The following is a 72,089-nucleotide window of genomic DNA, read 5'->3' on the forward strand; positions in this document are numbered from 1 at the left end:
GCTGCAGGAAGAACTGTTGCTGGAAGGAGCCCCACAGGAACGTCCAACAGGAGGAAAGGCCTGCCGTCTCCCCGTAGCGCCTCCTTCTGGAAGAGCTGCCGAGGACCAGCAAAGCGGAACCGGTTTGCAGCCTCAGCCCTTGGCCCCTAGACAAACCCGGGGCGGGGGTGGGTTTGAGACTGAGAGCCAACAGTCTAATAACCAGTCCTGGCAGCAATGGGAACAGGGCCCACTACAAGCGGGGCAATAGTTTAAGCAAAGTGGTGTAACAATATCTGCCATGTCCACGCGTCCTCTTTGTATCATTTTCCTCCTTCGCCCTTTAGTCCTCACAGTGACCTGAGGAAATCAGTGCTGTTATTCACCTGAGGCGAAGGCGCAGCAGGGTAGTTTCGGGGAGATAACCGCCCCACACTTACCTGGCCCCCGAGGGCAGAACGGGGATCTGCTCGCAGGACTGTCCGGCTGCAGAACTCTGGCCTCACAGGAGGCACAGTGCTTGCCGAAAATGGGCTCGGTGCGCCCGAGCAGCCAGGTGACTGGTTTGACTAGAAAGGTGGACATAGATTCGGAAAGGTGATTTTTGGCTAATTTGTGGAGGGGCAAGGGATTTGGGCCTTTTAGGCAATGGGAACCAGTGACAATTTTGGAATACGGCAATGAAATGGTGGAAACTTTATTTAGAGAGATTTATTTGGAGTGAGCAAGATGATTTGAAGAGAGAGGAATCTGAGCCAGTGAGGCTCATTAGGAATTATAGTAATTTAGAAAGGAGGTGATATGGGCCTTGGTTTGGGTGGTGGCAATGAGAAAGAAAAGGGAGAAATGTGTGGAAGAAAGAAAGAACGAGAATGGAGAGACACAGATATTGCACGAAAAGTAGAACTCAAAGATAATTCTGAAGTTTTTGGGTGTAGATAACTAGCAGAACGGTACTGCCTTTCGAAACAAATTCTGGGGATTCTGGAATGCCTTTCCTTTAAGAATGTGGCCTCTGCCTGGGCGCCCTGCCCATCCCCCAGCAACCATGATAGCATGGGGCCCCCAGCTCCCTGCTGAATCTCCCTGGATTATCATCAGCAAAGTTGATAATTTAGAATTGAGAGGTAACTACTTATTGTGTAGTCAGGGAAAATATTTGACTGGAGATGAGGAACTGGATTTTGTCATCCTGTTATTGCTGTGTATTTTACTTTTTTTTTTTTTAAATATGAAATGCTTCACGAATTTGCATGTGATCTGTGCACAGGGACTATGCTACTCTTCTCTGTATGGTTCCAGTTTTAGTATACATGCTGCCAATGCAAGCACGCTGTGTATTATACTTTGTCCGAATTAGTTAACAGTGTGGCTAAGAGAGTTTATTGGGATAATGGATATCAGTGGCTCTCTAACTTGTTTTCATCATAATCACCGGTGGAAGTTTTAATTGTGCACTTCGTAGAAGAGTGGCACGTTATATTTCAGTGGTCCCCAGCTCACCTAGAGGGTAGGTACTGAAGTCAGCACTTAAGGCAAAGGATAACCAAAACTACCCTTGAAATTCCCTTATAAAGATAGGAAGGTAGTGGAGCTCTGCTCCCAGTTCAACACAGTTTTTCCTCTAGTGTTAAAACAGATTGCTTCTTCTCCGGGGCCCTTACGAGATGGTTGGTTTGTGTTTAAAAAGGGCCATTTGTACCTAAAAACAGTATCTTTAATCAAACTTCACACCCAGAGGGCCTAGAAGCTCAAGTTGAGAGAGGCTCTGGCTTAGTAGCAAGGAGGCTACGTGAAGGATGTTTTCACAGTAGGAGGCCTGGCCTATTCCAGGCTGCTGTATCTTACCTGAGGGCAGTGGGCCCAGAAGAGCTGTTCAGGCTGGTGTATCTGGGTACCAGAACTAGTGGGTACAGGAATGAAGACACAAGTCCCTCTGGAGCAGACTCCTTCCATTATGAGAGCAATCATTTGTGTGGCTAGTCTTAGTTATGGGAATGTCAAGGCACTAGACTCTCCTTGCCTAGGAAATAGATGTAACAGGATTTTTAAAAACTTTCTGTGGCTTATCAGTTTGCAAAAAGAGCCCTGGAGGCTTCTGTACGGAAATGAATGCAAGACCTCATGCTCTTCTTCTGGAGCTGAAATTAGAGAAAACTGCTTTTAAGAGTATGGCACTGGGGAGCCTGGGTGGCTCAGTCGTTAAGCATCTGCCTTCAGCTCAGGTCATGGTCCTGGGATCGAGCCCCACATCGGGCTCCCTGCTCAGCGGGAAGCCTGCTTCTCCCTCTCCCACTCCCCCTGCTTGTGTTCCCTCTCTCGCTGTGTCTCTCTCTGTCAAATAAATAAATAGAATCTTAAAAAATAAACCCCCAAAACAGCGTGGCACTAACCATCTGCTGGTGTGAGAGGGCTCCAAAAGCCCCAGACAGGAATTCCTCATGGGAGAATCTGGGGTGATATAGAATGGACAAAAAGAAGAGTTCTCGAAAAACACATAGGTGAGACTGAAGAACCTCCGGACCTAGCCGCTAAGATGTCTTGTCACTCTTCGAGAGCAGTGGCTGAATATGTGAGTGAAAACGAGGAGCTATAAACGTGGAGCCCAAGCATAAGCTTTGGGTTGGGCAGGGATCTGGCCCAGCAGGGGTTTCACCTGATACTTGAGCCAGGATTTGTGTTTAGTGATGACACAATACTTGTAAAAGTCACAGAAGCAGGAATGCCTATAGACTGAGCAGTCTCCAGTTCCGCCATTTGGAAGTACTGACCCACCTGGGCTCAGTGAATCCCTGGGATTCTTGGGACAGTTCAAAGTAGGAATCCCAGGAGAGCCCCTGGATTTCTGCTAATTAGGAATGACTAAGCAATAAACAGGGAAAATGTGTAAAGTTGATAAAGATATGGGGAAATACAATTCTTAGTAACATGTTAATATTTATATGTTTCAAGACAACAGCTGTCAGGGACCATTAGGCATTTGAGATCTTTTTGATCATTTATAGGAAATTGATCAGAATGTGAATTTCTGATGCTTCATGAGTGGGTCATTTTCTGTGCATGTGCATGCATGTGTATGTGTGTATATGTATATGTAAATGGAATATACTATATATATATGAATTGAAGACACTTCTTGAGCCACACAATATTTAAGGAGCTATAGAAATTATTATAGGAAGTCAGAGTTTTGGGGTGCCTGGGTGGCTCAGCCCATTTAACATCTGCCTTCGGCTCAGGTCATGATCCCAGGGTCCTGGGATTGAGCCCCACATTGGGCTCCTTGCTCAGTGGGAAGCCTGCTTCTCCCTCTCCCACTCCCCCTGCTTGTGTTCCCTCTCTCGCTGTCTCTCTCTCTCTCTCTGTCAAAAAATAAATAAAAGTCTTAAAAAAAAAAAAAGTCAGAGTTTTGTTAACTTTAGGAAGTATTTAGAAAGTAATGAGTAATGGTCTTCTACTCTTATATTTTAATTAATGGGGGTTATTTTCATTAGATTAACCCTAAGAAGTCAATATTGTCATCTATTTGTGTCTCTCAGGAACACTTCTACAGTAATTTTCCAATTGTAATCAACTCACAAAGCATCCTTGGCAAAGGGTTAGCTTGCATACTTATGCAGAGATTCAAAGTTAGATATTATCTTGATGTGTACTGTGTATCATGCTTGATGGGACTTTTTTCTGAGGATGTAAATCAGAAATTCCTTGCAGATCAGTGGAATCATTCACTTATTCTTTTATTTTAAAAGAATACTAATTTATTGAATATTTGCTACATGCCTGGTGCTCTACAGTTGAATCAAGAGTGAGAAGTAAAAGGGGATTGGTGCAGGAAAAGGGAGGGAGAGAGGGAAAGGAAACAATCCTAATCATCCTTGGCTGGTCTTGTATTAGAATTGTAGCTTTATAAATTAATTTTAGTAAAAAGTTGACAGTTTACAATATTAGGTCTATTATAATCTCTCCATTCAAAGTATCCCTTATTTCCATTACTAAGGTTTTTTAGATTTTTTTCTTATAATTCTACACAATCATTATTGTTTATATCCAGATATTTATATTGCTACTATGAGCAACAGAATCCTAACCAGTTTCCCCACTTTTAGTCTAAGTCCTCCTGCATCCACACCTACAAATCTATTCTCCTTTTAGATTGACTGAAGAGTTTTAAAATTATTTTTATTCCTTACTAAAGAGGAAATTGTACATTTTTGCCTTAATAGTTATCTTTAAAATTGTGACATGCTTACCTAACAATGCCTAAAGTTTATCATATTTCTTCCCTACTTCCCAACAATATAAACAAATTTAAAATGCTTAATTTTGGGGCCTCCTGGGTGGCTCAGTCGTTAAGCATCTGCCTTCGGCTCAGGTCATGATCCCAGGGTCCTAGGATCGAGCCCCTCATTGAGCTCCCTGCTCAGCAGGAAGTCTGCTTCTTCCACTCCCACTCCCCCTGCTTGTGTTCCTGCTCTTGCTATCTCTCTGTCAAATAAATAAATAAAATCTTTTAAAAAATGCTTAATTTTGGTCACTTCCTTTCCATCTTGATATGTTACCAACACTTTATTTCACCTAGTTCTGTTACCAGAAATGAGTAATTCCTAGTTATTGTATGAAATTGTAAATTTCACTGCATGTATACAAATTTATTTACTCAACTTTTCCCCTTGCATTTCTTTTGGAAAATATTTGCTCTGAAGTTCCTATAGATGAGATCTGTTCTTGGTAGATTTTGTTTGTCTGAAATGTCTTTATTTTACTCTTGTTCTTTAATGATAGTTCAGCTGGATATAAAGTTATAGATTGATTCCCACCTCCCCCCCAGGGTTTTGAAAATATGATTCCAGTGCCTTCTTGTTTTCCATCACTGCTCTGGAAATGTCTACTTTTGGCCTGATTTTCTTTTCTAGGTAACTTGTTTTTCTCCTTGGTAGCTTTTGAAATTTCTTTTTCTTCTACTCTCTGCATTTTTGCAACAATATATTTTTGTGTGGATTTATTTTGTTTTGGAACTGCTTGGAACTTGTGCTTCTTGACACTGAAGATTTATATCTTTCATCCATTCTGAAAATTGCTCATCTTTCTCATTTTCTCTCTTCTTTTTTTTTAAAGGATTTTATTTATTTATTTATTAAAGAGAGAGAGAGCGAGAGCATGCACAAGCAGGGGGAGGGGCAGAGGGAGAGGGAGAAGGAGACTCCCCATTGAGCAGGGAGCCCAACTCGGGGCTCAATCCCAGGACCCCGAGATCATGACCTGAGCTGAAGGCAGACACTTAACCAACTGAGCCACCCAAGCGGACCATCTCTTTTCTTTCTTTCTGGAATTCCTGTTATAAGACATATGTTGGACCTATTAATTCTACTTTCCCTGTCCCTCAACTCCTTTCATATTTCCCTTTTTTTTTAATATATATATCTTGGGCAGAATTCTAGGTAATTTCCTAAATCTATCTTCCACTTCACCAATTCTCTTTTTAGCTGTATCTACTTTTCTGTTTACCATATCCAGTGTATTCATTTTTAAAGATTTTATTTATTTATTTGCCAGAGAGACACACGGTGAGAGAGGGAACACAAGCAGGGGGAGTGGGAGAGGGAGAAGCAGGCTTCCTGCAGAGCAGGAGCCTGATGCGGGGCTCAACCCCAGGACCCTGGGATCATGACCTGAGCTGAAGGCAGATGCTTAACGACTGAGCCACCCAGGCGCCCCACATCCTGTGAATTTTTTTTAAAAGACACATTTAATCAGCATAATAGTCTGATCAGACTATTACAGTTATCAATTAACAACATGTGAACAACAACAAAGAACCACATTAAAACCTTTCGTTGGAATGCTTTTCACTTTTTAGAGAACAGACACTAAAATACCTGTTATATAATTAGTCCCAAATACCATCCTTATTTTTTTATTTTCTTGTAGCAGTTAGACTCTGCTGCTGTGATTGGCTGAGTTCACAAACCTATTGTAATCCATAACTTTTCTGTCCCTTCTCTGGCTCTCCTAACTTTTTCTTGGCAGTAATTAAATCTCTGCCACTCCCATAACTACTGGTGTTGCTTAGACACACATAACCACTTTGGGTTTTGTGGTTTGACAAAGTACTGGCCTTCACCACCACGAGAACCAGAGAAGTTCCTTTTGTCATGGGTTCAGAATCTGAAGATTGATTGTTGTAACTGCCAAAGTTATTGTAGCTTCTACCACCTCCCACACTGCTTCTGTTATTACCAAATCAATTTCTGCCATCATATCCACCACCACCAAAGCCATAACAACCTTTGAAGTTTCCTCCATGACCAAAGTTGTTGTTCCCTCTAAAATAACCTCCACAACCACTACCAACATTTTAAGAACTACTTTGACCTAGATGAGACACTGGCCATCTCTTGCTTAAGCAGGGCTCTCATTACTTCACAGTTCTAGCTAGTCATAGTATGTATATCCAAACAACAGTCTTATCCATGGGGTTATGGTCACCACAGTTTACAAAAGCAAAACCTCTCTTCTTGTCACTGTCCTAGTCAGTAATGATTTCAGTCACCTCAGTCTTCCCATATTGCTCAAAATAATCTCTTGCATGATGTTCTTTAGTGTCTTCTTTAATGCCACTAACAAAGGTCTTTTTCATAGGTAACCGTGAGCCTAGTCTTGAAAAACCTTCTCTTAGGACACCTTCTTTGGTTCTATGACACTTCCATCCATCTTGTGTGGCCTTGCATTCATGACTGCATATGCTTGCACCACAGTGGCTTATGTGACAAGCCCAAAGCTTCTAGAGTGCTTGGTGTTTGGATCTTTCATTGCCATACAATCTGTGAGTGTTACTCATACTTTTCAGTCTATCACTGGTTATACTGAAGGTCAAACCTTTAATGAAGAGCTTCTACAGTTCTTTGGGCTCTTTGAGAGAGATTCTGAATTATATATGGTGGTGGCCATAGGAAAGAGTTTAATAATGCTTCCTCAGCAGTGACCACAGTCAGAAAATCACTGTTTTAATATCAGTGGTTATGTTTTTAATTACTGGTTGTTCTTTTTAGTTCTTTTTCAAATATTTTTTAGCTTACTTTTTTTCCCTTTAGTATTATGTACTTTATTCATATTTATTATTCATTTTTCTTTTTCAAGTCATTCCTAAACAGATTTGTTTTATAGTCTGTGTATAGTAATTTTATTATCTGATATTCTTGGGAATCTAAGTGTATTTTTTTTTCTTCTGTGATTCTCAATCATGGTCGCTTATTTTGTGGTGTGTTTTGTAATTTTAAATTATCAACTCAGATCTGGTGAAGTATTATATGTGAGAATCCTCTGCAGCCTGGTTGAAAATGCGACCCTCAAAGAGTTTTTGTTTTTGTATCTGCTAAGCACCTCAATCTAGAACTATCTTGTTTTTTTGTTTTAGGCTAATTCATTGGCTAGGCAACTTCTAAAGTGTACAGTTTACGTTCATCCTAATATCAAACTAAACAGAGGCTAGTAGCTGTAAATGGTCAGGGCTATATATTTATTTTAATTAATTTTTTCCTACCCTAATGCCATTTCAGAGCAAACTTGTTCCCAGTTGATTCCCTGTGCTGGTGGTCAGATTTTTCCTTAATTGACTGTATTGCTCTCTGAAGGTTCTGACTTCATGTGGTAAGAGATGGGATTCTGTATCCTAATTCCAACTCCTCACTTCAAAAAGGCCCAAAACCCTGTTTCCTGCCCTGCCCTGGCCTTTAATTTAAAACCTAATATTCTAGGGGTAGCTGGGTGGCTCAGTCAGTTAAGTGTCTAACCCTTGGTTTCGTCTCAGGTCATGATATCCAGAACATGAGATCAAGCCCTGCGTCGGGCTCTGTGCTCATTGTAGAGCCTGCTTGAGCTTCTCTCTCTCTCCCTTTCCCTCTGTCCCTTCCCCACTGCTCACAGGCTCTCGCGCTCACTTGCTCTCTCTCTCTCTCATACATACATACATACATACATACCCAATCTTCTAGAGAGGCAGATTAATAAACCTCCACTGGGGGCACTAAGGCTTAAGTTTTCAGCATCTTCTTCATTTTTAACCTTTGGAGCTTTCCTGTATTTGAAGGTGGGAAGGGGGAGAGTTTACTTATATATTTTAAAGGACGCTTATTTTACCTATGTCAAATTTCTAAGCATTTTGCTTCAGAAGGCTTCTTTTTGGGATATTTAGTCTGCCATATTACCAGAAATAGAAGTCTCATTTATTTCATTTACTTTATTCAATGCTGTTTCCCTGACACTGGGAAAAATATTTGGTAGATTGTGCCAGGTATTTGTCGAATAAATAATTGTTAAATTAAGGAAGAGAGCTGAATGACATTTTTATATTTTAAAAGAAAAATTTTGAAAGATAAGTTCTTAACCCCCAGGCAGAGTTGGTAAGGGTGAGAATTTTAGGCCCAATTTAAGGTTGATGAAAGGAAAATGGCATTTGGGGATGAGCTGTTTCCCCTCATGGTTGTCAATATAATCTACATAGGGAACTGATTCTGCTATAGTTGTTATAAGGAAAAATGCTTACAAGTCCAAGAAATAGGGAAATTGCTTTTGGACATCATCTCACTCTATTTATTGGTCCAAAGGAATGAATCACATTCTAGGTGGGATTACACTCCCTGGATTTTATTTATTTATTTATTTTAAGGACCACCTTCTCCATGATCTCACATTTCTTAGCAGCCTTCTCACAAATTAAAATGCATATCTGGGGACTTTTTTTTTCCACCATGAATAAACATGTATGTAAATCTATTCCATACACTTCTAGAATAATTATGATAAATGCTCCACCCTCTCTCCTGACCCATCATTTAAGATTTCATTTAGGCAAAAATTCTTTCTCGCTCTCCTACACCCCTCAGATATTCATATAAGTTCTTGTCCTTGGTTCCCTTACACTCTGAAGAGACCTTTCTTTTGCTAATTTGGCCACCACCAGAAAAAAATCCCAACTACACGGTTGGATTAAGTGAAGAGTTGATTCAAGAGGTGCCTGGGTGGCTCAGTCAGTTAAGCGTCTGCCTTTGGCTCAGGTCATGATCTCAAGGTCCTGGGATTGAGCCCCATGTCAGGCTCTCTGCTCAGCACGGAGTCTGCTTCTCGCTCTCCCTCTGTGCTCATTCTCTCTCTCTCAAATAAATAAATAAATAAATAAATAAATAAATATCTTAAAAAAAAAAAAGAGTTGATTCAAGATCAGTTATAGGTCAGTGCCAGCAACATATATTACTCCAGCACTGCTGGATTGTTTTCACATTAGAAGGTAGAGGAAAGATCACATGTTGTTTCTAGAGACATTATCTAATAATCTAGGATTATACAAACCTCTCCAACTTGTTTTTTTTTTTAAAGATTTTATTTATTTATTTGACAGAGAGAGACACAGTGAGAGAGGGAACACAAGCAGGGGGAGTGGGAGAGGGAGAAGCAGGTTTCCCACGGAGCAGGAAGCCTGATGCGGGGACTCATTCAATCCCAGGACCCTGGGATCATGACCTGAGCCGAAGGCAGACGTTTAACGACTGAGCCACCCAGGCGCCCCCCTCCCCAACTTGTTTTATGGAGAGAAAGACCACCTATACTTTATATTAAATAAGGTGAAAATATTATTAATCCTAATAGATGCTAATATCGTATTTATATACACTTTGTACCTTTAAAACTATTTTAAAATACATTGTTACATTTAATACAATTCTGAAAAATTTTTTTCTTGGGCATTGTTGCCAAGGAAATTTTAACTTCTTCCTCAGTGTAAGAGGATAAGACTATTATGAAAACTATTTTTAAAAATTATTGACATGTTAATTCAACCTGAGTAATCAAGCATTAGGTAGGGGTTTGAGGAAAACTTAAGTCATGATTTATACCATGTTTGAATTGGTCCATGATATTTTTAACCATCTTCAACTGTGGGTTGAATTTCCAGATGACAAGGAAAGTCGATTTCTTATGACCAGAAATCCCAGATTTTCTAGGAGGATTTAGAAGCCATTTTATTTTGAATAAGAGTGCTTTGTTAAATGTATAACTAAAAGTCACTTGCATTCTGGTAGAGCTTCATTAAATGTATATCTACATATGATTTGTTTTCCAGATTTCATATAAATTTAATCAGAAATCATAGAAATATTTTGACAGTCCACACATCCTAACTTTTGTTTGGAAAATGTAGTCATTGAACCAACCAAGTCATTTTCAATAGCTCATTGGACAGAATACTCCTGAGTTTCAATCAGAGGATGCTCTGATATAATGGAAAGGACACTGGAATGAGAGTTAGAAGACAATTATTTGAGTCCAGATCCTCCTGCCTCTTATACATCTTTTTATGATCTTGGGCCAATTACCAAATCTCTCTGAAATTTGTCTCATCTTAAAAAAGAGGATAATCATATCTATATCAAAGGGTAGTTGTAAGGACTAAATCCAAGCATGTACATGAAAGTGCTTGTAAGGTAAGAGGTAAAGTACCCGTGTTCCGTGTTAGCCCTCCCCGGAGGTTCCAAGCAAGGGCACGTTTGTCTTAGTCACTGCTGTTTCTAGTACTGTATGTAGCATTGCAGCTGACTCACAGGAGATGCTCAGTACAGACTGATTGAATGAACAATAACTGTTCTTCCCTGAAGATGATTCCGTGTCTTGCTTATATCACAGTCTGAACTATGAAATCTCTCGTGTCTTCCCATGATTAAGATGTGGCCATTAGAATAAATTATGTGCATTGTTCCTTCCAAATGTGACATTCTATGATTCCACGAATCCTCACTCTCAGACTCTTGGAAGTGTCATGTAACCTCATTGCTCTGTTGAAGTCTCATATCCATAGGACAGAATAACATAATTCTCAGATACAATTTCATTGTATGTCTACAATATACAAACAAGAGAGATCATCCTGACCCAATCATTCAGTCAGTTCAGAAAAAATTAAAGAAAATCACCAGTGAATGAATGGTTAATAGCCAGAAGCATTTGAATTCATTTGTCTGTACAGTATACTGAGTAATTCTTACTTCAGTTACTAAGCCCTGTAGAAGAAGGAAATTTCTCATCTGTGAATCATGATTCTAATAAAATCTCCAAGGGCTGGTGTAAATACCCACAAAACAGTGGTGCTTATTATTTCCTGAGAGTTGCTGAGAAGATAAGGCATTGTTTATAGTTACAGCAATCTATAAGCAAATTAAACCCGTACTCCCTTCTTCTCGTTGTACTCTTAGGCTGGGAATATTTGTCTTGATTAAGTATGAGTCCACAATGACGACTCAGAGTTCAAGGCCTTTCATGAAGTCTTCATTACTATTGGAGAATAATGATCAAGGGGCAGATGCCAAAGTTTATTTGGGTGTGTAGACTTTTGGAGACTTCAATTCAGATTTCGTTTTCTGTATTTCCTGCTATTTGTTCGGCTGGTGTGTCACCTCCACCTGTAACATGAGGCCCTGAAACATTCACAGATAGGTTTGCCAAGCTCCCCAGCCTCTGCTGAAATAACCAGTGTGAGCAATCTGGCTGACTGGACATTGGATGCATCTTCGTCATTTAATTATTTGAATTGGGTTTACGGGCAGTAATACGATTCCTCTCATCTGTGGAACTTGGGAAGGCCTGCAGTGCTATTAAAATAGGATTGGGTGGACTGCCTGGGGAAATCCAGAGCCTATGATTCAATTACAGGGGCTTTCACAGGGTCAGTCACTACTCGGAAATTACAAAATCAGGTTAAGAGCCAAAAGTAGTCTAAATGGTAAACTGATCATGTTGATCAGATTTTAATCATGCTCTGTTATCTAGAACTAGATCATAGCATGAGGGAACAGATGAAGAGTCACTTGTTCATCCAAGTGGTTTTGTCTAGTCTTTATTTCCATGGGCAGCCTAAAACATAAATTTGGTTAGGCCCGCGAAAAATTGTCAAGTAGAAGAAGACTGGCTTTCCAGTTCCTTCTTTCAGCCGGTTGTCATTGGCCCCAAGTCGTCTATCCAGCTCGGGTTATCCTTTGTTTTATCTGCCATCCAGGCTTGTTTTTTTCTCCACGCAGCCCCATGTTGCATCCGGCATGTGCTCGCCCTCTTCCCGCTCTTCACTGGCACACATTGGACAGCACTTGGATTGCTTCCCTCTCCTACAATTCCACCCATACGAGCCTAAGGTTACCTGCAGCAGGGACAACTGGCAGTGTGTCTGTCTGTGTGTGTGTTGGGGGGGGTGTTCAATGATCAACCTGCAAATGATACCCACCCTGGCCTTAAACTGGAGATTCTTTTTTTTTTTTTGCCTGAAACAGTCTTTCTCCATGTTTTGGTGCCTCCTCTTTCTTATGACCCTCCTCTCTGTCCTGAGAAACTCAAAGTGACTCAACTATTTTATGCAGACCTATAGCGGTCTCACTCTTCCACCTTCCAGGCCTTACTTGGGGCTTTTCTTTCCCACTGAGTGTTGTGAAACTGAGGGGTTCCTAAGAAGATTTGTGTCTCCAGCTTCTGAAACCACACTATTGCTTTTCCTTGCTAAGCTTCCATCCTTCCTTTGATTCCCTACAGTTAATGCCCATCCGTAGAAACCCAGGAGCCTGGTGCTCTCTACCCTCCCAGGACATGCAGTGAACCTCAGGGATCAGCCTGTCTTGTTCTGCCCCAGGCTGCTGAGGGGCTCTATGGTACACCCATTCCAAAAGATTCCTTCCCAGTTAGTCTGATGCATTAATACCAAGATTTAATCCCATTAAACTACCACTCCCAGTGAAGTGTTCCTAACTGAAAATGGCAGAAATGTATACGGACTGCATTTCGATAGAGGACTTGACCCAAAGTGTTAACATCAGTGGTTCTCAACTGGGAATGGTTTTGTCTTACCCCTTGCTTCCTCCACCCCTCACCGAGAACATCTGGTAACATCTGGGACACTTTTGGTTGTCAGGGCTGGGAAGCAGGAGAGTACCTCCGACATCTAGTGTGTAGAGACAGGCTTGCTTCTAAAGATCATACAATGTGTAGGACAGTCCTCTCACCCAAAGGGTTAGTGAATAGGGCTGTTTCATTGATAATGATTGGGCAAATATATTTGGGGAAAATGGTCTTTGAAAAACACTTGTAGACACATGTATCATCACCTCTTCTGCAGATCATCCTAGAGGGACAGCAAGCAGTCTGACAATCAGGCCACCTTGGGGGTACTTGATGTGCAGAGTCAGCACTTTGCTTAGGTTACCCCAGAACAGTTTATCAGGGAAGAGCAAATGTTGGGTGGATTTCCTTTGCTGGGAGAGAGTTTATTTCCATTTTCTGAGCTTTCCCTACCTGTGTATAAGTAGCACCCACAATCAGGATACACAGATCTCAATAAAGGGGCAAGGAATCTTGTATGTTTCTATTCAAGCTGAAAAAATACCTTTTTAGCCAAAAGCAAGCACTATACATGGAAATTAATAATTCAGAGAGGTCAATGGGGGTGGGTCTGGCTGCTGTGGAAAGACACTGAATTTATAAACACAGCCAAAGCATGCTGGCACCTAGAGGGGGTAAGCACGAAAATGGCAACACAGGGTGATAATGTGGAATAATTTTTCAATCAGGAATATAAGCCTTACCCGTGAGCTCACAAGAGTATTTTTTAGTAAGGTAAGCCAACTGTCTTCCCTGAAAATCTTTACAAACTTGAAGGCCACCTCTTGATAAGGTTGTGTAAGAAGTGTATTCCTGAGAGAAGACAAGGGAATAATTCCCATAACCTGCAGGGATTTCTTTCCACTAGAGGGTTTGGCAAGACTATCACACGTTTAAAATAACAAAGTCAACACTGGAAATTCACTTTATTATGTTTTGATTTCACAGAAAATGTAGACTTGTAAATAACAATAGTTCTTTGTAACAATCTGCGTGACACTTTTATTAGCTCATGGAAGTGGGAGGTTTGGTTAAACAGGAATCATGTGAATATCAGGGGAAAAAAACTAGAGTTGGAACAACTATGATTTAGAAAAATAATAATCATGTTGGGCTTTGCAAACCACCTGTCACCTTGCTGATCCCCTGAAAAATGTAAAGAACATTCTCATGGATGAATGAAAATTTTCTCTGCCTAGGTAAGGAAAAGGTCAAAATAAGCACGCCTTTGTGAGCTTATTTATACCAGTGGATTCTTTTTCAGAAGGTCAGTACAGACCTGACAAAAGCAATTCACCAGCTTTGGAACTGGCGAGGTTTATTTGTTAAGAGTACACTTCTTTCTCTTAAGACAAGGAAACCCAGGTTGAAGTACAGTAAATAGACACAAAAGAATGGTTCTGGTCGATTGGACACCACTCTGAGCCTTTATTTGGAGAGCAGGCAAGAGGGGAGATGAATGTTCTTCAGCTGAGCGAGACCACACCAGCCCCAGGCCAGCCTTTAATAAATGAGAAGTAATAACAATATCTTGGCCTGAAAATGCCATCGAGGACAACTGCATGCACCGTCATGTTGGCTGCCTCTGAGGGAGCCCTGCTTTAGGTTTTGTCGAGCTGATGTAAGATTCCTTAATAAATTAATCAGGCTGAGAAATGTCAATGTGAAGCTAGATTTTCTGACTTTAAAGCTACTTTCTTTGAAAAAGAAACGTGATACCTGATGTTTTCAAGCTTTGTGATAACTCTGATGGAAAGGAATACGGTTATGACAATCGAGAACGTCTCTTGAAATGAACCTTGGCAGCCTCGCACAGAGCTACAGACAGGGCGGAGAATGTGAGCAATGGCCCGAGGCCCTGCACCTCTAGGCCTCCCGATGCCTCGGGGAGAAGGTGCTGGGAGGGGACAGGGGAACAACAGCAGAAGGAGGGGCGGCGGGTACCCACAAGAGCTGAAAAAGCCACTCTGCACCATCACCAAGCTCAGCCAGTCACTTGGCAACAATCACCTGGTTCTTTCCCTCTCAGTTCTTTTCCCATCATCTGGCCCCATACGGAATATATTGCCATTTGATAGATCCTTCAGGGATGTTCCTTTCAGTCTGGTGATACCCGTATTATGCCAGGGCCTCCATCCTGGAGGGGCAAGGAGCCACAGCTGATCGTGGTCACCGCACTTGGGGCTTTTGTGCTGGAGCTTGGATGGGAGAGGCTGTCCGAGGTGTAACCGGGATACATCCTTGACAAAGCATGCTCACAGAATACAAAAGTCAGTCCGGTCCAGTCTTCCAAAGCGCAGACCAATGTGGGGAGGCACATTTATTGAAGAAGACAACTCATTTGCTAAGACTCAGAGTCATGTGCAGATGGTATCTTTAGAAAGATATGTAGATATGTAGAAAACCCCATTGAGTTAGTCAAGATCTCCTATTGTGTTGGAACTTTTTCAGACATTGCCGAACATTAATGGGCATCCTCTTGGGCCTAGAAAACTTGGTTTTATCATAAGATTTTCACTGAGAGGGAACTTGTAAGGGATCTGAACTGAATGGGTTCTTTTACTTTGTTTTGGGTAATTTGTGCCGTACATTCCCTTAAAAGCCTCAGGTAATCCAGAGTTCAGTCTACCTTAGAATCATGGCATATTGATCTTCCCCCAAACCCTAAAGAAAATGAGTTTGAATTTATCTTCAACCGGTTTTTAATTTTTTTTCCAATAGTGGAGATTTCCTCTTTCAGAAGTAAAAGCAGATAAAAATACTTCATTCTCTTATTACTCCCTCTATCATGGCCACACCCACTGCCATTTGAGAGGGCTGTCACAGTCTCCCTTACAGATTTGGAAAATGTAGGCAGGTTTCTATATGGATATGCCTTATGCCCTTGCTCCTTATCAAGAAGGATGCATCTCAGCATGAAATGAAAGTCAGATCAAAACATCCCAGCAATTAAAAGAAATCATGACCATCCCCTTTGGATGCTAAAATGACTTAGAATCCACTTGGGTTAATTCTGAGACAAACTAGATAAAGTGCTTGACTTTCCTGACTCCTCTGTTTGCAGTGGAGATTGGGGGCAATGGCAGATAAGTGCACAGAGGCCTTCACCCCTCTTGGTCTCAGCTTCCTCAGATACAAACTGGAGGGAGCTGAGATGTCCTCTTAGATCCTTTCCATTTCTAAATACACCCATGGATTTATGATTTCATAGTTCATCCAGCAGGGAAAAGGGCTGATGGCTGTGGGACCACCGTGCAAGTCCCCTCTCAGCCCCACCAGAAAAGCGTCCACAGGCACCTGAATGTAACTAAGACAACCCACCTGCCCAGCCTTCCCACTCACCCTCAAAGGCCCACACTGAGCTCAGAGCAACTCTGCCCTGCTCCACTCTTCCCATCCTCTGAATCCATAGAATAAAAAGAGGAAAGAGTTACTTTGGAAAATCAGATGACAAATTTGGGGGTTTGGGAGTGAAGGAAAGGAGATGAATTCTGTCATTTTGATGAGGGCTGGGAGGCAAGCATCAATTCTGACAAAGTACTGCAGCAGGTTGTTGTCCATAAGCTTCAGTCTAGATGTCCTGCTGCAGAGCAAGGACCAAGAAACTGAAGGCCAGGCTGTCAATGAATGAGTGAGCCTCGATCGCTGGACACCAGATGCATAGAATGGAACATCCTGTTAGTAAATGTGAAGAGACCACACTGAGAACCAGAACCTACTTGTACCAATGGGATGAGAAGTATCTTCAGATATTTCATCTTTCTTTCCCTTAATATACAAAATGGGGCAGCAGCCTCTCTATTTTCCCTGGATTTCATCTTCTGGCTCATGGCTGAAGCCAGCCACAATCTGCACGTTGACGTTCCCATAATTACAGCTGGTCCCTTAAATATAGTCTCCAAATGACGATTTGCTTGCAATATAATACAGTAGGGTTGCCAACTTTATAAGCAAGGCTATGTGTCATTTGCTCTAGGCTATGATGTCTTGTCATCTTGTCAGCATCAGATGAACACAGTTCAATATGCCAGCTCTTTCGAACGTGCTTGAAGGGTGATGGGTACAAGCTGATGCTCCTCAGCACACGTGGCCAACTCGTTCTGGGCATCTGTTTATGGTGAAGGCTGTCCAGGCATGACTTAGCTCTGGAAACCTCTGTCAGCATGCTGATTCCCTGGTCTTGTCATCCCCAAAGTTTTCCTTCTCAAAGCCATTTCAACTACAAAATTCCATGGGTCACATGCATCATACCAGATAGGAATTTTATTCCCCCTTTTTTCCTTATCTGTCAAGACACATTTTCTGATATTCCACTCACTAAGTTATTTTCCTCTATCTTCCCCCAATAGGCACAAAATACTGCCAGATCATCAATCTTCTTTTAAATTCCTTTCAGATGCTAAGAAGGAAGTCTCATTTCTTAAAGCTTCTTTATATCAAGAGGACAGTAATGCAAAGCAATTCCTTTCTGAGGCTCTTGCTATTGTAAAGATTCCAAACTGTACCAAAGGACAACGGTTCCATCTTGTCACATCAAACGTTAATATGGCAATAAACGTCTTGAAAAATATGCATTTTAAACCTAAAGTTCATTGAAAGCCATCCTTCTTTAAGCAATTACCAATTACCCCTGGAGGGGTGGCTGTGAAAATCACTTGATCAGGCAAAAGCCTTGCTTGGTCTTTTCAAGATTTAAAGTTAATTCAGTGGCAGTTGGTCCTGCTGTCTTTACCCTCCAGAGAGAAGTATAGAATTTTGGAACTGTGAGCATTTATTGTGAGACCACAAAACAAGCTCCTTTGGGACACTCTTTTCCCCTCTGGCTAAGTGCTCCTGAAAGAGGAAACATCTAGGTGGGTGGAGACGGGATCAGCCCCCCACCCCCCCCACCCTCCTTCCCCTCTTAGCAATCTGTCCTGATCAGGAAGAGACATGCCCCCAGAATGCTTGAAGTCGGGGAGGATAAGGCATGCTTTATGTGCAGCATGTGGCCCCCGTCCTGAGGCCCCTGCGGAGGGAGAAGGGGCTTCTGTTGAGACAAAGGTCACATGCCTTAGGAAATATCTCCCCGAGAAAGCCCGGAGGCCCAGGGTCCTGGCCGGATCCCACGGAGTCCCCGCAGGAGGGCAGGTGGGCGGGGCCTTCCGCTGACGTCATGTGGGAGCCGCCCAGTCAGCACTCTTGGGGGCCTTGCACGTGTGCACGTCCAGGGCCTCCAGACAGTCCTGACAGCGCACGGCACAGCACCAGTGGAACTTACACTCGCACTTGGTCATCCGGGTGACGCGCGAGGTGTCGTAGCCTCTCCCGCAGCACATGACTTCGCAGCTGTCCATGCCGCGGGAAGTCAGGTTGCACACGCGGCCTGCTGTCCCTGGGGAGCCTGGAAGACAAGCGGGGGAGGGGACACTGAGAAGGTGTGGGCCGAATACGGTGGGCCTCAGGTAGGCGCCCGGCCCCTCGTCACCACGGCCTGGGGCTGAGCCACCTGTTCTGGGGCCCAGGCAGGGTCTGTCGGCCCCAGGCACCGGCCCCAGCGAGTGTAGCCGTGCCCACAGGGCCAAGTCCAGGAAAGATGGATGTGAAACTTTGGACCTGCTGTGGGCAACTTAACTCTAGTGCTCCCACTTCTGAGCTGGATAAACGTTTCCGTTTACCCCTACCCAGCCTTGCATTGGTGGATCACTGAGTGGGCAAGGCCAGCTCAGAACCGAAGAAGGATCTGTCCTAGCTCCCTCTCACCGGCCCTCAAACCACATCAAGGAAGCAGTGACCCACGTTAGGGCTCTCAGAATTTGTCAGGGTGTGGAACCCTCAAAGGGAGGGGATTCTGTCTCCCCAGACCTGACTACGCTGCCTTACTAGAAAGAGGCGGGAACTCTGGCGGCTGAAGGGGAGCTGTGGGCATCGTTTGTGTAAGACCTGGAGGAGCAAGCGCTGCCGTCCGGTGGGCCATCTAGATGTGTGTGAGGCTCCTGGTCGAAGCCAGGATGCTAAGCCTTCAGTGAACAGAACTGGCATAAAAACCTGTTAGGAACTACCAGTGGAATATTGTCTTAGTTACTTGAGGTGAGGTTTCTTAAATGGCAATTCATTTTTATGTATTTGTGTCTGAAAAAGACTCAAAGATAAGATGTCTCTTGATGTGTCCTATTCCTGGGGAATTCTTATAAAAGAATTCTTTTATAAGAGCATTATCAGACGATTGCTCAACTCACAAGGATCCTTTCTGCTTCTTTCTCCCCCACAGAAACGGGCATTTGGCTGCCATGTTGAACAACATCACCTGCTCTGCTGGTGGCAGGTGATTGGGCCAAGCGTGGGGACCTGGCTTGTGCTAGCCGAGCAGGTAAATTTCCCTGGGGACTGGTGGGTTTGCTGGAGCTAGGCGGTCGCACCAAATACACATTCAGTAGCCAGCCACGGGCAGCCGTACACCATGACGACGTATGGGGGCCAGTGGTCTACAGAGAGATGATGACAATGAGGCAGATGTACAGAGACAGAGAGGACAAGACGTGGAAAGAGGATGCTGCCCAGATCCTGGACTATCTTCCTGGAGCTGCTTCCATTTCTCCCTGAGGCCTGGCTGCATTCCAAACTTTGGGCTCCTAGAGGTTCTGTATCCTTATGAAAAATTTCCCCTTTCAGCTTAAACCACTCCATCTTCTATTGCTTGCAATCAACAATTCTAAATAATTGACAAACCGAGAGAAGCTAAGCTCCTTATTAAAAAAAAAAAAAAAGGATGTCAGGATGAAAAAGACAGTGACTTCATTCATTTTCAGTTCCTCTATCATTTAACAAGGAATTTCTCCTGCTTTATAACTCCTGGCCTGCCTCGTGACTCTCTCTTTGTTTATCACAATCCAACTGTGTTCCAATTATCTACATAAATGTCATGTTGCCCTGCCTGTCAAGAATGACCCGGGAAGCAGCCAGGTTCCAGCAGGGTGTGGGGTGGAGAAGAGGAGAGGGGTGGGCAGAACTCGTTCTGTGTGATCAGGCCACTGACAGCAGGAAGGCAGGCAGGGGATTTCATGATGACAGGAAGGATGGCAAAGGGCTGGGGTCAGGGGGGACAGGGGGGCCAGCCAGGGATGGCCAGGAGCCTCTCTCGTGCTGAAGAAGCACCCAGCTAGAAGAGGCAGCAGCTGGGGCTAGGTTCAGGGCGACGGTCAGGACAGTGCTCAGAATTACTAACTGGACAAGAAGGACGCACTGCCAAATGCCGCCTCTTAACAGCATGCCTGTTATTTCATTCAGCAAACATCTAATGAATACAGACATGTAAGACACCGTGCCGGCTGCATAGAGTTTTGGGTAGTGGTGGTGGAGAAATAAAATAATTAGAATTCACTTCCTCTTCTCTGAGAACTCATACTATAATGAAGAGATTAATATGTAAAGAGATACCTCCACTACTTCTAGGTAACTGTTCCATTTGCTGAAGACCTGCTGTAACCTCCAGGAGAGATTTTGCAAAGCACCACTGCAGACAAAGCTCATGATGGTAGAATGAGGTTATTTAGAGCTTGGACACATCAGGGTTCAAGTCCTAGCTTTTGCCATCTATCAGCTGGGTGGCCTTGGGCATGCCATTAGGTCTCATTAATCTCATTATGCGTCAGTTTCTTCCCTTGCTGAACTGGGATAAAAACGGAGTTCCTTCCTCACAGGGCTGCGGTGAGGTGGGGAGGAGATCCTGCATGAAAAGCACCTGGCAAATAAGGGCTCAGTTAATGTTACCCTTCCATTCACTTAGCCTGTGTTTATTGAGTGCCTAAATGTGTTAGGCACAGTTGTGGGAGCTTGGGATATATCAGAACAAAATAAAGATCCTGCCCTGAGGAGCTTATGCTCTAGAGGGAGTGAGCCAAATATATAGTAATGATAATGAGTGCTATTAATATCGATAGCAGCAAACAGGATCAGAAAGGAGCTGTTAACAGCCCAGTTTTACAGAGGTGGCTTCGGAGATAGGACAGAGAGGGTAAGTAGATCTGGAGGCAGAAGGGGGTGAAGGGCGTCCTAGGTAAGAGAGAACCTCCCAGCAGACCCCCCGGTGCGTGTTCGTGGGACCGCAGAGCCAGTGTGGCCACTGCGCAGGCGGGGGCGGGCCAAGAGCCCGGAAAGGGAGCCGGGCACGGGATTAGGGCCTTCCTGCCTTGCTACAGTTTGGGGTTTTATCCCATGGGCAGTGGCGAGCCTGTCCAGATTTGTTAGCAGTGGAAACCCTGTCGGAATGGGGCAGGGAGGTATCCTTGAGGCAGCTGGATTCGTCCAGGCAGGCGATACTGAGCGTAGGACAAATATGTGACTGGCGAAAGGGGGAGAATCACTAGGACTTGGGGACTCACTGAATTGGGGGGAGGGGGTCAAGGAGGAAAAGACTGAAAACAGTGCACTTGGCTCAACACGAAGGAGGTAAGGGGTGCCCTCTGATGAGAGCTGCTTCAGCAGAACCACAGGACGGAGCCGCGATCGTGGAGTGAATGGGGGGCGAGGGCAGACGGACATGGAGTGTGGCCAGTTTTCAAGAAACTTGGTGGCAAAGCGCACGAAAGAGCATGGCTGCAAGGAGTGATGAGCCCGAGGTGGGACTTTAAGGTTATTTTAAGCTGTGAAGTTTATGGGTGGTTTGTTTTGCGGTAGTAGACACTTGACACAATTCGGAAGGTTCTAATTACATAAAGTACAAAAGTGGGAAAACCCAGTCTATGTTATTAGAAGTCAGGGTAGTGATTTCCCTTGGTGAATAGTGAGAAGGGGCATGAGGGAGGCTTCTGGAATACCAGTCCTCTTCAGGTCTTGGTCTGGGCCTAGATTATATGGGTGTGTTCATTTTGAGACCATTCCCTGAGCTATACACGTGGCGTGCAATTCTCTGTACGTGCTTCACGTTCCAGTAACGAGGAGAAGAAGGAGGCCAGATACACAAAGCCAGGAAACCAGCAAAACCCTGATATGTGAGCAGCATAAAGAAAAGTGTGTAACCTGGCTGGAATGAAGCATTCAAAGGGGAGCGTGGCAGGAGGTGAGGCGGAGAGGTGGGCAGAAGCCAAGACGTGGAAGGCCTTGTGGGACAGGTAAGGGCATTGAAACTTTAACCCAAGGACAACGGAGTGCTCCTGAGAGTTTTTACCCAAAGTGGGGCATGATGGATTTACATTCCGAAGGCTCGCTGTGGGTGCTGGGGTCAGATGGACTGAAGGGGGCCAGGGTAAAGGCAAGGAGCCAAGTTAGAGAGCGGTGAAGTGCCCTGCACAGGGCACAGGGTGACAGGGACAAGGACAGTGGCAGCGGGGGTGGGAGAGGTTAAAGGGGCAGGGGATGTGGAGGAGGCAGGACGGGCAGGGAACGGAGGGTGAGGGTCAGGAAGCGCTCCCAGGCTCCTGGCTCAAGGGACTGGATTTATGCGGGTGAACTTCCTTGGGGTGGGACACCTGGGGAGGGGCAGGCTTTGAGCCAAGATCCTGAGTTTTGTTTTCAACATGTTGACTTTGTTGTGACAGTGGGTCATCCAGGTAGAAATGTTCACTGAGGATACTCTTTGGGACTCAGGAGAGAGGTCAGCATGAGGATGCAGAGTGGGAAGTCTTTACGTCAGAGGTGGCCCCTGGAGCCATAGTGCAAAGGAGACCCCCAGGGTGTGAAAAGCAGTGTCACCTGCCACACTAGAGGCCGCTCTGAATTTTCACCTTGTGTTTTGTCCATAAGCCCTGCCCACCCATAAGCATTCCTCACTTCCACCAATATGCATTCATTAAAATATGAATACATGCAATTGGAATTTTCTCTCCCCCTTGGTGCTGTGAGGTGGAGGGAGGGTGTCGCTAGGACAGGGAGGTGAAGAGTGTCATTCCCGAATCACCCTGTGGGCTATTGACCGACATCGAACTTGGTTACAGAATGCCCGAGAACACTGCTCATCTGAACATACCACTCTCCACTGGGCAGACAAACGGGGTGTAATGAGGGCCCAGAAGAAGGAGGATGAGAGGGGTTTTTGAAGGTTGAGAGCCAGTGATAAGAGAACAGTGGTGAGGTCACAGCCTGGAGGAGGAATGCCCCCCTTCCGAGGACCCCAGGCTCCCAGGAAAGTGCCAGCCGAGAGGTGCACAGCGGACTCTGTCGTCTGGGGAGAGGGCGAGGCTACCGGACCATGGACTATAAATTGGCCCTTACTTTGGGGTTTGGATCTAATTAGATTTAATGACACACTGTAGAGCAGGAGGGCAATTTTGACACTTGCTGTCATTTGAGCAGAATATAGAGCCATTTCATCAAAACCCTGAAAAGAACATTTCTAGGGTGCAGAATCTATACAAAATTTGCTCTCATTGCTTTCCTTTAGCGGAATTATAATAAGGCCCATTATTAATGACAGCAGAAGGGCTCTACTGTCTTAGGGGCCTCCCACTGTCCTTTCCAAAACAGAAGGCATCACCATTCTTCTTAAAATAAGAGATAAGAAGCAAGACTATAAATGTGTGTGTGTGTGTGTGTGTGTGTGTGTGAGTGAGCATTTTGTGAAAGGGACCCTCTGAGTTTTAGGATCTTCCTTCTTGTTCTAAATATTTGAGATACACACTTTTAGATCTTTTATTCCCCCCAATACTATACCAATTCATTAGCTAATGAGTAACTCCTCCCTGCCTGGGCCACAGCAGGAACCGCCAGGTTAATAAAGCCCCACCTGTCAGCCCGAAGCCCCTGCCCCCTTGCCTTTTCCCTCACTGCCCCTCGTTCTTCTTCCTTCCTCCCCCTCTGCCTTCTTTTCCATCCTCTATCTCTTCTTTCTGTTCATAATTGGGGTCAATATTTGTGGGGCACTGACAGGGGCTAGGCCCTGTGAGAAGCATTTTGCCTGTATTATCTCATTTCATTCTTGTAAGCTTAGAAAGTAGGTTCTGTTGTCACCAGTTTGGAAATGAGGGAAGGGAGGAGGGTGAGTAACTCGCTCATGATCACACAGCTAGCAGGTGGCAGGTCGGGACTTGAAGCCAGGCTTGTGTGAGTCCAGAGCTCAAGCTCTTGACCATTGTGACATCTGGCAGAGAGCTCCATCCCACAGCCCTGCCAGATCCCAGGGAGCAGAGCGTTAGCATCCTTCCTGCTCTCTCCTTCACTGTTTTATCAAGTGAAGAACTTGCAAAGGTCCTGACGTGTAACCGTTTTGGAAGGGACTTTTTCTCCAGCATATGCTATGCTATAGACAACGAGGACACCTACAGTTACATGAGAATGTGAAAGGCTGGTTAGCATGGTATTAGCAGCTTACCCTGCTCTGTTCCTGTACTGATGGTCCCCTTGAACTCCTGTTCAACTACTTTCTTTGCAACACCAACATGCACACCTCCAAAACCGTTACGTGTCCTCAAGGTGGTTTTAATTTATGTCACTGGTGGGGCCATGGCTGAAAACATTGGGAAGAACTCATGCTAAGCAGAACTTTCTGGTTCAGGAAAGCCAATAGCACCAATTTGCATTTCACCCAAAATAGCATGTCTTACCATGATCACTCACTTAAGTCTCCCCCGGACTTTTCTTTCAGATTCGCTAAGATATTTCCAAAACCCAAATTGATCTTTATAGGTCAAATATTTGCATCATACAGTATCTACAAAAGCATATGTGGCTGGCTTTAAAATACTCCAAAGGAAATCTTAAAAATATTTTGAGTAATGGTCCTATCATTAGTTTCCCAAAGTGATATGGTAAGAGGATAAACACTTATTTAGATGCTTCACATTTATTTATTTTAAAAATCCTTCATAGTGATTTATAATGTTATCTCCTACTGCACTTTGATTTACTCAGTTTACTTAGAAAGGTTGCAAGTCAGAAGCTCTTTTTCCTGACTTCCCTTACGTTTAGGTTTGTGAAATGTGGCCTGATGTGTGGCGTGCCAGGGTACGGATCCCAGTTCCCGGACAGAGTGTGGCAGACTCGGGCTCAGGGAGCCCAGCCCTTCTTCTGTCACCTTCATAGCACACTGTTAGGAGATTATCTGTTGAGACTCAGCGTCCATAAGATCCAGGCAGTCAGTGATGCCTGTGCCGTGGGAAGGTGTGAGTTCCTGCCAGATTCTCCTTTCTCCTCCCCGCAATGTTGTCCTCACCCTTCACAGAGCTCACATATGCATGGGGAAAAAGGAGGATGAAGAATTGGAATTTCTAAATCACGTAAGTTGGGACCATTGAACACACTTTTGGTGGGGCAGTGCCGCGGGAACTTTACAGAATCGAGCATCCCTCCCCTAGAGCTATCAAATGAATAATGGAGTCAGGGTTCCCAGTGCAAAAACATTTCTGTCTCCACCGACATGCATCTTCCTGACAGCAGAGGAGGACAAAGAGCTTTTGCTAATAGTTCCCAGACCCACACCTCTGGGACCTTGGAGGAAGGGCTCTCTCTTGTGCACTCTTTCTCTGTGGATGGGCCTGTGTCTTTGGAAATTCCTGCCACTCCAGGCTGACAGAAGCCCATATGTTGACCATTAGGACATAAAGCAAGATTCACTTAAGCCCGTCATCCAATCGGCTGTTTCTCCTCTGGTTGACTTACATGTTGTCATTAACGACACAGATTTATCGAGGGAAGAAAAGAATGTTAGAGCAAATGTTAGAGACGGCACATTCATCTACTCGCACGGCTTGCCCCTCGCGCAGTAAGGATTGCAAACCTAAACCTAGGAAAGACAGGATCTTCACTTCTCTCAGATGATTTTATTCAACGTTTTTATAATAACCAGGAAAAGCTTGACTGGCACGAGACAGCATGTCCCATTATTTTAGCAAATCCTGTCATGGAATTAAAGTTAAGGTCAGACTCTTCAAGGCTTTCCATGTCTGGCACACCTAGTCTACCCAAGTTTATTTCCCACAGCCCCCTACCTGTACCCCTCATGATCAGGCCAGCTCCTCACTGTCCCATTGAAGTGACTAGCTGTGTAGACTGTTCCCTTACAAGAGCTACTCTCATCTGCTGTCCTGGCCTTTCCTCACTCCACTGGATCAGAGGTCTTCACATTCTTCCAGATTCGGGCCTACTTCAGCGCCTTCCACAGAGCAATCCCTGTTTCTTCTCCTTGCCCACCTGACCCCCTTCCCAAGTCCTATAATGTGTGTCACGCAATAGAGCTCATATGCTGTTTCGAAATGTTTGATGATTTCTCATGCATCTTGTCTCCCCAAGGACAGAGGTTAGATCTTATATTTCTTCTATACACTGCATGGTGCTCAGCTGTCAACATATAAATTCCTGATTCATTAAATATTAAATTCAAAACAATTTCTTAAAAACGAGGATCCTTTCCTTGCCACAGGAGCGCATGCTTCCCCAGGGAGCGGTCACCGAGTCCTCAGGCACTGCGGTCAGGGTAAACTAGCTAACAGCCTGGTTTCTACTCAGATGATCTCACTTGATATATAGAGAACACATGCAGAAAATGCAGCGCATTTTTAGAAGATAGAGATTGAAAATAACAACCTAAGGGAGTCTGTGGCATCAAGTTCAGGTTCTGTGATTACAAACTTAGAGGGAAATTAATTAAAAGTTCACTAATTCATTTATGGAATCATGGGAACCTTGGGAATTTCTGGGTAAAACACACATCTTAAGACACCCAGAGAAGTTAATTTGTCCATGGCTACCTACTGAGTAATCACTAAAAATAGTAATAGGTAGCAACGGGTAACAACAAAGTCTGCTGATCCATAATATCAGGAATTATTAGGAATACAGGATTTGCAGAGATTTAAAGAAGCGATTGACCACACCAGCACGAAATAGGTTTCATGGGGAAAGCTTACATGAAGTAAGCAAATACATTACTTTAAAATACATGAACATCATTTTTTTGTTTGTAACATATTAATTTTTTCTATTGCAAAAAAGGACAGCGATTTGGTAAATTTTTTGTTGGTGCGAATTATGTCAAAGACTTCAAAAATAGGAAAATGAAAATTCTGTTTCCTTTTTTCTGAAATTTTCTTTTTTTCTGAAAAAAGTTTTGTTTTTCAGTTTTCACAAATTCAATCTGATTGCCACTGTCAATTCAAATTAGGGCCCTTTTCAGTGTATCCTAAAAGTTTAATAATTTTAGTACCTCTACGTTCTGATAGGTAAGGCAGACTTACAGATCATGCCTATAACATAAAGTAGTATTAGAAGTATTTTGCTTGCATTAACAACAAAATCAGATGAACTAATAAGTAGTCCGACACAGAGTAAAAGAACTGAGTATTTGGTGGCAACTAAAAGCCATTGATATACTCTCCTGCTGCATATGAGGGTTTTCTCTCTTCCAGGGAAATGGGCAGCCAGCAACATCTTAAGCTCTTTAAATGGTCCACTAATGCACTTGAACATGAGGGAAAATTCCATTTAACATTTCAGTTTAATGGGAATTTTCATAGGCTGTGTATTATCATCAGTGAAGAGTGAAGACATGCTTAATAATCACTTGTCAAAGAAACCAAGTTATCTTTAAGTTATGACACTGCACCAACATAACTAAGAATTCAGCTCATACGATGAGCATATTTTATGTTGTTTATAACTTGCCATTCAATTCAATTCAGCACGTTTATATGCTAGGTGCTGGGAATCCAGTGGTGAACAGACATAGTTCCTGCCATCATGGAATCAGAGTCCAGTGGGACAGACAGAGACCAAACAAATACGTAAATACACTAACTAAAACTCATGGTATGGCTGTGAGTCAAGGAACAAGGGAGGCTTTCTGAGCTAGATCCCTCATGCATTTTAGGAGGACCTGGTGATGGGCCAATATGCAAGTGAGAAAGAGTGTAGCAAATGACCTGCAGGTTTATGGCTGCCCAATGGAGTGGACGGGTCTGCTGTTTTCTGAGAAGAGGAAGCTTGGGGAAAAACAGGTTTCCGGAGTGGGACAAATCAAGAGTTCAGTTTTAACAGAAGCAGACTGATAATGATGTGAACAATGGAGAGGAGCCGTTAAGCAGCGGTAGGACCCAGATGAGGCCCGAGAAACAGTTAAAAGCCATCGTGAAGGAGGAGGCCCCCCAGGGAGAAGGTGCAGAAGCAGAAGGGAAGGGGACCCGGCTGGGCCCTGAAGATCTTCAAGATTTACAAGGAGAAGAAGAGAAACTAGCAACTGAAACTGGGGAAGACCAGCTAGCGGGGCAGGAGGAAAATGGGAAGGTTGTGTTGCAGGAAGGAGGGGCAGGCTAATTGTATTACCTGCCACTGAGAGTTTGAAAAGAGGGTCCTCTGGATAGTAACTAATATTAATTAGACAACATAATCAACAATTGCCTGTGAAAATGGTGATTTACAGACCTCACCAATACATTTTTCATTTCATTCTCTCCTGGTCTAGGTGTCTTGGTGCTTTTCAGATATCAATTCATGAATTTCTAAAATAAATCTCAATGCAGAAAGGGATGAATAACCTATTCTTTAATTTTCCAAGTGACACGTATATGGTAAGACCCTGTAATAGAGCGACAGAGTGAGGACTGAAACCCAGAAAGCGCCCCCTTCCTGTCCGGGCCTGAGGACCCCCCAGCACCTGGCCTGCATCCCATTGCCTGCCAACCACCCGGCTCATGTCCAGAGACCAGGAGGCCTTGGGAAGGCTGAGGGCAAGGACGGAGCCTGGCTTCCTCATCTTTGCATTCCAGAGGCTTATCTGTATGGTCTGACATACAGAAGGAGCTCAATAAATATTTGACCCATGAAGCAATGAGGGACCTTGGAGGTACTGTGGGAATTGTGCATTTAGTCTCAAAATAAGGTCCATCCATTCCTACTGGCTGACAAGCTGTTCCCTTGCTTTCAATCAGGTTACAATCACAGAACTTCAGCAAACCGGGTCACGCCATGGGGCATGTCTAGATTGGTGAATCTCTGTAAACCGTGGTTGGAATTGTGTTCCCAAGGGTTCCAAGCTGTTTGCCAAGTATGCTTTGTGTAGAGAAAACAGTGAGATGTTAGCGTGTCCTCCACTCACAGTCGGCAGCTGTCAGCCACGTGGTGGGCTTACAGCAAACAGCAGGTTCAGCAACTGTGGAACTCTGTTTTTTGAACTTGACTTCAAAAAGAGGTGGAGGGTCACCTGTTTCCTATAGTTGGAGAGGAGACCTCGGGGTGACCCCTGGCCCAGGTCAGGGTTTTACATCATAACGGGGGAAAGTGGCCTGTGACGAGGTGCATTCGGTCTCTGGAGAGGTCAGCGGCATGGCATTCCTTGAAGATGGACTATCTCTAACTGGAGAGCTTCTTTGATTTCCAGACGCCTGGGGCAATAACCGGAGTAGATAACCACACGACCACTAGAATATCCGTCTCAGAAAGCCGGGCTTCCCGGATGGAGCCTCCAGTGTGGCCTGCATAATGTCACATGCACAGCGTCACACTGCTGTGCGGACTTTTGGAATCGGAGGGGAGTCTTTATCGTTGAACACTCATTTTCCTCAACCGAAGCCTGGTGGAGAATGTCTGTTGTTGTTGTTGCCATAAGAATATCTTTCTTAATCGTTTTCGAGCTTGGGATTTCTTTTTAGCAACAGTGAAGGACATTAACACTCTTGCAGACTTGAAGGGCTTGTCATTGGAAGGGGCCTCAAGGCAGCCTGAACCAAACAGGAGGGAAGCTTGGGTCTGCCCACTTTCCACCTCCCCACTCTGTGGGCCCCTCCGCCCACTCTGTTCCGGTGTCCTCATGCTGCCTCTTTAGGGCACAGGTCTCCCCTCCCCAAATTTCAGGAAGTAAAGTGATATAGTGAGAAAAGTATGGACTTTTGTTTTGATTTTTATTTATTTTGTTTTATTTACCACTTACAGGCCACACAGTCTCGGGAAAGTTAAGCGTTTCTGAGCCTTAATTCCCTACTCTATTAATGGGGGTAATTGCTGTGCAGATTCAGAGAAAATGCCCAGAAGTTGTGTAGCAGGTGCCAGACTCTCAGAGGAACTCAGCCAACCTTCCTACTACCCTTCTTCCCCTGGGGTCTGGGTCTGTCCTCACCCAGGAGTACCCCAGGGTCTTGGCTCAGCCTCTGCATTTCTTGTCGAAATTCGCTCGCTATGCCTTTATCATTCTCTCAGGACTTCACTAAAGGCCTGGCTTGATCATGTCTGTCAAGCTAATTCCACTGAAAGCTTGGCTGGCTGAGATCTACTGCACTTATAGTGCAAGAGGGTCCCTGAAAATGCGGAGCTTCCCCATGGAGGAACATCCCTCTTGTACTGGGCAAGCCAGGGAGGGGAATATTTTTGGGTGCCACTTGTCTAGAACTCCTTAAATAAAGATTTTTTTTTCCTTCATAAGAGATCAGGTATTCCAAAGAATATAATGTTTCCTGGGATGTCTTCTTACCCAATACTTATGAAAAAATACTTATGAAAAACAATGTTGTAGGTCAGGGACTGCCTAAAACATCGATTTTCCACTTTAATGTGCTCAAGTTTGAAATGCAGACAGAATCTCAGCAACGATCCCCTGAAATTCTGATTTAATAGTTTTCTGAAGAGGCCCTCCCTTTGGAAAATAGTGGACTAGACCTTTTGCCTTCATCCATTCCATAAACCAGACTGACAAAACAAGCAGGCTCACTTCCGTCACATAATGAGTTACCTTGAACAAGAAGGAGGTGCTGGCTAGCAAGAGTGAAGTCAGTCAGCTACAGGTATCTATTACTTGGCAAGATTCAGTGTGCTCACTACCATTGCTTTTCCAGTGCTGACAAGTAGAAGGTACCCAATCATTTAAGTAAGAAATGTTTATGATATTTCTAAAAAGCGAAATAGAACAATATGGCCACAATAAAGCAGATTGGGTGGTGTGAGATGTCATTTAGGGAAAGGTTAGTGCCCATTTTAACAGAGAAAAAGAAGGAAAAATTATTTGCTTTAAATTTTACTGCCACATTCAGACCTATTTTAGAGCGTGGATACCTTTGAAGGTAACCCATTTCAAACACGTGGGAGTTCCATTTAGTAGAAAACAGGCCCTTCCTAAGGTTAGGCATGGTTCTAGTGAGGGGAAGAGAGTCTTTTCATGACGTGCTCACTCAGTGATGTGCACATGCTGGGGGCTTCTTTAATGTAGATTGACAGGACGCTAGCCATTCAACCCCCAACACCTTCCTTTCAGGACAAGGGAGCAGAGCTCAGAAAAGGAATGCCATTGTGAGTTACAGGCAGGAGTCTCCCCCTTCTCGATGGCCTCAGATTCTGTCACATCTCCCTGCCTCGGCAAACAGAGGTTAGAGGCTACTCCAGAATGATTCGGAACCACCCACTTCTACTACTTTTGGCCAACTTTCTAGAGTGCACATTACAGGAGTTTCTAGTAGAAAATGGCCAGGATAAACCCTCATCTTTAGAAGACCATAGGTCACACAGGCAAGCGCAATGCTCTCGGCCACTGTGTGAGTTGAAGCAGGCTTTCTCAGGGAATATCTGCATCTCATACGTGTGGCTAGGTATATGTGAATTCAAGTATGAACAATGAAAACTCTACTCTTTCAATAATTGGAACTTTTGCCTCCATGATAGCAAATACCCTGGATCATATTTTCACTAAAATAGTCACCTGATGGTCAACAGAATGAAAAAGAAAAGTTTATATGGATGACTTTGGCATTTTCTTAGGCTCAGCTATAAAAAGGACGTGAAGGATAGCTCAGGCAAGTTATGAATAATCTAGGAATCTTAATGGAAATCTGATCTAATACATTGGAACCAGCTATTTAAAAAAAAAAAAAAGAATAACAGGATGGCTCCTGGTTAATCAACACCATCAAAAACCAAGTTTACATCTTTTTAAGCTAAAAATGAGATAAACTAAAATGAGCCTAAAATAGAACAGAAATAAACTGAGAGTGAACAAATTATAAAACTTCCCTCAGAAAGTCAGCACCTGCCACAGGGTGCCTTGTAGCTGGTGCATCTAGAGACAGAGTAAAATGTTTAAAAGAATGGATGGTTCAAGTCCCTGCACTGCCTCTTAACCAACTGGGAGTTTTTAAGCAAATTCCATAACCTGTTTGTCAGAGCCTCATTTTTCTCTCCCATAAAATGGGATAATAACATACCCCTTTATAGATTCTTTGTGAGAGTCATTGACAGAATGCAGATCAAGTGCTAATGAATGGCAGGTACTGCAGATGTGTTTGCTATTTTAGGATCAAGAAACAGAATCGTGTTCTAATAACGGGAGGAGCAAAAGCAAAGTGTGGAAGAATAACTTAGTATCTGAATGAGGCGTCAGGGAATAGATTCAGAATCTCCTCTGTGGGGAAGACAAAGCAAGGTCTTTATTTCATTGGATACCTATGACGCAATTCAATGGTCATCAAGCATTTTAACTGTTCGCTTCACTGTGTGAACTGCTTCAATCCAAAAACCCAGGAAAGATGAGCTGGGGAAGCAGGTCCTCTTACATTTGAAATGAGCGTTTGGCTTCACGGAGTCTTTTCAGAGCTAGCTAGTGACAAGTTGTGGTGTCAGGGTCAGGTGTATGGGCCATGGGGTCAGATAACCAGATATCCATCCTCTCTAAGACCAGGGAGACCTTGAGCTAGTCCTTCACTTTTCTCATCCAGGTAATTGGGATGATGATGTCCAGGACTGCTTATCTGATCTCAAAAGCTAAGATGGGAATTTGGTTCGTCATTGGTGTTGATCAACCAGGAGCCACCCTCTTCCCAACCCCCTGACCCCTCCAGGAACTGGTTCCAATGCGCTGATGTCATTGGATGGCTCTGAGGATTAAATAAGACCATGTGTGCAATGATCTGAGCCCAGTACCTGGCACACAGGAGTCAATCCATTATAATTCCTAAAGTGACCATGATGTCATCATCCCCATGTCCTATCTGAGGAGCCTGAGGTTAAACGGCTAATGGCAGAGGAGAGCCAGACCTCTGGGACAATCCTGTATCAAAGTATAGGTTTCATGGTGATTTGGCTGAAACTTTGGCCTGACAGGTAGGATGACTTGTTAGAGGTCCCGAAGTCAGGAATGCAGCAGGGCACAGCATCTGGTCCTTTCGCTCAGTCCTTGTTAATCCATAGGCTGCATGTACAAACCCGCCTAAATGCTGTAAAGAACTCGCTCATCAAACCAGGAAGGAAATTCAACCGCTCAGGGACAAAGGAGAGGCTCTGGGCTTCTTGTGACTGACATTCCCTGGTAATTGTCCCTCTTGGTCAATCTAGTGTTAGGAGCTGGCTGCCGTCTGCACTGTCTTACTAGTTTCTTTGCAATTACTTTAGAACCAAAAACAAATTTAGAATTTAAATTCAAGGACGTTTTTCCTGATAATGAATTCCTTTGCTTTCTACTAAATCTGGGAAGTTGGCTCGAGCCAGAGTTGGCTGTGGGCTTTCTATCTCCTCCCATCCACTGAGACTTGTACTCATTCTTATTTTGTATGAGTCTTTGCAAAGACTGTGCTAAGCCTGGAGCTCAGTGCTGCCCAGGAGAGGTGAAAGGTGGAGAACAGCAGGTGCCTAAAACCATACTGGTGGAAACAGCTATGTTGAGGCTGATGGAGCTGCTCTTTGGGTGAGTTCAAGACAGATGAAGTGCTGTCTTCAAGGGAAGGGTGTGGCTTTAATAAACAAAATGCCTCTTACACAGCTCTCATCCACTGCCCACCAACAGCCAAGCCAGTGGGGATAAATTTTTGCTTTCTAGTATTTGGCAACTTCTCAGCCTATTGGAAAGAACGAGGGAGTGAGAAGTATGGCAGATCTCAAAACTGGCTAACTTTAAAGCCCAGGGTCCCTCCTCCATAGTCACAGAGGTGGGATTGGTAACGGAGAAGGCCCGTTGTATAGCTCTACTCCTCTTGGCTTCAGGATCACAGGAAAGATGCTGGATTGCTGTACAGAGTGTACATTAGCCCACGGATTAGAGTTTCATCCAGGCCGAAGAATTTGGCTAATCTGCCTGTTCTGATGCTTTGCCATGTACCTTCTTGGGTTCACCTTTCTCCAGAACCTGCACATTATCAACCCATTTCTCCAGTTGCTTAGGAAAGCTCTCTGCACACTTTAAATATGAATGATAAGAACATGAACGTTGAACCTGAAGGCAGCTGGCTGCACTTACATAATTGTCAGGCTGGGGGCCCCTGGGTGGCTCAGTCGGTTAAGCATCTGCCTTTGGCTCAGGTCATTGATCCCAGGGTTCTGGGATCGAGCCCCACATTGGGCTGTGTGTTCAGCAGGTAGTCTGCTTTCTCCCTCTGCCCCTCACCCTGCTCGTGTTTTCTCTCTCTCTCTCGAATAAATAAATAAATAAAATCTTTAAAAAAAAAAAAAAGAATTGTCAGGCTGAAAGCCCAGGACTGCGTTGAAGCTATGGAGTACTGATCGGTGAGAGAATGAGATACTGTGAATAAAGTGTTTCGAACTTACCTGCCTCTCGGTCCCTGATACAATAGTCTGGAGAATTCTCAAAATACACGAGGTCATTTTTTGTTGGCTTCTTAAACCTCTTGTTAGCCACAGTAAAACCAGTGCCATCCTGGTTCATGACGACCTGGATGGCCCCGTTGTACTTCCTCCAGAGGTAATCGCCCGTTTTTCTGAAGTCGGCCATGGCCAGCCAGCACGTCCGCAGAGTACACGAGCCACTCACGCCGTGACACTTGCATTCCTGTTTCAAGAACCGCTTTACCGCCTGCCGGGAGAGACGGGCAAGTTCAGTGCAAGCCGACGCAAGCCCCGGACCGGGGCTACCACTCCTCTTCCCACTGAGCGATCGAGAAGTGACTCTGATAACAGACGATCCTGGGGCTGAGGACTGGGAGATGTTGGGGGTCACTTCTGCCACACCGCACTACCACAATAGGTGGGGTCCCGGGGAGAATCAGGGATTGTGAACACTATTTGGCCATTGGTATAACAAAATCCTCACTAATTTGAATTGAATAGGGCACAGGGCCAGTCTGAAGAGTGAGAGAATAAATTAGAGGGTTTTTTCCTAAGTAAATATGGCTTTATTATATTAAAAATGTACAGTAATATTCAGGAATTGCTAAGCCTGCTTCTTTTGATAAGCCAATAATAGTGACTCTATTTCCATGTTCCAGGCATTGTGCTAATGCTTCCTACGCTCTATCTCGATGACCTTAATCTTCACAACAATCCTGTGCCCCATATTTATTTTGCAGATGATGGGGGAGCAAGTTTGAGGGAGGTTAAAGCACTTGCCCCAAGGGACATGGCTGGTCTAGGACAGAGCCAGGATATGCTGGAAGTCAGTTGATGACCCTGAGAATGCCATTCAATTTGGGATATTATCACTCAACTCTGACCAAATTATTCAGCTTAGATGACAGGGCCAAGCTTGCTCTTTTTGTGGGGAGGAAGCAAAGGTAAATGGGACCAGCCCATCTCAGCTGGCTCCCAGCACGGGCACCCCCTTTGTGTAGGCTATGAGTCTCAGGACAGGGAAGGGCTCTGGTGGGCCCTGGAACTGTCCAGGGACATTTCCGATTTGGCCTTGGGATTAGCCAGCACACCTGTGCCCGCCCCAACACAACTTTGTGAGGGTTACGGTGAGCCAGGGCCCATTTCTCCCTGGCTCAGCTAAGTGATAAGCATCCTCAGCACCCATGGTCCCCAGAGCCATCCTGAGGTACTGATCTTCCCACTTCACAAGTGAGGAACCTAGGGATCAGGGAAGTAAGATGACTGGCCCAAACTCCTAGGCCAAGATGTGGAATGGCAGATGCAAACCCAGACTCTAAAGTCTTTCCAACTCACAGGATGGATGAATAAATGGATTTCCTCACAATATTTTCTAAGAGCATGTTTTGTGATTACAAGCCTTCCTGTGTTCCCTTTCTCATATGATTCACTACTTTAACAATTGTCATCCCCTCACCAACAGTTAGAACTAATTTCTTGTTCAGTCAGTTTTCCAAATTATTATAATATTGAAAGAGCTTTTTGTTGCTCATGGGAGATCATGACTGATGATTAGGGGCTTCCTCCATCAGATATTCTAAGTGACACACAGAAGGGCCATGGGGGCGACCAGACCTTGGAGGTCTCACCAAAACCACGTCTTTGGTCCCTGGCTCAGTTGCAGATCAGAGGAGGAGAAACCACCTGCCTGCTGAGGGCTCCCACCCTCTCTGCTTGTATCCCCAAGACAGCACCTATCTGGGGTAGAAGACATAGGCAGAGGGGACAGTGAACCCCCTTGATGACGTTATCCAAGGTGGGACTATGAACAAAATTCTTAGGGTAACACATTGAGAGAACTATTTCTAAGAACTTGGATGTGGTAGATTCAACCCTGCTCTGCCCACTTTCTGAGATTCTGGTATAATTGGTCTGGGTGTGGGATGTGGGTAGGTGGTTCCAGCATGCATCCCAGGTGGAGCTCCCTGCAATACACTTGCTCACCCTCCCCCATGCACCCCCAAACACACACACACACACAGATACCAGTCTTCCAGGCCGCCTCACCCATGTCTCACCCAGGTAACTTTGCCCAAACCTGGTTTTGCCTCTTTACAAATTGTTTCTTTTCTAACCAAGTGTGCAAAAAGGTTCTTCATTCCAGAAAGTCAGTCCCAAACAAGTATTCTAGAGTGGAAGGATCCAAGACATGGTGGCTCTCCAGTTGTGAATTCACTCATACCCTTCCCAGGTTGGGCCTCAGCACCCTATGTTTCCTGTTCTGCCCCTCATGGTGGACTGTGCCCTGTTAGCATTTGAAACCTGTGCTCTTCAGCATAAGCCAGCCTTGAAGGGCAAGGACAGAGACGTGAGCAGGGGGGAATGTCATTAGTTTGGTCCTCCAGGTCACAGGGATCTGGGGATATTTAAGGGATGTCTTAGAATGAACTCTTTTTCTGGAACTACACTCCCCCATGTGCCTTCCTCCCCCTGTATCTTTATATTCCAGGGGTTTGGTATGAGGTTCCCTGGGTGACCTGGACAGCAGGCCTCCACCACAGACACAGCCCTAGAAGGAACACCTTGGCTCCCTTACGGCCCCATTTGGGTCCCACTTGTCCAGTTTTCTATCCTAAATTCACAACAGAGCCACAGAACTCACTCCATGCCAAGTGCTTGGGAACTGAATGCTCATTCTTCAAGACTTATTCCTTTTAAAGCTGGGTTATTTACTCATAAACAACACTCAGCTTTACAAATGACAGGAAATATTACTGCCCTCCCTTTGTAATGCTAAGTTTCCAGGTTGCAAACTTCAAAGTTAGTAAATATTTTAGATGACTAACTGAAGCATTTGCATAATAAAAATCCGATCTTAAAAATATATCTTATGACTCCTTATAAATACACATGGCATTGGGCCACACTGCTGATCATTATCATCACTGGCAACAGCCATTCCCCACTTCCTTCTTTGGTTTTGCTCGGGTGTTGGACAGCCACGTGCTTCAGAACTGGCCGGGCCTCTCTCTGGCCCAGAGCAGCCCAAATCAGCAATAGTAATCTCATTGTCCTGCTCCTGATTCAGCTGGGGCCAATACGATGTTAGGAATAATCTGCAGGGGGACTTGTGAGAAAAGATTTCTTCATGCTTTAAAAGAGACACACGAGGAGAAGCTTCTTTTCTCTGTCTCTGGTTTTTCTGCAGGAGCTCCCCTGGGACACGGGGCAGCCAACTCTGGACCAGCAACAAGCTGCTGATGGCTGGATCGAAGGATGGGAAGGACTCGGTTCTGGAGGATGTTGCTGAACTGCTTGAATGAATCCACCTTGGCTTGGCCCTGCCTCTGTACTTCTTGGGGTCCAAGATATTAAGTTTGTGCCCCCAGGGTCTATGACTTATAACTACAACTATTTCAACTGGAACCATGGTCAGTTGTTGATTGTGGGTTAATCACAGGCTCCATCTGACAGCTAACCTTGGGGGAAAGTGAGACCTCTGATGCTGGGTTTGCTCACAGCTCCAGGCCCCGCTCTTAACACACAGCCTGTTCGGGGCTCCATCACAGCGCGGGGCCACCTCCGTCTCTGGGTCTGCAGACTTGAAATTCAAAACTCTTAACTTTGAAGGGGACAACGCCCTGCTCAGAGAGGCAGAGGGAAGGGGACCTAAGCCGAAGGGCGTGATTTTAGAGAGTAGCTAACACTAATGTAAGAATAAGGAAGGGGACTGAGAAACTCCTGGTGAGTTTAGGAACTTCTTCCTAGTTTAGAAGAATTCACATGATCGAATGTTATAATAACAGTGTAACAATAACAACCACTTATCCAGCACCTCACTGCCTGACAGGCTCCATGACAGGTGGTTCACACACATTATCTTGTCTAATTACCACAATTAGGCAAAATAGGTTATTATTCCCATTCTATAATTATGAAAGCCAGGGCTCAGCGAGGAAAGTAAAATCCCCAGAGTTACCCAGATAGACGGTGGCAGAAATAAGGTGTGAGTCCGTGTCTCACTCCCAGATCTGTGCTTTTTCTAAAAACATTTAAAATCCTATATAAATTGCATTGTGCTTTTCTCAAGTTTTTAATTATGCATACTACTTTCCTCTCTTCTTTTGAATAAGTTAGAAATTGACCAGATAAGATGGCCTGCATAATGGAGAAAAAAGAGGCAGAGAGATTAAGTAGGGGGGACTATATTGCATCCTCCAAACTAATCGTCATCAAAAATCTATTCAGGCAATTCAGAGAAAAAATATAAAGTCCTAACAAAAGTACAAAAAGATGTTCAACTTCACTAGTATCATGAAATGCAAACTAAAAGAATGCAACACTTGTTTTTTGCCTAGCAGATTAACAAATAGTAAAAAGGCCGATAATATTTGATGTTGGTTAGGAGTATCAAGGAAGGAATCCTTTAACAAACTGTCTGTGGAAGAGTAAATTGATACACCATTTAAAAATGGAGAGCATTTTTGCAACACGTGTCAAAAATTTAAATATATGTATCCTTTGACCTCAGTGATTCCACTCTGGAAATATTTGCACAAGCTTTGAAGGATACACACCCACATGGATGTTCATTGCAGCATATTCAGCAACAGCAAAATATTAGGAAAAAAGCCCAAATGACATCAACAGGAAAATGGTTAAGCAAATTATGGTATATGCTTAATAATGGAATATTATGTGGGCTTTGAATAATGAGGTAGATCAGTATGACAGAATGAAAGGAAGCCAAGTGACAAAAACAAATTGCAGAACAATATATGCAGGATGGTCCACTTTTTAAAGGCCTGCATATGGGTGTAGACCCAGAGAAAGAAGGGACAGCATGCTCTTCTACAATCTGGCTGCAGTCTGAGGGGTTGCATGGTCTGGAAAGAGAGGGAAAAACAGAGTCAAACCCTTTGATGGGTAAAGGGGATTAAGAGGTACAAACTTCCAGTTAGAAGTCAAAAGTACAAGACAAAAGCACAGCATAGGGAGTACACTCAATAACACTAATAACGTTGTACGGCTGACTGTACTTCTGTGGTGAGCTCTGCGTAATGTATTGCATTGTCGCATCGATATGTTGTACACCTGAAGCTAATAGAACATTGTATGTTAATTATACTTTCACTAAAAAAAGGGGGGTCAAGCTCTGTACGGAACAGAGTAAAACAACAGCAATCTAGGGATTGTTCCCTGGCATCTGGAGAGAGCACAACAGTGATTCTCATTCTGGCCACACATTAAAATCACCTGGGGACGGCTTCCAGCACCCAGATAGGCCTCTCCCTGGGCAGAGTTGATCAGAACCTAGGCTGGGGGTGGGTCTGGCCTCGAGGCTACGACGGGTCTCAGGTGCCTCTAATAGGCAGCCGGGCAGAGGATCCCAAATCCTGAATGGCGTCCAAAGCCGGCAGTGCCCTGCAGGAGGAAAGAAGCGGCTGCACTCCACCCTGCCCCGGGAGTCCCAGCCCACCGAGGGCCGAGCAGGTGAGACGCTCCCATGGCAGACAGCCACATTACATTTCTAGGAACTGGGGTAGCTGATGATTGATTAGAATCTGTGTCCTACCCTATGTAACCGAAACATCCTCCTATCCAAGAAGAAATGGCTACAAGCAACAATTTATGCTCATGCTGTTTTGGAGGGACTCAAAGAGGGAGATGGAGCAAAAGCCAAGTGCTTTTCGAGGACCCAGTTGCAGTGGAGGGACCTGCCCAGGGGGACGCGCCCCCGGGAATCCTGGGATGAGGGGATGGAGGGGCTGCTGGGCTTCCCATGCAGGCGGCTGGAGGGGAGCAGCCACAGGCTTACCTGCGTTCAAAGGAAGGGGTGAGCCAAGCCGAGCACCTGGGGGCATCGCAGGGGTTGCCAGGCAGTCTGGGCTTTTTGTGTTTGTTTTTCACGATTACTTTCAGAATTTTTAATTAAAGAAATATGTGCCCCTGGTTTAAAAAGATCAGATAGTCCAGGCAGGATCAGTGTGAAAAGCTGAAACCTTCTGTTGTACCCTCCTCTCTCCCCCTTGTCCAACGGTACCGCACAAGCCCAGCCGTGGCCACTCAAAAGGAATTCTGCTTGTAGCCTTTCTGGTGGTTACCTAAATGCTTGTACGAACGGTTCTGTGCTAGCGGACCCCTGACTTTGGGAGGAATAGGGAAAAGCATCCCAAGGCGCCTCTGCCAGAAAATTGTTATAAATGGAACAAATCCGCAGTAACCACGAGGTGAGTGGAGCCCTCTGGAGGGTGCAGTGCCATGTTAGCACAACCGAAGGTGGCAGCCCTATGTGTCACTGTTGACCTACTAATCTACAGAGGGCATTTCCTAAGAGACTTCTTAAAGAGGTTGAGAATTTATCCCGGCCCTTACTTTGCTCGCCCCACCTCTCAACAATTCTAGGGATCTAGGCAACTTTAAGGCCCAAAGTTGATTCTTGTTCCAAAAGTCTCGGGTGCTGTCTCATATGAAGACATTGCAGTCCCTCTTCCCTCCTCCCCTTCTGCTTCCCAGTCTCCATCAGCAGCACTTGTCCTTTTATAGGGACAAAGATGAGGCATGCAAATCCTATTCTGTGACTATAGGTGTCTCCCACACTGTGTCTAGACGTTGACTCTAAAAATTGGAAACAATCAACATGGAGGTAGTCGTGTTAACTGTGTAAGCAAGGCCCATGCTAGGACTGCGTGCGGGTCATAACCTCTGATCCAGCATCACAGCCTCTGTGCCAAAGAAGAATGTTATTGGAGTGAAGTCTGGGGTTTTCCCATTTTCCTCGCTACCAAGTGCATTTACTAAAACCTGATCTTTTGCACGCTCACCATCCTTCCGTCTGTCCCTGGAGCCTCCACGATCCTCCACTTTCTTGCAACCTGGACTGGCTACACAGCTGAGAGCCAACATCATGCCCTCCCAGTTTGGACACACTACTCTGCTAGATGCCATGTTTGCTCTTTTTTGGTTTATTCCTTCTCTTTGCAGCAACTTCTTAACTCTTTCAATGTGCACGGGGGATACGTTGTCTGAATTCTTATGCATCTAAAATGTCTTTATTCAACCTTCATACTTGACTAATAGTTCAGCTGGGTATAGCATTCTGGGTTTAAAATAATTTTTCCTCAAAACTGAAGGTGTTGCTCCACAGGCTTTGGCTCCTAGTGGTTCAGAGGGGAAGTCTGATGTCTGGCTGATTCTTTGGCTTTTGTTTTCATTTCACTTTGTGTTTTTTTCTACATGGAAGTCTAGAGAAACTTTCCTTTATCCTGGGTGTTCTGAAATATCAGCATGATACTTAGGATTTTAAGAAAAAAAAATAAATCCTGCTCAGCTCTCAGTGGGCTCCTTCAGTCTGGAAACTCCTTCAGCACAGAGACATTCTCTTAATATTTTTCTACCCTCAGTTTTTTTAGTTTCTTCATGGCATTCTAATTAGTCAGTTGCTGAGCCTTCTCAATTGATCCTTTATGTCTTTTATATTTTCCCTCTTATATTTTTAATACTTTCTTTCTGGCTTCTTGAGGAAGAAATTCCATTAAAGTAACACTCCTGGCTCTCACCATTCCCTTACTCATTTCTCTCCAGGGGAGGAGAAATGACTGGTCCAACTGGTGAGTTTAGAGGAAGGACAGGGCTTGTGTGCCTAGGTTCCTTCTTGTTGGGCATCTGCCAACCTGTGGAGAAGATGAGTTATGATCAGTTCCTTCCCTCCAGCAAGGGGCTCCCTGCAGGGGCTCCAACGTACAGCCTGTGACAGGGTGAGTAAGTCTGTCCAGTTCAGGGGTGGAGTGCTAGGAAGTGCTTCGAGACTTTGAAGCTACATCCTCCAGTGCAGCTTTTTTTCAGCAGAGCAACAGACGTTTTTATTCTAGCCATCCATCTCCTTTATCCACTTTTCAGTTGGTTTCAAATTCAAGAGGGAAAGATGGGTATTGTTTATGGATCTCCTTAAACTCCACTTGTCTTTTGGGCTGCTTTTTTTCTTTTCCTTTTTTCCTTTTCTTGCTTTTTTTTTTTTTGACGCAAACTTGGTATATAACATTATACAAGTTCCAGATGTACAACATTATAATTTGGTGTCTCTATACATTACAAAGTGATCACCACCAAAAGTCTAGTTACCATCCATCCTACAATTGACCCCCTTTACCCGTTTCATCCACTGCTTCACCCCCTTCCCCTCTGGTACCCATCAACCTGTTCTCTAGGAGTTTATTTTTGTATTGCTTTGCTTGTTCATTTTGTTTTTTTAGATTCCACATATGAATGAAATCATACGGCATTTGTCTGTCTCAATCTGACTTATTTCACTTCGCATAATACCTTTGAGATCTGTGCTGTCACAAATGGCAAGATTTCATTCTTTATGGCTGAGTAGTATTCCACTGTGTACATATACCACGCACTATCCATTCATTCTTTATGGCTGAGTAGTATTCCACTGTGTACATATACCACACACTATTTATCCATTCATCCACTGCTTCTGTATCTTGGCTATTGTAAATAATACTGCAGTGAACATGGGGTGGAGAAACTTTACAAATTAGTCTTTTAGTATTCTTCAGATAAATACTCATACATGAAATAGTCATATGGATCATATGATAGATAGATCTATTCTTAGTCTCCTGATGAATCTCCATACTGTTTTCCTGTGCTTCTCGTTATGTTTTCTGGGAGGTTTCTTTGGCTTTCTCTTCCAAGTTCTTTCCTACTCTCTAGCTGTCACATTTTCAAAGCATCCATTCTTACAGTTTATGGATGTTAACATCTTCTGAAATATCTATGAGGAGACTAATTAGGCTTTTAAAAAATTCTCTTCTCATCCCTGTGTTATTGTTTTTTTCTTCCAGGGGTCATTTTTTCCTACAATTTTTGGCCTTTTTCTCTCTTGCTGATGAATTTAATCAAATATATGGTAATCCTTGGACAGTCTCTTCATATTTAAGAATGAAGTCCCAAAAAGGTATTTAGGAATGCAGGTTATATGGGTGGGGCTTATGGGCCAGAGAGGTTTGATTTCTGGTGAGTAGATAGGACATTGGCTGTTATGTTGGAGAGACTAACTCCAGAAAGCCTGGGAGGTTATGCTAGACTTTGAGGAGTTCTGCTCATGGGGGAAGGGGAGTGGAGTGGATGGGCTCATTATTCCATCTATGGGTTTTTAAGTTGGTCCCAGTTTTCAGGCCTATGCTTCTCTCCAGTGATGCTCCAGTTGAGCATCTTGGTTCCCATTTTAGCTATTGTCCCGTCTGCTTTTTCCTTCCCCACCCCTCCATCTGCTTTTACTCTCCTAGACTGTGGCTTCTTCATCCTTCTTTATCAGTTACAATTTCTTCATTTACTTCCCACTTCCCAGAAATTTGTCAGGCCCTCTCGTTTCTTTGACCATTCTCCTTATGGTTGATTTAAACCATTTTTTATCCCATTGCTATAATTCTAATGAGGTTTTGGGAGGAAGATGTGAAATGCCATACGTCTTGTCCACAGCCGTGGGTCTGTTTGCACTCAAATGTCTGGGAGGGGACGAGGACGGTGGGCTGGGGGGTAACCTCCCCATCTTCCAATGACATGTCTGCACTGTTCAATTTACTTTTGTTTGTGCAAGTCTTGTTTTACAGCAGGAAGAAAGAACACTAGAAAGTTTTGATGATAGCGACTTGCTGTCTCTGTTCAGTGTGTGATGCTGAAAGCTTCTTCCAAAAACAGGTCCATGACACAGGTCCTATTTTCTCTTTTGTCTCAGATCTCTCCTAAAGGGTCTCTTCTGCTTCCTTCTTTGATTCTTAATGGCTGCTCCTTCAAGGTTGCTGTCAAGATTCCATTTCTAGCCTTCCCTACCTCCCGTCTCACATTCTCATGGCCTCTGTGGCTTTTCATATCACCAAAGTGGCCAGCATGGTCAGCATCAACCCTTTGCCCCTCGCCATTCACTTAATCCCCTCTCATTTTTATTCTGTGGCATCCAGTGAGTAAATACTTGCTCATTTGACATGACTACTTAAAAATAAATAAATATGACTCCTAAGGACAGCAGTACCCTTTTGGTATTCAGCCTCATGGAAATCATTTTTAGCTTGCCAGATAACTTCTCTCAAAAAATCTTCGATAGGCTCATAATTGCTTCAGTGCTAAAATCATACTTAGCAGATTCTTTATGTGGCCCTTAAATCTCTAATTTTGAGCATTTTAAGCCGTTGGTCTTCAGAGGCTATTTTCTAGACTTAAGATTTAAGAAACTTCTACAGATTAGCCTTCTATACCAAACAGACAATAGTCTGTATGTTTAAAAAAAAAAAAAACTATAGAAGAAGGTGATGCATGCATTGAGCAGGCTAGAACAACTCTATATTTATCTGCCCAACTTATTGTCAGAGCATAATAATGAAGCATAACCTTCATTAGGGTCTTACCATATGTCAAACCACACTAAGCACTTTATACTTGCTACTTATTAACCCACCCAAGCACTTCACATTCACTGTCTTATATAAGCCACACAAACATATAAAATATATCATATTTTTATCCCCATTTCACAGATGAGGACATTGAGATACCTAGAAACTGAGGCTCTTGCCCTAGGTCTCACAGGCAGTGTGGCTGAGGCAGGATATAACCCAAACATGACTGGCAGCAAGTCTACACCTCAGATTACTCTACCAGCATTTGCCATACTGGGGTTTGCCACTCTGCCCTCCCCAGGGGTTCATGTTCTCTGGGTTCAGTGAGTTTTATGAAAGTTTTTACATGTAGCGTTGGCATATCTAATTATAGTCTACAAAGAATTATTTGCCAGTTAGAAAGACTTCTCCCAAGGAGAATGAAATTTTGGTTTAAGTCAGCTTTGCTGAAAATGGCTCCCAAGCTACCCCAGGGTATCTTTGTAAGACTTCTATACAGGGCATCTCTTCCTATCAGAACAAGGGCAATCCGCCTAAGCTTGCCTTAGAAGTTTAGTTTAGAATTTATTTTAGGTCCTTATATGCTATGTTTTAACTAAGTTACTTAATTAAACATGGGCATTCAAAGAAGTGTTAGTACTTCACTTTTTTATTTGAGTGTATGCCACAAAGCAACTCATATAATTCTGGTCTTATATCAGTTTTCCTGAGGGAAACACACATTAAAAACATATTTAATTTTCAGACGCTGGCTTAAAGCCAAGTACATTTATTAACAAATCCTTTTGACAGGTCCACATCTCTAAGAAAAGAGTTACTGAAAATCAAACCAACTTCTATCTTTCAAACATACAAGCTCTGGAACTAGGAAAACAAGGGACATCTATTAGCCACCTGTGCAGTTGATTTGCGTACGCAATCATTTATTAACTCAAATGAGATACTGTGATTTCTTGAGCACTGTCATTCTTCAAAAACAGTGACAGCTGTTTTTGGAATTTAAAATCAGACCCACCACAGGGTGGGCTTAGCTAGGAAATATAAAGTGTGGAATTTATATTTGTGGAATTCAAGAACATGACCGTTGACTAGCCATATATATAATAATTCTTATTGACTAACGAGGCCAGTCTAAAAACATTTTCTATGAATAATAGAACTTTACATGGAACAATAACAATTTTGTTAAAAATTATTCTCTGCTTTGGGACTTTGATTCTGGTTAGTTTTTGATTCATATGCTCTATAAAGATCTATAGTATCAAGCACATACTATGTTTAGGTAAAAGACACGGGTGAGGTTGGCAGAACTGATCTACCTTTTCAAAATGCATTTAATTCTACAAACTAAGGAGACCAATTAGAAAGCAAATACCTATGAAGTGAGATTTGTGCCTCATAAGGATGCTCCACATTATTTAAAGGAGGGTTTAGATGAATAGGAGGTTAAAGCAATCTGGCTCTGTAGTTCAGTTTGATTTTATCATTTTCTATCAATATTCCTTACTTTTTGAGAATGTGATTTCTTTTTAATCATGCCCAGTTCTCTTGGTTCAGAACCATTAATAATTATTTATCTTAAGGGGCATCTTGGAAGTTTTTATTAGGCCCAAGATTACTTGCCTGTAATAAGTCTGTGCTTATGTCTTGGACAATATCCATTTCTGTTTGACTTTGGACATGTTTCCTATAGACAGAAGTATCTTCTTTGTCCCCAGTGCCCCAGTGCTCCATGGCACTGGCCTTGCATGGCCCTGGTTTGGGCAGCGCGTGAACTAGAAACTCTGAATCCCTTGACCCTCCAAACTTCTCCCATGTAAAATACGGGAAGCCAAGTAAAGTCTGAATTTCAGATGATTTCAGCTAGCAAGTCAATTCAATTTGCTAATTCCAGCCACCCTCTTACACCTTAGTCTCTTCATATGCAAAATATGGACAGTTATGGTACCTGCCTTTTAGTCCTGCTTAAAACCCAGTGTATACATTTTATTTGATGTGGAAATCCTCTTTGGGTAACCTGTCTAAAGTCATGCTCAAGTATTAGAGCCAATATTCTGATTGTAGAGCCCAGCCTCTGTACTGCCTTGGTCAAGAGGCCTTCACTAGCTGAGAACCCCTAATGAATAAAGTAGCCAATAATAATGTAAACATTATGTTAAAAATACAAATTTCAACACAGTTGCCATATGCTAATTTTTCGTTAGTATACATCAGAAAGCCTAATATCTACATCAGCCCTTATATGTATATTTAAGGCTGAAAATAAAATTCAGGGAAGTAAACATTTCTTATAATTTTCCTACTCTATTTAAGGCATTAATTCAAACACATTATAGAACACCCGAACTGAAATCTATCACTCTTTCAAAGGGGACTCCAGAGGAATTAAGAATGCGTAAGAGCGGAACTTAAATATTTAATTTCTCCTGCATTGCTCAGTGCCTTCCTGTTGTTTCCCAGCGATATCCAAATCTCTCTGCACGGCATTCGAGGCTGAGATCTGGCAGACTCCAATTTGCAGCCTCAGCTGCTATTAAGTCTCAGTTATGAACTCCACCCTAGAGCCCTCGTCATTCCTCAACTTTGATGTTCTTTCTGCTCCAGTATCTTTCTTGGCCTTGCAGTTTTTCTTCGTCCTGGAAAGAATTTTCCCTATCTCAGTCATGGGAAATCTTTATCTCCAGCTCCAACACCCAGTTCTGTTGGGACATAACCTTTCTCTCCTCATGGGGCTGACTGGCCCCATGGCTGATTCTTCTGTTAATACCCACAGCCTGGAGCTGGTCCGGCAATGGTGTCTCACTTGTCTCCCGAAGGACACGTCAAAAGTTTCTCGTGGGCAGGAGCTTCTTTGTCTTATGCTTTCCCACCTACGGCTTTAGGGCCCCAAACTGTGCCTTTCCCAGAGCAAGGCTTTAATTATCTGGTCGACCTAGATTTAGTCCCGTGGCACGCAGGACTCTCAGAGTGGCAGCACGCCATTAGTTGGAACTTTCTGAATCCACCCAGTAAGGCCAAGTTGCTTCAGGAACGCTCACAGTGACAAGCCGTTATGTTTTGGCTTTTAAAAGAATGGTCTCCCTGTTGTAAAAAGTCCTACAAATTCATTGTAGGGTGCTTGTGAAAGAAAGACCTACCTCAAGGGGGGCCGCCCGGGTGGCTCAGTCAGTTAAGCGTCTGCCTTGGGCTCAGGTCATGATCTCAGTGTCCTGGGATCCAGCCCCACGTCAGACTCCCTTACTAACCCTCTCCCACTCCCCCTGCCTGTGTTCCCGTTCTCGCGCGCGTGCGCGCTCTCTCTCTCTGTCAAATAAATAAATAAAATCTTAAAAAAAAAAAAAAAGCCCTACATCAAGGGAAAAAGGTCATCATTAAACTACCTTCCAAGGGCAACTACTGCTTTTTGTAAAATACAGAAACACTGTGTTTTCCTCAGAAATGCTCAACAGAGACCCCATGGAAGGTCCACGAGGACAGAAGGGTAAGCACTGCCTGGCTTGAGCCCCAAGCCCAGCGCGTCACAACTGTGTGACTCTTTAGTCACTGCATCCAGCCCAGTCTGCAGCTTGCCAGCCGAAAAGTAGGAATACTCATGCTGGTTTATATCCTACAGGGTTTCTTGGAAGATCAAATTACAAAACGTTGGATAGGATTTTAGGGACTAGAAAATATTACCTGCCTATTTATTAGTGTGTTTAACTGTACCGAAGATGAGTCTATGGATACCTGGAGCAAACGGACTGAATCCTAAGTAATAGGTCCCACTGGGTCTGTGTCTAGATCTACTGATAAAGTCACAGATGACCTTTGCTTCACTAAAGAGAAAGGAATGAACTTTTATTGAGCACCATTGCATGTCAGGTTCTGTGCTATTTGCCTTATTCTTGTCTTCCCACAGCACCACAGAATACGCTTTACACAGGAGAAAAATGGAATTTTGGTGAGCAAAGCCATTGGTATTCCAAGATTAAAACTAAGGTGGGTCTGATTTTAAATTCCATAATCTTTGTATTTTCGCTACAGTAAGAGAACTTCGGGGGAAAGAGTTTTTATGGAATTCTTATCATGCACCTTTCCAGTGACTGGAGGGCAGTATTTGGTTAGATCACAGATTATTTTGATTCTCTTAGAAAAGACTCTCTTAGAAAAGGTCCAAGAAGCTGTGACTATTTCAATGAGTCGTAATTACTTGTGACTATTTCTAAAGAGTAGACTAATGTTAAAGCCATTTTCAAGCTTATGAAAGGGTACAAATGGTGGATATCTACCAAGTAACTTTGTCTTGTAATTTGTATATCTTAAAAAATCATTGAGAAGTTTTCATGGCATGGCATCTTTAGACTTAAAGAGAACTGTTGAGAGAAACTGGAATTTCCTTCTGGATAGAATGTTGGTTTTGAAGAAGGTAGATTTGTCTTTTTAGACCCTAACAATCTGATTTGGAGGTGGAAACTTAGACTCAATCAAGGATGAATTTTCAAGCATACCTGAAGGGAAAAAGCTATTACAAATTCTGAGGCTGTGATTAAAATAAAAAGATGTAACAGCACAGAGGATCTGAAATGATATTACAGTACAGAGACACATGAGGGTGCTCTAAGCAGCTGCTATAATAAATGAATTAAACTGTTCAAATATTAGGGTAAAATGAAGGTCCATTGTGAATGGCAGCGTGGAATTCGCTTTGTAGTGTCGGCTAAACATCATCTCGGAATCGATGTTTTTTCTTTTAAATAAAATGGTCCCCCGACCCACATTTTAAAAAGTAGAGGATGTCTGTATTGGACAATCTGGGAAACACTGAAAAGCACAAAGAAGAAAATAAGGAAAGGACAGTGCTCTCCGCTCTGGGAGGCTGGGGCTTTCTAGAGCCAGGTCAGTTGGAGGCTTAGCTCAGGAGGCCTGCCTTCCAACACAAGCCCAGCCTGTTCTCATTTTGATTCCACAGACCTTCTGCTGGTAAGAAGGGGGAGCAGAGACTGGGGGTCTAATGACCGCAAGAAGAGAATTAGAGACGCATGTTTATCTCAATACATTTACTCTCATTAAAGTTCATATTCACTGACATCATGCATCTCCTTGAAAAAGTCTGCCCACCCACCATTAATTAAAGCCACATTTTAAAAAGTCAGTGTGTGCACTTTTATTCCAATCAAAAGTAGCCTCCTAAGTTTTGCAGACTAGGCAGAGAATATCTGAGGCCTGACGGCTGCTCACCTCTACACAGTGAAGAACCATGTGATTTATATTAAAAGTCAAGTTAAATCAGGGCCTTCAATATAATAGCTAAGCTCTATTGTCTTGAAGGGGTGAAACATTCAAAACCTAATGGCCTATTAAGCAAAAGTAACATTTCTTTTGATAAATTGACATTCTTTTGGTTACACTGTAGGACCACATGCCTTTACCTTTACAAATAGTCTTCTAGATCTAACAACACACCCTGCTTGAATAATTAAGCAGCACGCTCCTATCAAAGACACCACACTTTATAACTTATACATGTGGTATCAATGTCAAAACACAGGTCAATGTAAATTTCTTTTAATCTAAACCATTGCACAAACAGTAATTACCAATAGTTGTAGGATTACACAACCATAGTCTATATTCTTGGCAGTAGTCACTGTAGGTTCATAAATTCATGAAAATAAGGAATGTTGATTTTTAAAGTTCAAGAAAGGTACTATTTGTAAACAGCTCAGGTCACACTCATTTTATTCCATGTGTTAAGCAAGACTTTCCTTCCAATTTCCTTTAAATGAGATTTGTTCTTTCCATAAGCCTAGTAAAAGGGTTTTCATCCAAACAGATCTGCATTCTTTTCAATTCTTTTTTCTATTAAAGCCCTCCTGGGGACCTTTCAATTTTATGCTGATCTTTCTTTATATATTAATGTCAAGCACATTTGTGTTTCGTGTTGATAAAAGAGAAATTACGGTTATCTCTTCTCATTGGCAGTTCGATTATTCTAGAATGGTTCTGACCAAATATTTGATTAGCCAGTTTATGTTTTTTTTACACAAAGAGATAATGTGTGGCATCCAGATTCTCTAGTTATTCTGGTCCAGTCACCATGCAGAAAGAAATGGCACATCAACACATCTGAATACTAGCTCTGAAATGGTTTACTCCTGGGCCAAAGCACCCCTGGGCCAGGAGTTGAACCGGAGTGCTAGTACTGACTTTGCTACTGACTCTCCCCGTGACCTTGAGCACCTTAGGGCCTGTTGCCTCACCCAACAAATGGGGGTGAGGAGGTGAATAATGACTGGGTACCCACAGCCCAGGAAGTTAGTCAGGACTAGTGGATGAGGGGCCAGAGCACCCCTTTGGGACATGTCTTCCCTTGGTCCACTTACTCATCCAGTCCCAGAAACCACAAGGTGGGGCTTTTATGCATGAGAGTTGGGTTGGGTTCTAAAAAGAGCATCTCTAAATCTAAAAGTCAACAAGCCGTGCCTGGTGGGTTGCTTTCCTGATGAGTTTGAGAGAAGATGCCCTGATCCCCTCAGATACAAGCATTCAACGTCCCATTGGTACGTGGGATGAAGCCCTACCCTCACCCACAGATGACATCTTCTGTCTAGAGGATACAGTATCCAGAGGGACCATAAAACACTTGACTCTACACAATGCCAAAAGCAGTGGGTGGACTCCAGCTCAGCCGTGGGAAGGAAGGTGGAGTGCGGGCGGAGACATTTCAACCCAGTCCATGGTATTCTTTAGAATCTAAAGATTCTGGGGCGGGGGTCGGGGGAGGGGTGGGGGGTGGGCAGGGCAGTGGGTAGGTGGGACTGTATAGCATTTTATCCACTCGAGGAAAGCTTAAGGTAAGCTTGGCTTAAGTGGTTGACCAAGCCATGCAGTCTAGAAAACGAGCGCCACGGCCGCCCATACCTTCCTGCCGGCTCTGTTGTTGTGAAGGTTCATCAGGGCTCTGGCGTCCTTTCCCTTCCTTTCCTTGGCATCCACAAAGGCTCGGGCAAACTTGATCCCGTAGTCAATGTTATCACTGCAGCCACCCCAGTCGAAATTGCCCTTGCTGTCCTTGGCGGTCCCCTTCTTCTTCGGATCACAGGAACAGGATTTTAGTTCTCCTTGGCTACAGGCCCTGGTGACGGCAAACACAACTCCAGCTGAGGAGACGGCGTAAACAAAGGCAGATTCCCGACTACCTGCAACAGAAATGCTTTTCTTAAACGTGGTCTGGAATTGCTGGTTGTGAACAGCGTTCACTCTGCAGCTGTGGCCCGCCCGCTCCACCTCTGGCGTACTTCGCCACGGGGCGGGAAGGTTCTGGTGTTCCTGAAGGGTTCTCGTCTAGAGCCGGGGCTCGCTTGGGAATAGGAATTGTGTCCATGTCATAAAAGCTTTTGTCAGATTAGGCATCTGTGTGACAACTGTCTTTCACGTCAGTTAAGCGTATAAAGGAAAACGGAGCAAAAGCGTGTCTTGTCCCCCTCCTGGCTTTACGTTTACCTCCTGTCCTGGAGGAGTGGTGTGAGGCCTTGGAGGCCTTCCTTCCGTCTGTAACGGAGTCGGTCACGCCCCAAAACTGTTTGGTATTCGTGCTACGGCAGCTGTCCTTGAAAGCCCTTTCCAAGCTTGCAGGTCTCAGTGACGACACCCTGTCACATAAACAGCCGAGGCCCAAAGCCTGAATTCAAAGACCGCCTAGAGGGGCGCCTGGGTGGCTCAGTCGTTAAGCGTCTGCCTTCGGCTCAGGTCATGGTCCCAGGGTCCTGGGATCGAGCCCCGCATCGGGCTCCCTGCTCTGCGGGAAGCCTGTTTCTCCCTCTCCCACTCCCCCTGCTTGTGTACCCTCTCTTGCTATGTCCCTCTCTGCCAAATAAGTAAAATCTTTAAAACAAAAACAAAGACCCCCAGGGGCTGAGGCCGGGAGGAGAATTCAGGCAGTAACCAGCTCTGGGCCTTTAGCCCAGGGAGCTTTGGCTCAGCATCAACTTTCACGAGTAATCGAGAGATTGTTGAAGGCAATATGCAATATCCTTGAGTCACATACTACGTCTGACTATTAAGGTGAATTTACTTTCTTCTGGAACACCTGCACTAATCACTGGTATTGGGTAAAAGACAGTGAAAAGCTTTTCTTTGGTTTTTCTGGAAGGAAACAAATTTACCGCCTATAATTAGACTTGGGCAAGAACCCTTTGGGGTGCTTTCTTAGAATTGTTCTTTATTAGAGCACAAGCTACTTTCCCTTACAGGCTGAAAGGTACATATTTCAGTGCAATAACTACATTAAATTATTTTAATAATCTGTAGTAACTCATAACACGGTGTTGTGGTATAGTGACAGATATAAGGCTCTTTAGGGTCTGTGTGCACCTCATTTTTCAAGTGGAGCTGTATTTCATTGTTATTAGCGTGCCCTTTTATTAATGGGTGCTGCAGCAAATATATTAACAATCAAAATAGAAGCTGAACAACCTCATGCCAATGCAAGGCAGAAAATGGAGGGCCATTCGGTGATTCAATATGTCAAGACGAGTGTGACTTTTTGAACCACACAGCTGGGAGAACAAACCACCTTCTCGCCTTGAAGCCCTGCATGTTTCCGTTTGTCATTCAGTGCTAAAATTTATTATATGTCCCTTGCAATATTTGCTCTGCTAGTCTCATTATTAAAAATCAGGAAAACATATCTACACCATATTAAATGGCACTTACCTCAGCCTTCAAAAAATATCTCCCCTGAAACCTCTAACCATCAAAAAAGGAATCCATCATGCCCTGTATTTAGGTAAAATCAATTATATGAATATTTGCCATAGGTAGCAGGTAGCACTCTCCAGGGAGAAATGTGATGGTCATAGAGCTCTTTTAAAGAGTCCCAGGTTATATTACAAGGATCATAGATTTTCTAAGTGAATTGAGATGTTTTGTAAAAGAAGGTGATTAATAGATACTAACGTAGCTTAATCTCAGGTAGTGACTTTCAGATAAATAAAATTTTTATTACACCCATTTTATAATTTAGGAAAATGCCTTGTCCATAGTTACCCCCTTGATCTGCTAATGCCTGGTTTTGTATTTGGAGTGTGGTGCCTTCATTTAGAGATGCCACGGAGGGGAGAGATTCCAAATGCTTAATGTATTTAGCAGTAGTCTTAGTTCTTAAGGAGAAAGAAGAGCAATTTTATGAGGTGGTCTTTTAGGGGAAAGGTATGGAAGATGTGGATAATACAATGTCAGTGACCAGACAGTATTTTGAAAGCAGTAGAGGAATAAATTGCCTAGGTGAATTCATCCTAGCATAACTGGCAAACAATTACCTTGATTTGTTGGCTGAAAGAAGGAAGAAAAATCACTGAAAATGTACTGTGTTTCTGAAGTAATTTCCAAAGCAAAAATATCACCTTTCTAAATATTTGTCATTTATTATTCAAACACATTACTAAATACCTAGATGTCTATATATTTAAATGCAAAACTTAGCACATTGATTGACTTTTCATTTTACCTCCAGATGTTTTGGTATCATGTAGATAACGGCCTTAAGATGTTTTCAGTTAAGTGTCTTAGATGAATCACTAAAATGCTATGTGTGAAATAGTAGCACATTTCAAGAGTTGGCTTTGTAACAAAACAAATTTTGATCTTGGGCCTCTTAGAAAAACTGATTCTTTTTAAAGCCATCACAATATGAAACAAAATCCAAATCTAAACGGTGGTACTTAACTTCCTGATGTGGTTGAAGTTTCACTAATTTGGGGGTTGAGAGGGACACCTGGGTGGTTCAGTCAGTTGAGCATCTGCCTTCGGCTCAGGTCATGATTCCAGGGTCCTGGGATCGAGTCTTATAGTGGGCACTTGCTCAGCGGGGAGCCTGCTTCTCCCTCTGCCTGCCGCTCCCCCTGCTTGTGGATGCTCTCTCTCTCTCTCTCTCTCTGACAAATAAATAAATAAAATCTTAAAAAAATAATTTGGGGGTTGAGATAAGTCAAGAAATGTCTATCAAGTGCATAGGCATCATTTTTGCTGGGGCATGGGATGGTTACCTGGGAGGGCAAAACACTAGAAGCTCCACATTCTGGAAAGTTATGGGTCATTCAGCTCTCTCTTTAAATGCTTCTTTTTTTCTTTTGATACATTTACAAGGATGAGACCTACTCACCTTTTTGTTTTTTAAGGCTTATTCTAGAATTCTGGAGGTGTATTCTTGCAGGAATGTTTTTGGGTTTATTAGTTTGGTCTTTTAAGTCTCTCTGCCTATGGCTGGTGACAGTCTGTGGACTGAATGAATTGCAAATGTTTACAGAAATTGTATTGTCTTCCTCTAGCTCTCTGAAGCAAATGAGGCAAGTAAATGTTCTCCTTTTCTCTACGACCATGGGATATGTTAGTAACTTTTATGTTCTCCCCATCAATGGCGTTGGCCTTTGCCTTTCCTATTCATCTATAAGGACATTTAGGTTTCCAAAAGAGAGTCCTTCACAACTTGAGATGTGAATTTCCCTCCAAGCAATTAATTGTAAAAATCTTTGGATAGCTTCACTGGAATTTCTTGATTATATCCAGGATAAACTACGTTAGGCCAAATGCAGCCCTCCCATAACCAACACAAAATCATCCCCGACAGTCACAGGAGTTTATATAAATGTCCAGGAAGAAATCTGGCCTTCTGTGAAGAACGGAAAGAGATTGTGTAGCATGAGTGTTTTACGTTTTGAGTACTTTGGCAAAGCATTCAGCTTCATCTGAAAGAACTCTGAAGGAAGTACAGCTTAGACTCTTATTTACCTGAGGCCGGACACTAAGTCAAACGACCACTGCTTCCTCCTGTTCTAACCTCTTGCTTCTCAGCAACCCTACAGCCAAGATGAAAGGATTTTACAGTTGAATCCCCAGCTTAGCTGGACATGCTATCTTTAGGTTCCGTGGACAAAACCCCTTCCTCTGACTGGTGATCTAAAGGTTTTTATTCGATATGGAGACATCTGAACGGATTTTTTCAGACAGAATTTGGAGGTGAACCTTTTGTAAATGAGAAGGATATTTAATTTGTAACAATTGAAAAATGATTGTGAGTACTTTGGAAAGGAAAGTCCTCATACAGCCTCAAACACTGAGAGCCTGTCCACAACATGCCCAAAGATCACTGGTGTTAGATATTTGTAAACTGTCTCTGACAAGGTCCAGCACTTTAATTGATTCACTGGTGAGCTAATCTAGGTGAAGTCTTAAAATTCCATGTAGCTGAAATTTACTATTAACCTTTCAAAAATTTGCGATGTCATATTGAAACTCCAAAAGGAATGCACGAGGATATAGTTCTTAAAGTAGAGAATAAAATTGCAGAATATCGCAGTAAATTAACTTTAGGGATACACTGAGTGAGAGTACTACGCCCTTGGGGGATTTTAGAGACATTCAGTTATGCATTTGGCCTCATAAAACCCTAGGGCTGTGATGATTACATGATAGAAACACCCTCTGTTAAGCATTACCAAGTGTACAGCCTGGACAATTTTCTTAGGAATGGGGGGGCGGTGGGCAAAAACAAGGGTAGTTTCCTCTTTCTGGGGTTCACACATAAACTGTTGTGTTTTCAGTCGGATTTCCCAATAGCCAATGGGCCATGCTACTACTTGAAGAATGCTAGTAGTGCCAGGTTAAGGGATGGGTATTTTTGACAATGAAATCTGATTTTCAGTTAATTTGCTCTGATTGTATACCAGCTTCTTCCCATATTCAGAACTTTTAAGAAATTTATTATGTAATTAGATAGTGTTTACTGCTCCTTCTAAGTAAAACAGAAACAAAACATGTATGTTTGAAGATTATGTACTCATGGTTCTCACACAAATCCTCCATAAATATTATTCTTCCTAAAATGTGCCTGAAAAACAACAGGCGCTCACTACGAGTTCATCCATTCATTCAACTCTTCCGTGAGTGAACGGTGCCTACCCCAGAAGGCATCACACGAGTGCAGGGAAGAGAGGCTAGTCCCTACCTTGCAGAATTTACAGTCTACTGGGGAAAAAAATGTTGAATTTAGACACAGAGTGACCCAAAGCTGAGTAGCTGAATGAGAGGTGAAAGGTGCTGAGCAGAGATTTATCTCTGCTTCTTAATAAACACATAGTTTTTTTGTTTTGTTTTGTTTCGAAATACTTTTTGGTCAGTAAAAGATTTGAGTATTCCACCTTGATCTGCTCAAATCCTCTGGAAGGTTCAAATCCCAGAAAGAAAAAAAAAATCAAGAGAGCCCTGTGACTGCTTCCTCCTTTCTCCTGAAGACAAAATCTGACCCTGGCAAGGTTGTGACAGGACACGGATGGACAGAGCAAAGAGCAAAGAGACACTTCATCCTAAACTACACCGGGCCTCCTTCAAAACTTGAGGCGAGTTCCTTGGTTTATCTAGTTGTCATCTGCAAAACAGAGACAATGCCACCCAACAGAAGGAGCTTCTGACTAATAAAAGGCAAGAAAAGGTAAGCAGGGTCTTTGAAGACCCAGTCAGGGGACAGCCCCTCGGAGCTCCACGAGGGCAGGGGACTTACTTCGGAGCAGGACCTTGCCAAAGAGGCTGTGATCCCGGTCCAGCGTGTTGCAGTTCCAGCGGTGCTGGCGGAACTGGTGCTGGCACTCTGCTGTCCACTCGGCCACGCCCAGGCCAATGGCCCGCATCACGTCCGGGTGCCGGTGGCACAGCTGTCGCTGGCGGCTCACCAGGCCTGGCACATTGTCACACATCACCCTGGAGGAGCCACCTGTAGCTCTCATGTACCTGGAAAGGACCAACATGGAGGTGAAAACACCACGAATGGCCACGGCTGGTGCCATGTTGCCTGGGAAACTAAAGAGCTCAGAGCGTGGTTCAAATAGCAATTCCTTATCCTTTGGGGGACACTGGAACACAAGAGGTGGCACGGCAGGCAGGGGAATGATCTGGTAGAAGCCACCCAAAAGGGAGCAATGACTGCGTGTCTCAGACAGGAAGCCAGGGCCACCACCTGATGATGCTCCGGCCGGGGTGGAAGAGTCAAGGTCAAGAGTGAGGGAGAGGGGCAATGGGTTTGGGGAAGAAGGCTTCAGACTTTTCCCCCTGAGAAGGCTCTGATCTCCATGACACAGTGTGTCTGGGCTTCGCTTTGAGGGAAGTCAACCTTTAGAAGCTGCCTGCTCCCATTTATTTGGCCTAATGTTTAAGTGTCTTTAGAAACTGTCTGTATCTGTCTAATCAACACCTGCTGATGGTATCTGATGTTACACCATCCTCAAAGACATGCCCTTCTTTCCTTACCAAAGAATCCTTTAAATATTTCCATTTTTCCAGCTCTCTTTGGCTTTTATAGAGAACCTTTGGAAAAAAATTCTTTCTATTGTTATTAAGGACACTAAATGTTTGGAAGAATCAAACCATGTTATAGCTCCATAAAGTACTTTTGAAAAGAAACTTTAACAAAAAATTACATCATCATCTCTACCCAGATGTTCTCTATTAGTTGTGAAATGTTTAGAAAGGTACCTTTTATATAACCCAAGCTGCCATAGGTGTCTTTTGAAGCGATCAAACAAGGAGATTGTCTTTTTCTTGTATTTTCATTATTTTATATGATCATAAAATCGTTACAGCTGTGACTTCCAAAAAATATATTTGTGACAGCTGAGAGACAATGTGACAAAAAACCTGGACAATAAATAATGTTTATACACCCATGGAAACAGAAAGTCATTTTATTGAAAAATGGTCACTCTGATAAATCAATGTTTGATCCTGTGTCAGCAAAGTCAAGGCTAAACGCCTTCCTGTTCAAAGCGGCTTAGGAAGGAATTGAACCCTTCTTCCCATCAACGCTTTCCCTGGCTCCTTTGAAGAGCTCTAGGGTCTTCCTAAAATTCCCTGCTCTAGCCTTTAATTTGGCTGAGACTCCTTACTTTTGCCAGATCCTTTTATTAAAACAAAACAAAACAAAACAAAACAACAGCCCACGATAACTGGTCTTTCTGAATCAGTATTTTAGTATCTGTTCTGAAACTTGCAGGTTCAAGGACATTACAGAGCTTACAACTCCACCTCTTTTCAAGATCAGAAGGAAGGGAGATGGAGTGGGGAGAGAATCTCCCTTTGGAACTTTTAACCACGCTAAGACCTGTTACATTTCAACATTCTGCCACTCCTTCCCTCTGCAAAATAAATCTCAGACCAGCATACAAAGGACAGCAAAGTTACTCTTTGGGGGGGACTGTGATTTTGAACAGGGTAGCATCTTCGAGCCCCCTGGGGCTGGATCTTCCTGTTAAGGTGGTAATCTCTACCTGGAGGCAGCAAGAGGTCCTTCCGTCCCACGGGTGAAGCATTAGGAATGTGGAAGGACGAGAAATAATGCAAAATCATACGCTTTGCGTTGTGCAGCTCTCGACTGCCAGAATTGGCCCGTCAGTTTATCTTGAGGCAGTTTTGTGTGGGGTATTTAGGTGGGGGGAGAGGGTTGCAGTTTTCAAGGTGAATTTTCACACACACACACACACACACACGCACGCACACACGCACGCACACACATGCCTGTGTTACAGAGCTAGAGACCCGGCTAGCGTGTTTCTCAACGGGATAAGAAATTGGCTGATTTTGCTGTCGCTCATCTGGTTCCAAATCAACCAAACATCCGAGCTTTCATTTGAGGGAGACTGGGGTTTTTTTTTGGAGTTGTCAAAGCTGGAATGGTCTTCTGTGGAGAAGCAAAGGGGCTGAGGCTGAGGCGGCAGGAGAGGACAGCTGCTGGGGGTTCCGACAGGAATTTCGATTGCCGTGGCCGCGGAGAAGCGCCACCAGGAAAGGTCTATGTGGCTAGTGCGTTCCCCACTCCCATCTCCAAAATCCCCCTGCACCCGCGAGCGTGGACTTACCACCATGAAGAGCTGACCTCAGGGGTGAGCCAGGTCAAGAGCAGAGGGAGCCAGAGCCAGATTCCACCGAGAGGGGCGTTCATATTAACCCCCTTGCGTCCGCATCAGGTCAGACTCCGTGTGCGGGCGCCATGCGTGCCTGGAGCAGAAGCGCTCAGCGCCGGGAGCGCCTCGTCACGGCCGCCGGCGCCTCGCCGCGCCCCCGCCCCCCGCTCGCGTCTGCGGCGAGTGGCGAGACTCGCTGATAAAGTTTCAAACCACCAGCGGGGCGAGCGATAAAGGCCAGCCCTGGCCGCCTCGCCCACAGCCCAATTCCCCAGGCGCAGCGAGCGCGGGCAGCCCGAGAGCTCTGCGCGCCTCCTGCGCGCCCCTGTCCGTTCAGCTCCCCGCCTGCCGGGAGCAGCCGAGGGAGGGGGTGCGGCGCCGGGTGGGGCGGGGGGCGCGGGTTTTATACAAGGGTGGATGAAAGGATGGCAAGAGATGTCTGGCGATGAGGTGAGGCGGGGACGGAGGAACACCTCCGCTTGGCCTCGAGCACCCGCGGAGGTAGGCACCTTTCGGGAAGCTCCCGGTCAGAGAGCATCAGTGGGGCTCCTGCCACAGGACTGGTGTGGCGGAAAGACGAAGCTACCCTCCGGCAAACAGAAGTCTCCGAGCGTGCAATGTGGGGAAAATGAAGGAGAGGATGAGGAGATTACTGTGTACAGGATGCAAGAATCCAGAGATGATTTTCAACTCATTGCTCCGCTTCTCTCCCAACGCCAAGAGGAAGAGCGAGTGGAGATTTGGGGCTGCCGAGGCGAAGCCCGGCAAGGTTGGGGAGGGAGGGGCCAGGCCTCAGGGAAATGAAGACCTGTGGCCTTGATTCCTCGGAGCTGGGCTTATATACAGAGCTCGCAGGGTGGGGAGCCGGGAGTCCATGACCCTCCGGACCTCACCCAGGCACCCTCAGCCAAAGTGTCTGGGGAAGATGCGGTTTTTACGCACCCTCAGCTCCTCCCCGGCGCTGTGGAGCGCAAAAGATCACAGAGGGAGGAACCGAGGCAGCGGGGAGCTGCCGGGGGTCTGTGCTCCAACACGGGTCACGCCTTTGCGCCTCGCGGGGGTAAAAGGACCCTGGGTCCTGGATCTGGGCCCCCCCGCACAGAGCCAAGAGAGGCTCAGGCTCACGGGTGGAGCATCTTAAGCAGCAACTGGCTTGTAGCCCCGCCGTTTATCACCGGAAAGGAAGGAAGACCAGGAACTCGTGGCGGCCGTGAACTGTTCCATTGCTCTTTTCCTGGGGTGGAGGGACCCGCCGCCCGCCAGGGGAGCGTGCCTTGGGGAATGGGGAATGTGTGTGCGTGTTGAGGGTGGGGGTGGGCGCCGCATTGTTCGCACGGTGAGGAGGGGTGGCTGTCCAGATAGAAAGGACAGGGTCTCCCCCCCACCCACTCCCAGGGCCTGGACTAGCCGGAGCATCAGCCCTTGCTGGGCGCGAGCGCGGTGAGAGGCTGGACGGGGCCAAGCTCAGAAACGCCAAAAACCTGAAAGATGCTGTCATCGCCACCCCCATCCCCCCCGCCGATCCCTGGCAGGTCCAGCCCCTCCCAGGCTGACCCAGATACATCCCTGTTTGGGTCCGGAAAGGGAGGGGAGGGAAACAAGCACCGCGCCACCCACGACTCGGGAAGAGCAGGGCTGTGCGCCAGGGCCGCTCCATATCGCTGGGCCGCGACCCAAGGGAAGTTCTGGTCGGTCTGTGCCGGTCGGGAGGGAGGGGTGAGGAGGGCGCGGGGCAGGAGTGGGTGGGGGTTGCTTTTCTGCTCACAGTGTGTGCACACGCTGGTGGCGGCGTGGGAGGCGGGGTGAGCGATGTGATAGGCACCGAACAGCAAGAAATAATCTCATTTACCTCTTTGCTTATGCTCATAAACCTCTTTCCTGGAGGAAAGATAGGAAGAATAAGCTACGGCTTACTTCCACTCTACTTTGTCCAGTCTCTTTCAGTAAATCCAGAAACTTGGGACATGTGGAAGAAATGAGTGGCCCCAGAGGAACCCTAAGTTGCCAAAATTTCACTTCTACCAGCAAATAATGTAGGGGCGTGTATGTGTATGTTGGGAAAGGTAGGCAGCTGTATGCTTCTCTTTTGGACTAGGAGACCTGAAACTACCTAAAAAACTCAACTCCAAGTTCCACCCACCTCAGCACCTCCTGTCCTCACAGCTAAGGGGAGTTAGAAATACAAGGAGTGTGACCATCAGCTTAGAGGCCCTTCCTCTCCGCCCGGGGAATTATTGAGTGGCCAGGACATCTGCCCTTCAGTTGTTGGTGAGGCCAGTGGAATGACCTAAACCTGAAACAGACCTTCTGGAAAAAGAACGGACCATCCCCAAAGCTAATTAAATCCACTCCAAAGGACTTCATCCTGGGGCAGAAGTACCACATGACTTGCAGAGAAGAAATCAGCTTTGGTAAAAGGCAAAAAGCTGAAAAGTTCAAGAGAAGCTAAATCCAGATGTGAAAATAGGTCCACCCAAACACCCCTTCCTGACCTGTCTAGAGGCAGTCTGGACCAGATGACTTGTCTCTTTCAGATCTGTGATTACATTTCCCTTTATTCTCCACCCCTATTCACTTATGACCCATTATGAGCCCTGTACCACTCCTCTTCCTGCTAACAGGTCTGACTTGCCTCCCTCCTCATCTGTACCTGTCTTCAGATGAACCCTTCACTTTGAAGATAGTGTGTTCACTACTAGAAGAAGTTGGGGAATGCTCAAGAAAATGCAGAGAAAGGGAAGTTATTACAATCCTCACTTCTCTTGCAATAAAAACTACCACCCTAAAGAAGAGTTAATAAATAATGAAGTAAATTGCATATGACTTCAGCTATGCTATAGCAGATGATGAGGTAAGGAGAGGCAGGGTTCAGAGTGTCATTAGGCCTATATATGTCTGCTTTTTTTTTTTAATTTAGTGAGAAATCTCAGAATTGACTGTAAAACTCATTTACAGTATACAGAACCTGATTCCCTTTCTGGAGATTAATGTTAGTTTGCTTATAACTTCGGTATAGCATCATAGCCAAATGAGTCAGTCTATTTTCTTAGTTAGATCCATTGTTTGTCTAATCTCCCAGGGCAGAGAGAGAACTAATTTACTACCAAACCATCTCCACCCTTTAAAAATGGAGAGTTACTTCTTCAACCAAATAGTCATTTGTGTTTCAGTCTGAACTGGCTTCTTCCTAAGGCAGTGACTCCTAATTTAGCTACTCACTAACCAATGATTCAAAGGTCTAGTATCTCCAACTTAGATTCAGTGACCTTAAGTGAAAACATTTTGTATTAACAGGATGGGTCAAAATAGGAAATAAAAATATATCTTTTTATTTTCTAAGTCTATGAGTATCATATACATTACAATATAGGTTATATATAAAATAACAACAATATATATCATTACAATTTTTTACTTGCTAAGTTTATCCAACTTAGCGTATTGTATACATAACATAGGTTAATTTTGAAATTTTAAGTTTGTTTTCAATGTCCTTTGCCCCTTTCCCTCTTTAGTCACTCCTAAAATTTTATTAAGTGCGCTCTTACCTATTCTTCGTCAAAAATTCCTCTTAGGAATAGTTAAAAGTATCAGTCAAATCTCAGTGTGCATTTAAATGTGCACCAAAGACCCGCTTCTAGCCGTGAAAGAGTAATAGGTACCTGACTTGTTCTCCTACTGGGAAGAAACCTCTAAAGCTACGTGTGACAAATCTTTTCAGGCACTGGGTAATAGGCAGCACACAGCTGTGATCTTTGAGAGAAGGGACATACATGAGGTATGCTCCATGACTATCCCATAGTTGTCCTGGTTTTTCTGCTAAAAGGCACCTTTTTTTCCCCTGGGGTGCAAGAAAGTGGAATCCATACGGAGTAGTCTCATTTAAGGAGAACTTGGAGTCTTGGACTATTGAAGCAGCTGAAATTGGCAGGGTAGCATATCAGAAAGTAGGTAGCTGTGAAAAAGGGGGCCCTAAGAATCTACATGGGGATTCACCATGGTTCTTTGGCCAAGAGCTGAGATGAATATGGACATGATAAGACTGCACGGCCTAGCAGGGATCTCCTGCTGCATATCATGCAGTGTTGAGAGACAGAATTTTATCTCAGTGGGGGTGGAGAGACCTCATGAAGCACTTCAAGCATTCACTTTAGATGTTAGAAAGGCCATCCCTTTAGGAAGGGCACACCTTTGTGTAAAAATCATGTTTTAGGTCAAAAATTCAAAAATTTGTCTCTCCATATCACATTCTCAAAGAATAAAAACAAACCAGACAAGCCAAGGGAAATTTACAAGAATAAAACCAACACTCATTAAAGGAAGACCATATTGTATAATTTACAGTGTTGAACATACAATAACAAAAATTAATAGGCAAGTGAAAAACCAGAAAAATGTGACTCAGACTCAAGAAAAAGCAGTCAAAAGAAACTGACTCTGAGATGGCCTAGATGTAGGAACTGGTGGGAAAAAATTTTTTTAATAACTTGTAATTATGTTCAAGTATTTAAGGGAAAATATGATCACAATGAACAAGTAGATGGAGAATCTCAGTAGAGAAATGAAAGCCACAAGAAACAAGTGAAAATCTAGGACCAAAAAGTATAATGTCTGAAATGAAAACTTCACTGAATGGGTATAACAATGGAATGGGGTTGGAAGGAGAAAAGAATGATAAACTAAAAGATAGAAGTTATCTCATCTGAAGAACAGAGAGAAAAGATACTGAAAATTAAAGAAATGTAGCCTCAGATATCTTTGGTACAATGCCAAGTAGTCTAATATATGTGGAAGTGAATTCCAAAAATAAAGGAGAGAGAAAATGTGAGATTATATATACGTATATGAAAAAACACTGTACCATATTTGTCCAATATAAGAGAACACATTCATTTATAGACCCAAGAGGGTCAGAAAACCCCAAGCAGAATAAATACAAAGCATATCACACCTACATATATCATAATCAAACTGTTTAAAACCAAAGATGAGAAAAATCTCTAAAGCAGCCAAAGGGAAGAGATACATTAAATACAGGTGAACAAGAATATGAATTACAGCTAATTTTTCATTAGCAATAATGGAAGTCAGGAGACAAGAAAGCAACTTTTAAAAAATACTTAAAGAAAAAAAGTGGTCTCCACAGAATTCTACAAGTGAAAGATATCTTTCAAAATTGAAAGAGGAGCTGTTCTTTGTTTCTTCTTCTTCCCCTTACCTTGCAAATAAGGACTACACTCCATGAGTATGGGCAAAATTGAAACAAAGTAACCCCAATAAAGTCTAAAGCCAGCTCTTGACAGGATCAAAGTGAGCCATAAGAAAACTCAACTCTCCCTGTAAAGAACATATCATTCAGGGTCTCTTTAAATTTTCATCCATTATATCCAGCACCTAAAAATTAAAACAAAACCCAGCAAGCAAATCAACAGAAAAGAGAGCCAGAAGTAATTTAGAGTTTTGATTTGAGTTACCAAAATAACTTTTAAAAGTTCAAAAAATAACATAATTTTAACAGAGAACTGGAACTCATACAGAAAACTTAAATAAGAATCCTAGAACCGAGGGAGGGGAAAGGGCATTTGTGACTGAAATTAAGAATTAGATAGATAGTTTGAGGAACTATCTAGAATCAGCAGAACAGTGGACTAATAAACAAGAAAAGAGGTCAATAAAAAGTACCTACATAATGCACAGAGAGAATTAAAAGGATATAAAATATAGAAAGGAAAATAAGAGATCAAGTGAAAGTGTCTAGAGGAGAGAGAGAATGGAACTAAAGAAATATTTCTGAGAATTTTCCAAAATGATGAAAGAAAGAAATGCACATACTCAAGAAATCTACAGACTTGAAGCAGAACAAATACAGGGAAAACCATTCTTAGGCACATCACACTTAAATTGCTGACAAAGACAAGGAGAAAATATTAAAGCTGCATGAAGAGACAGGCACAGTAGCTTTGTGGGAGAAACCATAAGCTAGGGCTGGCTTTTCAATGGAAGCTGTTGAAATCAGAAGACAGTAGAATGACATCTTAAAAAAAAAGAGGGGTGATAGGTGGGACTGCTAAACAGGAATTCTATAATCGTTGTAAAGATCCTTCAAAAATGAAGACAAAACAAAGATGCTTTCAAACAAAAGCTAAGAAAATAAATATTAAGATAATTCTTTAGATTGAAGGAAAATTATACCAGATAGTATTATGGAATTGCAGGAAAGAATGAATACTGAGAAGGGTAAATTTGTGGGAAGATATAAAATGGTATTAATGTTAAAACAGTTATTAAGTGATTATAATATCTTGTGAGGTTTAAAACATGTAAAAGGAAAATGTATGACATCACCAGCACAAAAAGCAGGAGGGTACTCTGATTCCAGGTTAGATGGAGTAAGTAATACTTTGTCTCTCCCACTGAATAGAGATACAACTTGGAAAGAATGCATAGAGAAGCTATTTGAAGACTATGAAAAGGAAATGGTAGTGGGTGGATTGAAGAAAATGGAAATTTTAAGTACTAATAAGTTATGATGAGTTTCTTATTTTGTACCTCCTCTGGTATCCTGCAGCCTGGACCCAAGGTAGCTAAACCCTTGAAGTGGGTACCTTGTATGAACAGAGGGACCTACAGGAGAAGACTCCAGAGAAGCCCTCTGGTTTTGATTCAAGGAGCATGAAAGGGACTCCTAATATACCAGAGAGAGTGGGAGAAATCCCCTCAGTGCTATCTCTTCACCCCATATCTCTTACACCTGGGTCTCCTGAAAAGTCCTATGTTGGTGTTGGCAGTAGTGACAGTAGCAATAGTGAGAGCCCACATGTGTCTAAAACTCTGACAGATGGGAAAATTCCTTTCCAAAAAGGGGAGCTGTGGTTTCAAGAAAGCAGGACAAAATTCCATTGCCTTTTTTTCCTCTTTTCATTCCTCTTCTGTTGTGTGGCTCCAAAAATGGGTATAATCACAGAAAGTAAATGGCAGAGTGAGATAACTAAAGCCACAGTTTCTGGCCATAGGACCAAGAAGGGGAGTCCTTGAGAACCAGAAAATATCTGGGAAGTCAGAGAGAATGAGGAACTTGGAAAAAAGACCCCAAAACATTGTATGTGAACTCTTGTGCCTATTCCCAAGCTGTACACATGTGGATCTGACTCTAAATATCATACAAAAGACTTTGAGAACAGAACTATGAGATAGACCACCTCCCAGGTACCAGACAAACCACTATGTCTTATATGTGTGAGGCGGGCATGAATAGCATTGCAAAGGCTTTGAAAATTGAAATAACATCAGAACATGAAGCCACAGAAAGTTGGTCAGAATTTTTAGCCTGAACCCAACTGGGTTGATTGTATGCTAAAACAAGACTATCAGCAATCTCCACAGGACTTAATCAAGACCCAGAGTCTTCTCATGATCTATTCAAAATGTCCAGGATATGATAAAAATTACTTGGAATGCAAAGAACCACAAAAAAATCCAAATCATATAGGAAAAGATAATCTACAGACACTAATTTCTAGATGACACAGGTGTTGAAATTATCAAAGACTTTTAAAGCAGTTGTTATGAAAATGTGCCAAGAAGTAAGGCTGAATACTTTTTTTAAAGATTTTATATTTATTTATTTATTTATTTATTTATTTATTTATTTATTTGAGAGAGAGAGAATGAGAGAGAGAGAGAGGGAGAGAGCACATGAGAGGGGGGGAGGGTCAGAGGGCAAAGCAGACTCCCTGCCAAGCAGGGAGCCCAATGCGGGACTCGATCCAGGGACTCCAGGATCATGACCTGAGCCGAAGGCAGTTGCTCAACCAACTGGGCCACCCAGGCACCCAGGATGAATACCTTTTTTTAAAAAAAGATTTTATTTATTTGAAAGAGAGCATGAGCAGAAAGAGGGGCATAGGCAGACTCCCCACTGAGCAGGGAGCCTGGACCTGGGGCTCAATCCCAGGACCCTGAGATCATGACCTGACCTGAAGGCAGACACTTAACCAACTGAGCCCCCAGTAGCCCCAGGATGAATACTTTTGAAACAAATGGCTAATAGAAAATACCAGCAAAGAAACAGAAAACAGAAAGAGTAACAACACAGAAGTTTCAGAACGAAAAACGTCAACACAGAAATTTCAGAACGAAAAATGTACACATTGTCTTTCACAGTGATAAAATGAAGTATCTATCTCACTAGCCAAGACCAAGAGCAAAATGGAGATGAAAATGTGAGTGAATGTGAAGACAGATCAGCAGAAATTATCCAGCCCTATAAACAGAGATTGAAAGGAAATGAATAAAGCCTCAGGGAACTGTGGAACAATTCTACAAGGTGTAATATGTCATGGAGTCCTAGAAGGAGATGAGAAATATCCCATTGCAACAAAAAATATTTGCAAAAATAATGGCTAAAAACTTCCTAAACTTTGTCAAAGGTATAAACCTAGAGATTTTAAAAGCTCAGCAAACCCCAAACAGGGTAAACTCAAAGAGATCCATGCCAAGACACATCAGAATAAAACTGCTGGAAGCTAAGAGCCAATACAAAATCTTCTAAGATGACAGAAACAGATGAGGCATTACTTATGAAGAACAAAGGAAAATGATGATTTAAATGACTATAGATTTCTCATCAGAAATTATGAAAGCAGAAGGAAATTAAACAATATTTTTATTTTTATTTTTTAAAGATTTTATTTAGAGAGAGAGAGAGAGCATGAATATGCATGCACAAGTGGGGGGGCAGAGGGAGAGAGAGAATCCCAAGCTGAGTGGGGAGCCCCACTCAGGTCCAGGCTGTAATTTAGGAACCTGAGATCATGACCTGAGGCGAAATCAAGAGTCTGATACTTAACTGACTGAGCCACCCATGTGCCCTAAACAATATTTTTTAAAGCTCTGAATGAAAAGAACCCTCAGCCCAGAATTCTATATACAATGAAAATATCCTTCATTAATGAAAGTGAAATAAAGACTCTCAGATGAAGGAAGATGAAGAATTTACTGTCAGCAAACCTGTTTAAAATAAATGCTAAGAGAATTTCTTAAGACAAAAGGGAAATGATATAAGGAAATTTGGGAAAAACCTAGAATGAAGGAAAGGCAAGAGAAATGGTAAATAGCTGGGTAAATATTATAAACTTCTACTTCTCGCCAGCTATTTAAAATATGTTTGATGGTTGAAGGCAAAAAAGGGAACAGTCTGATAGTGTTTTCAATGTGTGTAGATATAATACATAAGAAACTACAGTATCAAGTTGGGAGGGTAAAGGGACTTTATATGGTGATAACTTTCTACATTCTACCTGAAGTTGTAAAATGTTTATTTTAGAATCAACTGTAAAAAGTTACACATATATAATGTAATCCCAATAACAAAGACTATACAGAGATATAGCAAAGAACATAAAAAATTAAAATCTTCAAATAATCAAAAGAAGGTAAGAAAGTAGACCAGAGCAATGAAAAACAAAACTAGTAGACAAATAATTAAATGGTAGCTACAAATCAAGACATATCAATAATTATATAAAATATATATGGTCCCAACACAAAAATTTAAAAATAAAGATTGAATAAATAAATAACACAAGACCCAACTATATGCTGTCTATAAGAAACTCACTTCAAATGTAATAATACAAGTAGGTAAAAAGGGAGAAGGATAGAAGATACATCATGCAAACACTAATTAAAAGAAAGATGAAGTAGCTATGTCAGTATCAAAGTAGGTATCTGAGCAAAAATATTTACCTGGGATAATGAGGGCCATGACATAATTATAAAGGGGTCAATTTACCAAGAAGAAATACAGTACTAAATGTATATGCACCAAACAATACGCTTGCAAAATATATGAAACAAAAATTGACCAAACTGAAAGAAAAAGCAGACAAATTAACAATCATAGTTGATATCAACATCCCACTCTCAGTAGTTGGTAGAATGAGCAGACAGAAAATTAGCACGATATAGAACTCAACACCATCAACCAACTGAATTTAGTTATTTATAGAATGTCACTCTACAACAGCAGAATATACATTCTTTTCAAGTGAACATGAAACATTCACTAAGATAGATGGTATGCTGGGTAATAAACATTAACAAATTAAAAGAAGTGAAATTATACAAAATATGTTCCCTGATTGAAATGGAATGAAATGGAAAATCAGTGAGGGAAAGAAATCAAGAAAATCTCCAAATTTTTGGAAATTAAGCAACATACATCTAAATAATCTATGGGTCAAGGAAGTCTCAAAGGATATTAGAAAATATTAGAATAAAAATGCATGATTATGAAACCATGTTTAATACATATTCTAAGTCAAGAATAAATATTGTAATCTCTAGGTTAACCAATAAAGGAATAATACAATGAATAACTTTTCCAGTTATCTATTGCTATGTAACTGCCCCCCAAATTACTGCTTTTTAAAAATGTTATCTATTTTTTTATAAATTCAAGTATAATTAATATACAGTGTTTTATTCCAGATGTTCAATATAATGATTCAACAATTCTACACATTACTCAGTGCTTATCATGATGTGTACTCTTAATTTCCTTCACCTATTTCACTGATCCCTCACCCACCTCACTTCTGGCAACCACTGGTTTGTTCTCTATATTTGTCTTTTTTTTTTTGTCTTTTTGTTTGTTTTATTTCTTAAATTCCATGGATGAGTGAAATCATATGATATTTGTCTTTCTCTGACTTCTTTCACTTAGCATTATACTCTCTAGGTCTATCTATGTTGTTTCAAATGGCAGGATTTCATTCTTTTTTATGACTAATATTCCATCTAAATTCCTGCTTTTAAAAATTGAGATAGAATTAACATATAACTAATTTTAAGTATACAACTTAATGATTTGATATATGTATATATTGTGGAATGATTACAATAAATTTAATGTCCATCACCACACATAGTTAAAATTTTTTCTTGTGATGAGAACATTTAAGCTTTACTGTATAACAACTTTTAAATATACAATACAGTATGGTTCACTATGGTCTCCATTCTTTATGCTAAATCCCTAGGACTTCTTTGTCTTATTACTAGAAGTTTGCCTTTACCCATTTTATCTGCCCCTCATCCCATCACTGGCAACCACCAGTCTGTTTGCTGTATCTATAAGTCATTTAAAAAAACGTTTAGATTTCACATATACATAATGATACAGTATTTTCTTTGACTTATTTCACTTAGCATAATGATCTCAAGGTCCATCCATGTTGTTGCTAAAGACTAGATTTCCTTATTTTTAATGGCTGTATAATACTCCATCACACACACATATACACACACACACACACACATTTTCTTTATTTATCTCTTAATGGACACAGGTTGTTTCCATGTCTTGGGAATTGTGAATAATGTTGCAATGAACATGGTGGTACAGATATCTTTTTGAGAGGGTGATTTAATTTCCTTCAGATAAATGCCCAGAAGTGAAATTGCTGGATCATATGGTAGTTCCATTTTTATTTTTTTGAGGAACATCCATACTGTTTTCCATAGTGGCTGTACCAGTTTACATTCCTACAAATAGTGTACAAGGGTCCCTTTTCTTCACATCCTCGTCAATACTTATTTCTTGTTTTTATTTGATAATAGCTATTATAATAGGTATAAGGTAATATATCACTGTGGTTTTGATTTGCATTTCCCTGATTAGTGATGCTGAGCACCTTTTCCTGTACCTGTTGGCCATCTGTATGTCTTCTTTGGAATAATGTCTATTAAGATATACTTTTCTCATTTATTAATTGGATTTTTTTCCTATTGAGTTGCATAAGTTCTTCTTGTATGTTGGATATTAATCCCTTATCAGATAAGTCACGTGCAAATATTTTCTCATTCTATAAGTTGTCTTTTCACTTTGTTGACTGTTTCCTTTGCTGTACAAAACCTTTTTAGTCTGATGTAGTCCCACTTATTTATTTTTGCTTTTGTTGTCTTTTGTTGTCAAATCTAGAAAATCATCACCAAGACTGATGTCCAAGAGTTTACTCTTGGTAAACTCTAGGTATGTTTTCTTCTAGGAGTTCTATGGTTTCAGGTCTTATATTCATGTCTTTAATCCATTCTGAGTTGATTTTTGTGAAAACTATAAGATAGTGGTTCAGTTTCATTCTTTTGTATGTGGCTGTCCAGTTTTTCCAATACCATTTATTGAAGAGACCATCCTTTCCCCTTTGTATGTCCCTGGCTCCTTTGTTGTAAATTAATTGACCAAATATGTGTGGGTTTATTTCTGGGCCCTATACCTATATTTTGTTCCATTGGTCTATGTGCTTGTTTTTATGCCAAAATCATTGTTTTAGTTACTATAGCTTTGAAATATAGTTTGAAATCAGTAAATGTGATGCCTCCAGCTTTGTTCTGTCTCAAGATTGTTTTGGCTACATAGGGTCTTTGTGGTGTCATACAAATTGTAGGATTG

General features: G+C 43.0%; 1 protein-coding gene and 1 non-coding gene across 2 annotated transcripts; both read right to left on the minus strand.

Annotated features, from left to right (window-relative positions):
• Positions 1-1,204: 1,204 nt before the first annotated feature.
• LOC112825378 (U6 spliceosomal RNA) lies at positions 1,205-1,311 on the minus strand. Its single transcript, XR_003208676.1, has one exon. It is a non-coding gene; the product is annotated as a U6 spliceosomal RNA (small nuclear RNA).
• A 16,505-nt stretch (positions 1,312-17,816) lies between these two features.
• On the minus strand, positions 17,817-59,718 carry WNT2 (Wnt family member 2). The gene is made up of 5 exons (XM_025873341.2): positions 59,594-59,718; positions 57,247-57,473; positions 51,612-51,889; positions 34,309-34,573; positions 17,817-18,271 (listed from the first exon to the last, which is right to left on the minus strand). Exons 1-5 carry the CDS (start codon positions 59,674-59,676, stop codon positions 18,042-18,044), a joined length of 1,083 nt encoding a protein of 360 aa, XP_025729126.1. The 5' UTR covers positions 59,677-59,718; the 3' UTR covers positions 17,817-18,041.
• Between the last annotated feature and the right edge of the window lie 12,371 nt (positions 59,719-72,089).

This window comes from Callorhinus ursinus, unplaced genomic scaffold (genome assembly GCF_003265705.2).
Source record: "Callorhinus ursinus isolate GAN/ISIS: 27379988/994484 unplaced genomic scaffold, GSC_fseal_2.0 scaffold12, whole genome shotgun sequence".
Taxonomy (NCBI): Eukaryota; Metazoa; Chordata; class Mammalia; order Carnivora; family Otariidae; genus Callorhinus; species Callorhinus ursinus.

Bases quoted from the DNA above. Each gene is read 5' to 3' on its own strand.
- WNT2 (XM_025873341.2), bottom strand. From the start codon at position 59,676: ATGAACGCCCCTCTCGGTGGAATCTGGCTCTGGCTCCCTCTGCTCTTG. The intron at 51,890-57,246 runs GTAAGTCCCCTG...TTTCTGTTGCAG, and splicing joins TGGCAAGGTCCTGCTCCGAA to GTAGTCGGGAATCTGCCTTT. The intron at 18,272-34,308 runs GTAAGTTCGAAA...CTTGTCTTCCAG, and splicing joins TATCAGGGACCGAGAGGCAG to GCTCCCCAGGGACAGCAGGC.